The 72,089-nt window shown below is 44.8% G+C and overlaps 1 protein-coding gene and 1 long non-coding RNA gene across 2 annotated transcripts; one reads left to right on the top strand and one right to left on the bottom strand.

Annotated features, from left to right (window-relative positions):
• Positions 1 to 17,373: 17,373 nt before the first annotated feature.
• Positions 17,374 to 40,050, bottom strand: LOC146079492 (uncharacterized). Its single transcript, XR_014474564.1, has 4 exons — positions 39,987 to 40,050; positions 22,238 to 22,613; positions 21,338 to 21,723; positions 17,374 to 17,611 (listed from the first exon to the last, which is right to left on the bottom strand). It is a non-coding gene; the product is annotated as an uncharacterized LOC146079492 (long non-coding RNA).
• A 3,480-nt stretch (positions 40,051 to 43,530) lies between these two features.
• Positions 43,531 to 47,955, top strand: LOC146005711 (uncharacterized). Its single transcript, XM_083145136.1, has 3 exons — positions 43,531 to 43,639; positions 43,768 to 43,950; positions 47,753 to 47,955. Exons 1-3 carry the CDS (start codon positions 43,531 to 43,533, stop codon positions 47,953 to 47,955), a joined length of 495 nt encoding a protein of 164 aa, XP_083001262.1.
• Positions 47,956 to 72,089: the final 24,134 nt, after the last annotated feature.

The following is a 72,089-nucleotide window of genomic DNA, read 5'->3' as shown; positions in this document are numbered from 1 at the left end:
TATGAGTGCCTCTGCCTCCTACCTCCCCATTTGCCCTGATAATCTCCTTTCCCCATATGTATATCTGCCCCTTGCCTCACCAAGCATGCCCTGTGCTCAACTCCGCATGAATGCCTCTGACCCCCCTCCCCACGGTTACCCAGCCTCCTACCACTCCATGTTCACCTATCATGTTTCTTCCCATATGTACCTCTGCCTGCGGCCTCACCAAATATGTCTCTGGCTCCTACCTACCTTTGTGGACCTATCATCGCCCCTTCTTATATGTACCTCTTTCCCTCTAGCCTGCATGAATGTCCCTGACCGCTGCCTCCCCATTTGTGCCTTTGTCCCCCCTACCCATGAGTGCTTCTGCTTCATACTTCCTTATGCATGCCTATGATCCCTTCTCCCCTTATGTGCCTCTGATTTCCCCAAGCTTCACCCTCCCTATATGCTCTTCCTCCCCATGTGTTCCTCGGACCCCTCTCCATATGGTCCTCTGACCCCCTTTCCCTATCTGTAATTCTGCCTCGGCCACCATCCCTACTGTGACTTTGCCCCCTTCCCAAGGCTGGTGGCTGCTGTACAGATGTAGCATGTAGATTAATCTATGACAAAAGTAAATGTATCTGGTGTGATGTCAACATGTTTCTTTTTGCGGAGTTCTTTAATTAGAAATATAAATATTATATTATTTAACCATTATGCCGAGACAGAAAGTGAATACAGGATTTAGTATATTCAAAATTGCTCCCATGTGAAGCTGGGGCAGATTGCTAGTCTGAAATAGTAAAACTTTACCTATTGTTTTTATTTTCTGTGCTTCCATGCATATAACCCCAGGGCAGAATACATCGCTCTCTCACGAGTCACTGGAATATGTGAAATATAATTTAACGTGATTGCAATTCATTTTAGTGTTGAAAAATGTGAGAATATTTTCTCCAGCCCTTAATGATACCTGCCAGATCCCTACTCTCACCATAAGTGACTGCAGCAAGTATCATTGTTGTCTTGAAAATCAGTAAAAAAAACATTTATTGCTTAAGCATCATTAATCTCCACAGGCAGTCCAAGGTTATGAGGTTTGTTTCTGGAAGTTTTGATTCCTAACAGTCTTGTTGTGGAAAGTGTGTTCTTATTTTACATGCTGTGTGCATAAAAGGCTGCCAGAGGCGCCACAAATGGGACCAGAATGGGCCGCTTTTCCCCCTGGCAGGGCCGTGGACCGCACCGGGATCTTAGAGGTTAGCAGCCGTGATCAGCATTTTAGCCACAACAAAAATGGCCGCATGCAGCTCCTCCCGCGATGCTTTTGTGGTGTTAGTATGTATATATATATGTTTTCTGGCCTGGCACCCCTCTTATCTTGGTCAATGATCTCATCCACCCCCCACATTAGGGCTGCTTCAAGATATTTCCCGGGATGGTTTTAATTCCCAATCCACCCCTGGAGGATGCTGTTCAACTTTGAGCAAGAACGTCTCATATTTACGTGCCCTACTTTCATTCAATTCACATCTGAGTCAATTCCAAATAAAGAATCCTGAAGGGTGGGGTGTGTGGCCCCTGTGTTCACCATCATCTGGCCCAACTATCACTGTTTAAATTCACATTTCATTGCATTTTACAATGGGGGCTGGGCTACACTACATCTCACCCCATCCTCTACTGTTTAAAGCTGCTATCCGCAGCTGGGATGATCTAATTCAATGTGAAATGTGTAATTCAACCTTCTGGCTGCCCACTTCAGTTGGGAAGACTGATCAATTAATTCTGTCAGAAGGGCAGGAGAGCCTCCTAAATTCTGGAACTCTCAGGAGGGAGTTGACTAGATGTATACTTGTAGTAAGCAGAGATTTGCGTCGGACCCAGATCTCAAAAGCAGCATCTTATTGGTTATCATCTGTCACATGTTTTGGATAGCCAATAAGATAAATTTGGATAAATTTGCAATAGTTTGACAAAAAAAACCAAGAACCATACCATAAGGATGATATTAGGTCGACAGGGTCAAAAGGTAAAAGACATTTCTTAAGGTTGATGTACAAAATGATAACAACTTCAAAAGGTCAGCGTGACAATGGTTGAAGCACATATGGTCAATAAAAGTTTTTACATTTTTTGTGGTTTTTTTTTCCACTTATTTTTCAACCTTTGCTTGATTTACCATCCACATGGATGATGACTGAGAATAGTATCCTGACGGAAGTGTGGTTAGTGAAGCAAGCCTGCAAAGGCATATATTTGCACTAAGGGGCTAATTCAGCATGGATTACTGATGTGTAAATTCTCAGTGGACTGTGAGGAGAAAGCCACCACCCAGACAGAAAGAGAAGGTGCCCCTTTCTAAATTGTGGGAGATAGGTTCCTCTCACCAATGGGCCCATTTATCATGAATCGCATTTACAATGCAATCTGGGAGGAATATTACCACACTGAATCAGTCCCTAAGTGTGGTCACATATGATTAAACAAAATAAAATCACACCCAAAAAAACTTATAAACTTTGTGTCGACATGTATATGTCAACCATTTAAATGTGGACATTTGACCCTTTCAACCTTTTGCAACTGTTGACCTTTTGTGCTGTATACCTTTGCATGTCGACCAATTGACTGTCTAATTACCGTAGATTTTCTCTACCACACCCTGGAAGAGTCAAGCGGATATGCCGACGGACTTCAGGAAGTTATCACTTATTGTTTAATGACTCGGGGGGAAATTCTCTAAGGTAAAAATGCGGTAAAAACCTGTTATCTGGGTTTTTACCGCATTTCGGGGCACTCTAAGCATCCCCCGCCGGGTTACCGCGGCGGGGGGGCATCGCCAGAAAAATATGGCTATGCCCCATAGAAGCCAATGGGTTTCTAACGCAAACCCACCGCTGCCCCGCACAGACCCCCGCCACCCCGCATCGCCCCCTCCCCCCTCACCTGTGTCCGGGCAGCACAGACCTCCTCCCTGCACTGATCCTCTTCCGGGTGCAGGGAGGAGGAGAGCCCGGCGCAGCAGCAGTGCCGGGTGTGGGAGGGAGGGGGGAGCCGCCGGGACCTGCTGGGACCCGGCGACTCTCACCGCAAAGGACAGCTCTTAACGCAAGAGCTGTCCTTTGCTATATTTATCGCATATGTTAGAACATATACGATAATTATGATTGCGATGCGCGGCGAAGGGGGGGCGGAGCTGTGCAGCGGGTTTTAGAGAATCTCCCCCTCAATGAGATTGATTTTCTCAAATGACTGGCTATAATATAACTAATGCCTAATTGATGTATAACTTATGGTGCATAAATCCTGTATAGATCAAATCGCTATATTTTTATTGAAGCTGCCAAACACAATTTAAAGTTATTTATTTTATTTCCCTTTTTAAGTTGGGGAACAAATCGTTAGGACCCTGAACCAAGATCAACTGTACATGGTTTCTGTGAATGGTAGGCTCTTGCCTAAAATCACAAATATGTGCCAACAGGTCTCTAACGCCAATCTTACATTTCCCAATGTAACACGATGTTCTGTCCATGACTCTGTGTTGTCATACAACCAGACACATATTGGCTAACAACAATGCAGAATACTTGGCAGATTAAAGTAAGTGAACAGAAAATCAGCAATGCTCAAAACTCCATTTATCATCATTCTTAATGTAAACTGAACATACCAATGGACAGATATTTTAGTCTTAGTTATTATTGTTAAGTATGATGAAACGCGTTGGGTAGTGACTTGGCACAGGTTATCCCTATGGTAATGTTTCAGCATGGAGAAGGACCTGTAACTGTATACAAAGCTGTGCTTCTAAGTTATCAGGTACGTGTTTTTGTAATTTAAAGAAATGTTATAAGATAAAATCTTTTCTGCACTATGTAGCACCCTTTTATTTATTCATAGATTTTTTAACCCATGGAGAGTTGGCAGCATTAAAGTGAATCTACGTCCCTAAACTGGATGGTTTAATGAATGTTATTGGAATCCCAGTTATAATATTAAAGGGACCCTGTTCAGGAACATCACGTATAGCATTGCAGTACTACCACACTTGCTGACATTGAGGAGGCAGCCAACTTTGCATGGCGGGAGGCATTGGAAGGCATTCTAGGGATGTAGCAAATGTGGGTGATGCTGAATAGGGGCAGTGTTGGGGGCGTATCTGCAAAAGTGCATCATCGCAGACCCACCCCCACTACAAAATTCTAAAATTACAGGCAATGTGTAGCAGAGGAGATAAAAGCTAAAAAATAAAAAATTAAATAAAAATAAAAATAAAGTAAAAAGTCTGCATCAGATAATTACCGAGTCCTGATTGGATGGTGTGGATGCCAGTAATTATAATCCCAACAAGGGTCCAGAGCTGTGCAAGATGTTAGTGTCCAGAGATGTAATACTGAACAGTTTGTAATCCAAGGTAAGTAGACCACTTGCTTAGCACTCTCTGTTGGATGCCCGATATTAGTTGGTGGCGTCCGTACTGTGGAATACAGCACTATCACCCGCGGGGTCGACACGTCAGTATTGTTGGTATTCAATGCTGGGTAGTTGTCACTCCAGCAGTCCCGATACTCGTGGATGCGAATAGACTGAATCCCCTTGTGTTACCTTCTCACTGTCATGAGCTTGCGCCCAGTATGCTGTGTCAGCGTTACCGCACTGGCCTCAGTGTACGCGGCCGGCAGTAGTAGAACACGCCGCAGTGTCTGAAGGTGCCTATCTCGGGGATCAGATCCTTGCTGGTAAACGTAGCCGGGGACCGGTAGTTAGAGGTCGGTCATGTGTCGCTGCTGTATCCCTTTGGGTGTCTGGCTGCAATGTCCACAATTGACTCCTCACGAAAACTAGTTTCGCTGCGCTCAGGCAGCTTTTTCAATTCAGGAATTGAAAAAGCTGCCTGAGCGCAGCGAAACTAGTTTTCGTGAGGAGTCAATTGTGGACATTGCAGCCAGACACCCAAAGGGATACAGCAGCGACACATGACCGACCTCTAACTACCGGTCCCCGGCTACGTTTACCAGCAAGGATCTGATCCCCGAGATAGGCACCTTCAGACACTGCGGCGTGTTCTACTACTGCCGGCCGCGTACACTGAGGCCAGTGCGGTAACGCCGACACAGCATACTGGGCGCAAGCTCATGACAGTGAGAAGGTAACACAAGGGGATTCAGTCTATTCGCATCCACGAGTATCGGGACTGCTGGAGTGACAACTACCCAGCATTGAATACCAACAATACTGACGTGTCGACCCCGCGGGTGATAGTGCTGTATTCCACAGTACGGACGCCACCAACTAATATCGGGCATCCAACAGAGAGTGCTAAGCAAGTGGTCTACTTACCTTGGATTACAAACTGTTCAGTATTACATCTCTGGACACTAACATCTTGCACAGCTCTGGACCCTTGTTGGGATTATAATTACTGGCATCCACACCATCCAATCAGGACTCGGTAATTATCTGATGCAGACTTTTTACTTTATTTTTATTTTTATTTAATTTTTTATTTTTTAGCTTTTATCTCTTTTGCATGCATGCATAGGTACATGTTATGTGTTTGTGAATTGTGATACTTGTATGTTGATTGTTGATTAAAACATTTTTTAGTGTACAGAAGGCGCCTACTGGCTCTCTTTTCTTCGCTAAAGCTTTCTGTAAGGGCGGCAACCCTAAACCAGAGGGCAGCATTCTGTACATCACACAGCACACGTGCCCCTAGCGCTCAAAATCACCCCCCAGTTTTGTCTCCAATGTGTAGCAGAGGGTAGGACCGCAATGATACAATTCGCTGCAAACTGCTTCACCCCTCCTCCTTCCTGTCCACGGGAGGGATGCAGAGGGTTACGTGTGGCCAGGCGACTCTGACTTTTCGGGAGCCGCCCAGCCATTCTGCAAGAGTAGGTAAGTATGAGTACTACTTAAAATATTGTTGGTTTTTTTGGTGAAAGCCATCTACAGGGGTCAATATGGCACAATTCAATAAAGCAGACAATAAAAAGTTCAGTAAATAGATTGCATCAAGCCTATAGCTAGTTATACTGTACAAGATAAAAATGAGAAAGAATAAATAATTGCAGGAAAGTAGACCATAAGCCTCTCAATAAATATTTTCTACTTATGGTATTATTAGTGTCCAACTCACACATAACAACATCACAAAAAGCAAGTTCTACCATTTTAGCGCTTCTCTACAAAAAAAATAATGAAAGTAATTTTGCAGAATTTGTTTTGGCCTTTTTGAGAGTTAACCACAAAGTTTAGTATCCCAAGGATGTGTGTAGGTGGTTCAAAGGCAGATAACAGATTTCTGATTGCAATAGCAACCCCCTTAGGTTTCTATTGGACTGCTATAATGTGAGGGTTACTAAGTTCCAGAATGTGAATCATTGTGGAGCTTGTTTCCGGTAGCTAATATAATCCTCAGTTGAACCCAACTAACCTATAGTATACTCTTTGGGCACTATAAGCTATTGCTGCTTCCAACATCAATAGCTTATAGTGATAAAGTGGATTCTATGTGTTAACTGATTTGCAGACTTAAAACAATGTTGCTGCTGCTTAGTAAGGGGCCCATTTATCAAGGATTGCATTTACAATGTAATCATGGCGGAATATTACAGACCAGGATCGCATTGCAAAATGCGATCTCATCGGCAGGATGTATCATCCCTGACGCGCAGGGAAAGGGCACCGAAAGGAGCCCGTCCCTGCAATATGCTGAGCCAGACGCCAGGGGGTCTGCACATGCGCGGTTAGCGCTGCCCCTCCCCGACCCCACTGACCACAATGCCCCAGCGGCAGTGAGATCTGTAGCCCATAGGCTACAATAGGCTCCTGCCATCTCAGAATGGCGGTAGCCCAGGTATGTGAAGAGCTGCTGCCCGATGTTGAAACATAAGGCAGCTTTGCATCCCCCATAGAAATTTATGGGGGATGCGGCCGGTGACGATGCAGGAGGGATCGCAGCAGGGATCGGAGATTCCTGCTTCGGGACCTCCTACATACATTTGGGGGATACTTAATATTTGCGGCTAACTCACGGAAATGTGTTTTCGGGGATTTAGCCACAAATATTGAATGACAAATGGGTCCCTAAGTGAATTGCATTATAAAACCAAGACTATACTGTACAAACTAAATTTAGACAAATTAGATGTTTTGCAGAATACTTCTACATTGTTGGAACAATTTTGTTAGTTGTGATAAATTGACCAAATGGGTTGAACTTGGTGATGCACAATTAACTTAAGTACAGTCAGGGCAGCCAAGAGGAATGCCGGGCCCCGCTAAAATGTTGGGGGCATGACCTAAGTGTGGGAGGTGTGGGCACCACTGCACTTAGGCCACGCCCCCAAAATGTTTAGAGGAGGGTAAAAGAAAACTCTAAAAACTGTAATCTCAGCAACAGCACACACCTACAGCATGTGCTGTGCTGACAGCAGGCTCAGCATGACCTCTCACGCTGTCAGTAAAGCACATGCTGTAGAAGTGTGTGCTGCTGTTGCTACCCGGGAGAGACGGAGGGGGAAGGGAGGGGTTGGACCAGGGCCCCTGTGGGGCCCCTTCAGCAAGCCTGGGCCCGGGTAATTAGTACTTTCTCCCCCCCTTCTCGGCTGCCCTGAGTACAGTCCATTTATCTGGGTTTCAGATGAAAGTACGGTCTTGTGGCGCTTCAGTCTTCAGCTTATATACTTATCATGAGTGAAGCAGAGAGTCAACATGTCTCAATTCCTGAGTGATAAAATAACATTGTGCACTTTACAGTTGCGGCAGCATAATTTCATACTTGAGACCATGGGGAGAGTCAATTGGCTATGGTAATTTATAGTGGTTAATTGATCTCCCTGGGGCTATTTATTTATTTCCAACTCTGTCTCGTAAAATCCCAGATAAGTACCTTTTTTGTGTCCACAATAGCAAAAATAAATACTATTGGTGCGGGAGCTTATCCCAAATCCTATGTGTTATCAAGGGGAACTGTAATTGTTTGTACTGTAAAAATTGAGGGTTATTGAATTGCCCAAAAAAAACTTCCATTAAAAAATAAACAGTAAAGTCCAATTTTTATCACACATAAATTGAATTCTCCCCTGAATCTGTTATTACTTTGCTCTGCAAGGCATGACCCTGCATGCAGTGGTGTCATTACCTCAGGTGACAATTGGTGTGGTAGAGCCTTTTCGTCTCAAAAAGGTGCATGGCTTCAACAGTAGGGGTGGGTAAGGGGAATCCTCACATCACAAATCCCGTTTCCATCACTGAGGGAGTTCTGGACATGTGGGCTGCCCCTGGATACTAGTCAGTCTGCAGTACTTGCTCCTACACTACAACAGGAGCTGGATGCTGCATTCTGTAGTGCAGCATCCAGCTCCTGTCACTGAGGAGGAGCCACACTCTCTGCAACCTCCCTGGTGAGGCCACTGCCTGCATGTAAGCTATTAACAAGAATGCTAAAAAAGGTATTTACATGATTGTATTTAGCTTTTCATTTACAGTTATTTTCCCGCCAGGCAGCAGTAGCATGTTTGATAATTATTATTTGTTAACCTATTTATCGTCAATAGAATTGAATAGTTTTCAAAATTAAATAAAAATTTGGAACAAGTGAAATAACTTTTAGAATGTTACAGATTAGAATTGAACACTTCTCTATAGATGGCCATCACAAAAAAGTTACTAGATGCACGTCAGTATGGTGCTGTTAGCTACAAATAGCTCTCAGAGAAACATACTGAGATTGTTTCCATGTGGCAGTACTTGTCACCAGTCCCTTGTCCAGATAGTGCAGGTATTTTAGGCATTCCTGGGTCAGACTGTTACATTAAGAGAAGGTTAATGTAATGCTTATAAAGGATTCAGTGAGTCATAGAATTGCAGAGAAGAGAGGTTTGTGGTGTGACCGTAAATGCAGATGAAAGTTTCAGTGTTAGTTTATATTTTAGGAGTAAGGGGCCCATTTATCATTCAATATTTGCGGCGAAATATCCGAAAACACCAATTTTCAGGGGTTAGCAGCAAATATTAAGTATGGCCCAAATGTATGTAGGAGGGACCACAGCAGGAATCTCCGATCCCTGCTGCGATCCCTCCTGCACCACCCCCGGCCGGATCTCCCATAGTTTTCTATGGGGGATGCAAAGCTGCCCGATGTATGTATCAACATCGGGTAGCAGCGCTTCCCATCCCTGGGCTATTGGCATTATGAGATGGCGGTAGCCCATTGTAGCCTATGGGCTACATATTGCACTGCTGCCGAGGCTAACCGTGCATGTCCAGGCCCACCCAGCACGAGCAGCTCTCACCCGGCCCGGCAACAGGAGAGGTGAGCGCGACAGGAGGGTGTGGGAGGCAGCGGTTGGGAGGATGGCGCTGTATGAGCTGCTGTCAGGGGAGTAACTAAATATTCATAGGCCCCATAGCAAAAGTTTGTAAGAGCCCCCTATTTAGCAAGAGACGGTGATACATGTATTTAAAACCCATTACTTATACAGTAAAGATGGGCCCCTTTCAGCTCTGGGCCCCATAGCACCTGCACCCCTTGCACCTATGGTAGTTATGCCCTCGGCTGCTGCTGCTCTTCCGGTGCCATCCTCCCTGCCTCAATCCAACATCTTTTCATATCAGATTAAGATTGCCAGAAACGTGGCCAAAACCTGTCTGATTTGGCTGCGTTTCTATCAAAAGCAGATGGAATCAGTCCACTGGAGGCTTGTGTACCTGAAAGAGATAGAGGGCATAAATGTGAATTCAGATGACCTATTCCCAATAGCTAAAGCACAATACCTCTTGCTGGTGGTCCATAGGAGTCAGAGACGGAAATTGCCATATATAATCTATATTATGTGTAGTAATATCTTTGATTCAGGTTTCCCTGCAGACTATACTGTTTTTAGATAAGTCGTCAGATCTTTTTTTCTCATGCAATAGATTCCAGACCTTACATCAGAATCCTGTGCAATATCTCGTCCTGAGGGAGCTTTCCAGTGATTTCTCCCTCACATACAGGAAGTGTGAGAGCGGTGGCCAAACATCTGAAAGCAACATCTGAGTGAGAACGCTACTGTTCAATGCTATTACACAACATATAATGATATTCCTAAATTTCCCGATGGTCCTTTAAGTATTTTCCGACCCCATCCATAAAGAAAGTCTAGTAATCCCATTTATTTCAAAGTCTCCGTAAACAGAACAGTTTAAACTTGTATTTGCCAAGAGGAGTTCAAAGGAAACTTCAGACAAGGAATATGATGAGGTCACCCTCAAACATCCCCAAAGTCTGTGTGGGTGGAGAAAATGGGCCGGTGGACATGTGTATGATTCATATTGATAGAAATGTCCATCTATCTTCTAATACTGTCAAGGCAGCCATGACATTTTATAAATCTTTACAGCACTTTTTAAACTACCTTTATGCTAGAGCCTCTTGTCTATGGAAGGATGTTTTGAGTAGTCTCTACCAAGCAGCACTTAACTCCTTGACACAGGGTCATTCCCTACCCCCCCCCCCTCCATCATTTAAAGAAGTCCCGTGTTATCTGACACAGAGACGCTCCCTCTGACAGAGACAGTGAGATGTTTGACTTGTCTGCTGATATGTTTCACACAACTGATCCATTTCAGTAATCATCTGACTGTACCTTGGCACTGCTTTGATCAGTGCAACAAAAAGAGAAAATAAAAGCAGTTGTCTATGATCAAGATTAGGCAGCCTGGACACTAAATCACGCAGGCCAGTCAAAGGATCCACAATGAGCCACAAGAAGCCTCAAGACAGATCTACAGTAAATAATAGTGACTGGTGATTTATGCCACCTCTGCGCATCCTATTAATGTCTTCTAGTGCTTTCTGTGTTATATCTCAGAACTTTTATTATTCTCCATAAATTTAACTACGTTTACATTAGAATAAAGAAATATTGGATGAAAAATGTCATACTGTCATATAACTTAAAATAAATGCCTATATAAAAAAATAATGTTGCAAATTTAAAAACAAAACAAAAGAAGCTTCTGTAAGAATTGTCCACAAGGAGTCAGCTTTGTGTCTCAAAAGCTTGTAGTATGTTTCATTCGGGCACTAAAAAATAACATGCTATGGCCCAGTTGTATCAAGCTTCAAAAAGTGATAAAATGGAGAGTGATTACCAGCCAGCCAATCAGCTCCTGCCTGCCATGTTACAGGCTGGGTTTGAAAAATGACAGGTAGGAGCTGATTGGCTGGTTGTTTATAACTCGTCACCACTGCAGAACCCATTCTGTACATGTGCAGAAGGACCTGAGTGATTGTCTCCCTTCTGCCTCTCCTGATTGGCAGACAGAGTCATTCAGGGGGTGGTGAGGGGGCAGTGTTTCTGGAATTGAGGGGAGGGAGGTGTCATCCCGTTTTCCCGTTAGCGGTAAGGCAATTGTCGGTGTCTCACGACGCATATTTCCTGGCCTTGTGGCAAGGTGCTTACTTATCTGGCCATCTGCAGGAAACATTGCAACCATCGGTCATGATGTTGATCGCAGGCTGCGTCCTCAGTCACGGAGCTGGGATTGCAAGTGAAGCAAGTAACTGTCTGACATCTCCTTCTGCATCTGCACATTCAGTGGATGGATTTGCACAGTTGCTTGTGTGTTGTCTACTGCTGAATCGGGCCCCAAGCCCACTGGTAACTTATAGCCTACACAGGACAAGCCATCATTTTATATTTATTTTGGCAAAGCCACAGACTGAAGAGAGTCAGTTATTGGGAAACACATCTAGGAGGTCATTCTGATCTATTCTCACTGTTGCCAATTTGCAAAGGTGAGTGATGTTGATGTGCTGCGCATGCGCCTATACGCTTATGCGCATGTGCAGGCCATCTGTGTGAGCGGATGCAGGGATTTGTATAGTTGCTGGCCCGTTCGGATGGATCAGTGTGCGCTGGGGGCGTGTGGGAGTCGCACCCATGGGAACGTCCAGCGTTTCATGGGCATCCCCTTGAAAATGCTGGACGTTGCCATGGCAATTCCCCCGTGATGTGGGTGCCGGGGGTGGGCAGATGATGTCACAGGATGCCAGCTGCCTGTCCTCTTCCCATACCAAGGTGCCACATATATAAGGCACCAGAGAGTGACTTATATTTACGATGGCCTTAGAAATGATTTGATGGTCAACGACCATCAAATGATTTCATCACGTATGCAAGCTGAAAATGGGTGCAGACCGTATAGCAGGGGGGTGTTCGTGCGGGAGCATTTAGTTGACTCGAAAAGCTGCAAATTTTGCAGCTTTGTCGAGTCAATCAGAATGACCTCCATAGGGCCAAATATAATCAGGTATGAGATTCAGAAAGTGAGAGATTTTGGGAGAGTTTTCCCATTTTGGAGAGTGAGAGAGATTCAGAGTAGCCTGTAATATGTATAATGTATAACAGCAGCAAAAACAGAGGGAACATGACAGATATCAGAAACAGCTACTACAATGTATTTATTAACAGTGTCTTATATAGTGCAGCAGATTCCATTGCGCTTTACAAAGGGGACAGTGATACAACAAACAGGGTATATACAGACAGTCAAAAGGTAGGAGGGCCCTGCTCGCAAGCTTACATCTATAGACCCCTCTATAGTGCATCTGGAAACCCCATAGATAAATAAGCTCCATAGAAACATAGTGGACCTGTATGTACAGAAGATTATTAATGAAGCATCAAATACAGTAACTGTGGTGCAGAGCAGATCGTATTAGTGATGATATATCCCTCCAGTTAATCAGATGTACATCAGTTTGAAGGAGACCAGAAGCCTGCATGTGTTGATGAGGAATTAGGAGGACTGATGTGCTAAATGCTAACAGCAAGAGAGACTATTCAGGGAATGTGAAAGAGATTTTCTCAGATGTTGCAAATCTTATGTAAAATAGTAAAACTCATTACTCCAGTGCACTCCATAGTATCCAGAGTGTTGAGACTAAAAATTATTACAACATCAAAATTAACCACCAAATTGTGTGTGTGTCTATTGTCCCAATAGAAGACTCTTGTCAATGGGATGATACCTTATTTTATCTCCCAGTCTTGTTTGTACAGTAGTTTCTGCAGAGCAGGTGCTTAAATTACATTAACTCACAGGATTACTACAGTACCGACTTATTGATGGAGCTGTCACCTAGCATCCTCACATATGGAAACAGTGTACTCAGAAGCAGTGGCAGCTCCTACCTGGGTGTAAAAAGCCTGGCTGCAGCCTATAGAAGCCAGCTAGTGCTGCAAGGTAAGGCAGGAATTGGCTTCCTACAGGATGCAAGTTCTAAGCTTGTCGAAGCCCGGACTGGCAGTCCTAGGAGGTGGAAACACCTCCTAATGGGACTGCCTGTCTTGCAGGTAGGACTTCGCTATAACCATATGCAATCCATATAACAGTTACTAGCAGGCAGGGGCGGATTGGCCCAGCGGGAAACCGGGACATTTTCCTATCAGCCGGCCCATAAGTTATTAAAACCGGGCCAGCCGTGCTCCCCCCTAGGATGGCTGGGCCACGGACCGCACAACAGTGGTTAGTGGCCGCAGCACGTTGCCCAAAACCAACATGGCGCGGGAGAGCTGCTGTGCATGCGCGAAAGCGCACAGCACCTCCCGTGGGCCTTTGCGGAGCTCGTGAGTGACTGCCTAGTCCCTGCATTTTCTGGTGTGAGGGGGAGAAAAAACACCCCCTCCCCTCCCTTTAACCGGCTGTCTTGTTTAACCGGCTATATCTTCGGAACCAACTGACCCATTTACATGAGTATCATATTGAAGAACTTTTGAGTGGACTTTGAATGATTTTTGTCCTGTGAAACTGGAGTAATCTGCCCTCAAAGAACATGAACAGCCATGGCTGGAGATATCTAGAGCCGGAGTGTGGTGACATGATGTAAATCGGACCGATGCATCTCCCCAAAAAGCAGGCTCCTCTCCCCCTGGTCTGCAGCATAACTGTGGTGGGGAAATCTCATGAGGGGTGTGGAACCCTCATGAGATCCCACCCCAATTAGGGCTGCTTTGAGAAATTTCCCGGGCTGATTTAAAATCCCAATCCGCCCCTGCTAGCCAGTCAGGATATCAATTGGGCTAACCTTTTTTTTTTTTCAAGCAGCTTGTCACCCTGCTCTTGCCAAACCATATATCACAGCAGCACACAGTTCCAATGTTTCCTGTAGTCTGCTTCAGTTATGTTTCTTGCACTGTTTCAGTATAACTGTCTGTAACACACTAATAATAGAAGCAGTTCTGAAAACTAATATATAATAAAGATCCTAAAAAGAGAGATTGTTTTTAAGATAGACGACCAACTTGATCTAGGAGCTAGACATAAAGATAAACTCCCAACAGATATAAGCAATACTTTTGCAGATTATTTTTTAGAACATCCCATAATGAGTGCCTTAAGAGACAAACCCCAGGAATCCTGCTGGACTCTAGGAACACAAAAAAGAAAACAAAGTTAAAGATTTGAGGAAGAAGGGGTGAGCAAAAGGAGAGAAAAAAGTTACAAGATTTTTTTTCCCCACTTATCTTCTAAAAATTAAATACAACTCCTAAGCAAAGGTCTGAAATTCTTGTCATCCACAGCCCCCAGTATTTTGGATTTATTTGTGGAACTGAACAGATTTGTTAGGACCCTTTGTAGGAAAAAAAATATTTAGCTAAACAACATTTTTGGACAAGGAGAAGATGCTGCACCGAACCTTTTAGACTCAGATAACACTATAGCATTATGAGCCCTGGAACTATTATGGGATGAAAGTAATGAAGGTTCTACTGTGAAAACTGACAGTATACTGCTCCTGAGGAAGGTGTTAGCTAAATCCACCAAAACACAGTATAGTGCTCCTGAGGAAAGTGTTAGCTAAATCCACCAAAACGCAGTATAGTGCTCCTGAGGAAGGTGTTAGCTAAATCCACCAAAACACAGTATAGTGCTCCTGAGGAAAGTGTTAGCTAAATCCACCAAAACGCAGTATAGTGCTCCTGAGGAAAGTGTTAGCTAAATCCACCAAAACGCAGTATAGTGCTCCTGAGGAAAGTGTTAGCTAAATCCACCAAAACGCAGTATAGTGCTCCTGAGGAAGGTGTTAGCTAAATCCACCAAAATGCAGTATAGTGCTCCTGAGGAAAGTGTTAGCTAAATCCACCAAAATGCAGTACAGTGCTCCTGAGGAAGGTGTTAGCTAAATCCACCAAAACGCAGTATAGTGCTCCTGAGGAAAGTGTTAGCCAAATCCACCAAAACCCAGTATAGTGCTCCTGAGGAAAGTGTTAGCTAAATCCACCAAAACGCAGTATAGTGCTCCTGAGGAAAGTGTTAGCTAAATCCACCAAAACGCAGTATAGTGCTCCTGAGGAAAGTGTTAGCTAAATCCACCAAAACGCAGTATAGTGCTCCTGAGGAAGGTGTTAGCTAAATCCACCAAAACGCAGTATAGTGCTCCTGAGGAAAGTGTTAGCTAAATCCACCAAAATGCAGTATAGTGCTCCTGAGGAAAGTGTTAGCTAAATCCACCAAAACGCAGTATAGTGCTCCTGAGGAAAGTGTTAGCTAAATCCACCAAAACGCAGTATAGTGCTCCTGAGGAAGGTGTTAGCTAAATCCACCAAAATGCAGTATAGTGCTCCTGAGGAAAGTGTTAGCTAAATCCACCAAAATGCAGTACAGTGCTCCTGAGGAAGGTGTTAGCTAAATCCACCAAAACGCAGTATAGTGCTCCTGAGGAAAGTGTTAGCCAAATCCACCAAAACCCAGTATAGTGCTCCTGAGGAAAGTGTTAGCTAAATCCACCAAAATGCAGTATAGTGCTCCTGAGGAAAGTGTTAGCTAAATCCACCAAAACGCAGTATAGTGCTCCTGAGGAAGGTGTTAGCTAAATCCACCAAAATGCAGTATAGTGCTCCTGAGGAAAGTGTTAGCTAAATCCACCAAAATGCAGTACAGTGCTCCTGAGGAAGGTGTTAGCTAAATCCACCAAAACGCAGTATAGTGCTCCTGAGGAAAGTGTTAGCCAAATCCACCAAAACCCAGTATAGTGCTCCTGAGGAAAGTGTTAGCTAAATCCACCAAAATGCAGTATAGTGCTCCTGAGGAAAGTGTTAGCTAAATCCACCAAAACGCAGTATAGTGCTCCTGAGGAAGGTGTTAGCTAAATCCACCAAAACGCAGTATAGTGCTCCTGAGGAAAGTGTTAGCTAAATCCACCAAAACCCAGTATAGTGCTCCTGAGGAAAGTGTTAGCTAAATCCACCAAAATGCAGTATAGTGCTCTGAGGAAGGTGTTAGCCAAATACACAAAATATGTTGCGCCTACTCCACCATTGTTCCAGACCAGTTTTCTTATATTGAATCTGTTTCTGCTTTTTCTCAGGTCCAATTTTTTGCCAATTCTATTTTGAAGTTTTCTTTCTAATCTTCACTGGTCTAGCCCTTATTATAAATTATCATTAACAGCAAAATCAACCTGGTTTTGCAGTGTAAATGATTGGCGCTTTAAAAAAAAAAATCCCCGGAGAGCTCCATCCAGAAATAAAAGCAACTCATTTTGCTGACATACAAAAAGTTTATGGGGTAGATTCTCTAAGAATCTCCGCCCCCATTCGCCGCCCATCGCATTTATAATTATCGCATATGCTGTAACATATGCGATAATTATAGCAAAGGACAGCTCTTGCGTTAAGAGCTGTCCTTTGCGGTGAGAGTCGCCGGGTCCCAGCAGGTCCCGGCGGCTACCCCCTCCCTCCCACACCCGGCGCTGCTGCTGCGCCGGGCTCTCCTCCTCCCTGCACCCGGAAGAGGATCAGTGCAGGGAGGAGGTCACAGGTCCGGGCAGCACTGCGCTGTGCTGCCCGGACACAGGTGAGGGGGCGATGCGGGGTGGCGGGGGTCGTTGCGGGGCGGCGGTGGGATGCGGTAGAAGCCCATTGGCTTCTATGGGGCATTGCCAGATTTGTCTGGCGATGCCCCCCGCCGCGTCAACCCGGCGGGGGATGCTTACAGCATCCCAAAATGCGGTAAAAACCCGATAACGGGGTTTTTACCGCATTTCTTGCATAGAGAATCTCCCCCTCTATATGAACAAGAAATGAACAAAAAATCAGGATTATTACTGCATTTACAATCAGCTAATCATATGCAACTCACTACAGCTGGCAACCATCATCATCATCATCATCATCCTCATCATCATCCTCATCATCATTATGGATTAGAACATACCAATAACAAATACTAGAGCTTTTTTTTACAGTCCTGACTTCCTTAGTGTACTCGGTCTATGTTTAGGCTGATTTGTGTATGTGTGTGTGTGTGTGTGTGTGTGTGTGTGTATGTGTGTCTATAAATATTAATGTGAATATGTTATTCAGAAAAAAAACGAATGATATTGTTATGTCTCCACACATCCTGTGATCAGCACAGTTGTTTGTTTCTAGTCTGTTCAAGTGCTTACACATTTTTATTATTTGTTCGCAAGTCGTACAAAAGAAAATTATGGCCCAGTTGACAGACTCTTGGCAGTGGTGTAGAGACTCCGGTTCCAAGCATAGCGCAGCAGCTTGAGAACATTCTGTCTGGTGCGTTGTGTATTTTGAATTGCACAATTTTCAAGAAACTTTTAATTCCAGCTTCTCACCAAAATCTGCACAATGTAAATACAATGTCATTACTTTATTAGCCCCTTTTAGAACAAAACCAATAATTACTTTAATAGCCTTTCATCATAAAAATATAAATCATTTGGATATTCTTAAAGATAAGCATTATGTAAAAATCGAATTATTTCTAAATCAGTATAGCACAATACTTTATTATAGCAATTGTAAAAAAATAAACATATTTTTCATTGTCAAGCTTGTGAACTACATTTAGAACATAATAGCTTGTATTTGTGATTAATGATTTATTTCCATTTATTACTTTCCTTTGCTAGTTTCCTGGTACCCAAGGCAAAAATGACACATAGCTTGGTAAACAAGTAAATTTCTCTCAATTATGGTTTATATATTACCAATGACCGGTGCTGATCCCGATTGCTGCAGCGCACTTCTACCCAGTGAACGGGGTTCCTTATTAGTTCATCGGACTTTCCCCCCCTTGCCATATTAGCTTTCATTTTTCTTTTTATCTCATTTTTTTTTTTTTTTTGCATGGTTCCACATCCGTTTGGAATTTACCTCCTAAACCAACCACCAACCACCTCAATACTTGCTCAATGTATGGATGTGATTTGGGACATTTTTAGAAGGGGTTTGCGATGATAGCATGTGCGAGCTTAAACCAAAAGAAAAGCTATAGGAAGTGTTTATTGGTTTCTATCAAATTTCAATTAGGGTTCTATCATAAACGAGAATATCTGCCACTGTTTTAGACTGTAAAACAGCTGTTATATATGATGGACATCACCATTGGAGTACTCTTGTGGTTTTAATGTATGTGTTTAGTTCCACTTAAAAGAACAATGAATAGAATAAAGGGAAATATTTTCAGCAATATGTTGAGATTGTGATAAGTTCGTAAATGTTTTTATTTTCACGCTCGCCACGCTTCGGGCTTGGTGGCTCGCTGGCCTCCCCTCACTTTATAAAATCAACTTCACGCCGACGTGGATAGTGGGGGTATAAAAAGGTTGGAGGACACATTCCGCCACCGCTCGCCACACTTCGGGGTGGCATTGATACTGGAGGTGACGCTAAACAATGGCATAGGTGCTTTCAATTGTAAGCACCCATCACATGTCATACTAAGCACACATCACATCTCATCCCATCACATCTCATAGTAAGCACCCATCACATCTCATCGCATGGGTGCTTCGAATATGAAATATCGCATCGCATCGCACCTTGTCTATGGTGCCCTGTGATCCCATGCGATATTTCATTGTATAAGCACTCCTGTGCACTTCATATGGACATTGCATCGCATCGCACAGCACTATACACGCTTTGCGATGTGATGCAATGCAATTCCACTACGGAGAATAGCCCAGTACGCTAAATGCGTACTGGGCGCCCTGCCAGGAAACAAGTACCAAAAATATTGTTGTGAATTTTTAGAATATGGGTGACATTTAATAGGATGCGATTTTTAGTCACTTTCCAAAATCGCACTTTATCGCACTTTTTTAAATCAAATTTTTCCCCGGAATATGCATATTTAATGGGATACGAAATCCAGGCAAAAAGGTGCAATAATGTGTGATTTTTAGTCATGAAAATGTGCGATTTTAAGCCATGAAAATGTGCGAATTTGAGGAAATGTGCAATTTTGTGTCATGCCACAGCCGGGAGACATGGAGACGCATAGCTCAGCACTGATTGACTGAAAACGTCTCCATGGAGACACATCGAGCCAATCACGCTAACAGCCTCTATAGTGCTGGGACAACGCTATAGAAGCTGTTAGCAGTGCTGGAGGAAGCCGGCTCACCCCGCTGTCAGTGCGGGGTGAGCTGGCTGTGGAGGAAGGAGGGCAGCGCTGGACCCTGGTTCGGTAAGTATATTGGCGTAAAAGTGAGGTGTGTGTGTAATAAAGTTGTACTTTTCTGTGTATGTGTATAAAGCAATGTTATGTATGAATGATTTAACACTATCAGGCCGGCGTCCAATGACCAGGGACGCCGGTGACAGCCCCGGGCTTTAGCCCTGGATGGGTGAAGCCCTTTATTCGGGGGGGGGGTCCCTTGTCCCCAGGGGCGGGCTGGGTCGGGGGTCAGGGTGCCATCTGCCCCCCAGGCCGCTCTGGCTGGTGTTCTGCGGGCCGTGCCGCCGCGGCCGTGTCCGAGGCCGCCTTACCGGTTTTTTTTTTCACTGCCGGCGGCCATGTTCCTGTGGTCTTTCAAATGATGTCTCCGGCCACAGGAACATGGCCGCAGGCCTCCACGGCTACGTGGAGGAGGGCCCCGGCAGCCTGTTCCCTCTTATCCCCGGCGGCAGTGGCAGAGGCAGGCAGACGCTGGGTGGGGACGTCATGACGACCCACCCACGCGTCTGCAGAGACTGGAGGAAGGCAGGGGCCGCAGGACAAGTCGTGGGGGCCGCTTCAGGAGGCCGCAGAGAGGGGAATTGAAATTCGTGGAGCCTCAGCAGGACAGGATGCGGCAGGGGCGGATTGGGAATAAAAAGCAGCCCGGGAAATATCTTCAAGCAGCCCTAATGGGGGTGCGGCCGTGACGCGTGCCGCAGGCGCGCGCAATTTTTTTTGTTTTGGGCGTGGCCTAGCATTATGGGGGTGTGGCCTATTTCAACAAGGCCACACCCCATTGTTCGCCGCTGTAGGGGCATGGCAAGTGGCTCTCTGAGCTGCTGGCTATGTCCCCAGCCCCTCAGACGCACAGCGTCTATTCTGCAGCCTGTGGGGCTGGGGAAATAGAGACAGGGGGGTGACAGGGAGTCTCCCAACTGCCCCACCACCACCACCACGAGGGGTGAGAGTAGAGTTGTAGGGTGGAAGAGGATGCAGGGAGGGAGGGGGGAATGCAGGGTGGCATAGAATGCTTGGAGGGGAGATGCAGGGTGGCTGAGGACGAATGGAGGTAGGACGTATGCAGGATGGCACAGGACGAAGAGTGTGAGGGGGGCATGGTGGCACAGAATGCAGGGTAGGAGGGGGAATGCAGAGAGGCAGAGGATGCAGGGAGGGGAGTCGCAAAGTGGTGGAGGATGCAGGGAGGGGAGATGCAGAGTGGCGTAGGTTGCATGGTGGCAGAGGATACAGGGAGGGGGGACGCAGGGTGGCATAGCATATGGGGTGACAGAAGGGAGATGCAGAGTGGCATAGGATGTGGGGTGGTGGAAGATTCAGGTAGGGAGGGGGGAAGCAGGGTGGCGGAGGAAGCAGGGTGGGAGGGGGTATGCAGGGTGGTGTATGTGTGTATATATATATATATATATATATATATATATACACACAGTATATATATATATATATATATATATATATATATATATATACACACACACACACACACACACACAATGGTCAAAGTGGAAATTTTGAAGTGGGGGTATGGAAAAATGAAGAATGTTGTTCAGCTCCAGAAAAGGGGGCATGGCCACATAAAAAGGGGGCATGGTCACACAAAGCTAGAGGAGTAGCTTCATCACAATAGGGTGTGGCCATGAATGCCACATACCATACTGAGCCTGGCACATGCACCTCACTTACTGCTGGGGTGGTGCTGGCCTCTATTTGGGGAATGGAGGTGGGTCAGGTGTAGATGGGGTTCTGAAGGCACTCTCTGCAGGCTTGGCTGGGATGTCAGAGGGTCAGTGGGGTATGATGCGGCATCCCTATACTGTAGGACAATGGGAGTGCGCTATGCTGGGGCGACAGGGGTGCAGGGCAGTCGGGGAACACGTTGTACCTGATGGTCAGCTGCCGTTGCCAGCTCCTGCCGGTCACGATGCTGGGCGCTGGCTCCGGCTTGTAGTAGCTCCCCCCCTCTGTTGGCAGCGGCCGTCTCTGGGGCTGCTGACCGGCTTCTCAGGCGGGCCTCCGTCAGTTTGGCTGGTGCCTTCTTCCTGGGCGCCGTCACTAGGCGCACCCGACCCCTCTCCTCTGCTGGGGACGGCGGCTGTCCGTCACCGCCATGTACCGCTGCAGCTTGTTGCGCGGCTTCCTCTCTGCTGGTCACTGCCCGGCAAGCTCCCTCTTGCTCCCCGCACGTCTCCTCTTCTTCCCACGCTGGTCTTTCTTTTTACTTGCTACTTCTCCGCTCTCCTCCATCAATCAGGCTCCTTGATCCGCCCCCTTGTTGAAGAAATGTCCATCAAAGTGATGAGGGGAGAAAAAAAAGTTCAGTGCTCGAAGTGCCGGTATGTCATACTGTGTATACTGTATACCGGCCCACTTTGAGTATGTAATATATATATATATATATATATATATACACACACACACACACACACATATACACATACAAATACATATACACATACAAACACACATACACATTAATTCTGTGGGACAGGCGATTTATCTGAGCCCAGGACAGGCGATTTATCTGAGCCCAGGACACCCCTCCCTCCCCCCTTCCCCAACAAAAAAACCGCGGCACCCTTCCCCCCACCCGTTAAATTCGCGGCACCCCCCCCCACCCGCGAAATTCGCGGCACCCCTCCCCCCACCCGCGAAATTCGCGGCACCCCTCCCCCCCACCTGTGACATTTGTGGGCACCATCCCCCCACCTGTGACATTTGCGGGCACTATGCATGCCACTTTCAGCAGGGGCTGGCTGCTGTAGCTGAGTACAGAAGTACTCACGGTTGATGTCTTTGCAGGAAGCCACTGGAGGAGGAAGGTGCTGCTGAAGGGGATCTGGACACTACCGTACTTGGCAGGAGGAGACAGATGAGCCACTGCAGGGCTCCCGACTGCCGATGCATGTTCTCCTGTCTGCGGAGCTTTCACCCTGTCAGCCGCTGCCAAAGGCCTGCTACTGGGTCACGGCACGTCCCGGTGTTCTTCAGTCAGTGTGCTCTCTGGTGGAGGGGGCGTGGCCACTGCTCTTTATTAGTGAGGATGGTCGGTCGGCCGGCCGGAAAACATGGAGAACGGCCCGACAGAAGAGAGTTTGGACCGGCCCACCGGGAAATGTCCCGGGGTCCCGGTGGGCCAATCCGCCCCTGGGATGCGGTGCCTGAGGGATAAAACAGTAAGTTAACATTAAACACCTAAAACGGCATATCTGCTGTTTCATGTATATTAATAATAATGCAATGACACCACAGGCTGCTCCCCCTGTATAATAATTTGTGTCATGGCATTACTATTAATAATAGTAATGCCATGACACAAATTATTATACAGGGGGAGCAGCCTGTGGTGTCATGGCATTACTTTTATATTATACAGGGGGAGCAGCATGTGGTGTCATTATTATTGTACAGGGGGAGTAGCCTGTGGTGTCATGGCATTATGCCATGACACCACAGGCTGCTCCCTCTGTATAATAATAATGCCATGACACCACAGGCTGCTCCCTCTGTATAATAATAATGCCATGACACCACAGGCTGCTCCCTCTGTATAATAATAATGCAATGACGCCACATGCTGCTCCCCCTGTATAATAATTTGTGTCATGGCATTACAATTGTTATATTATACAGCGGGAGCAGCCTGTGGTGTCTTTGCATTATTATTATACAGCGGGAGCAGCCTGTGGTGTCATTGCATTATTATTATACAGAGGGAGCAGCCAGTGGTGTCATGGCATTACTTTTATATTATACAGGGGGAGCAACCTGTGGTGTCATAATTATTATTGTACAGGGGGAGCAGCCTGTGGTGTCATGGCATTATGCCATGACACCACAGGCTGCTCCCTCTGTATAATAATAATGGCATGACACCACAGGCTGCTCCCCCTGTATAATATAAATGTAATGCCATGGCACCACAGGCTGCTCCCTCTGTATAATAATAATGCAATGACACCACAGGCTGCTCCCCCTGTATAATAACTTGTGTCATGGTATTACTATTATTATATTATACAGCGGGAGCAGCCTGTGGTGTCATTGCATTATTATTATACAGCGGGAGCAGCATGTGGTGTCATTGCATTATTATTATACAGAGAGAGCAGCCAGTGGTGTCATGGTATTACTTTTATATTATACAGTGGGAGGAACCTGTGGTGTCATAATTATTATTGTATAGGGGGAGCAGCCTGTGGTGTCATGGCATTATGCCATGACACCACAGGCTGCTCCCTCTGTCTAATAATAAAGGCATGACACCACAGGCTGCTCCCCCTGTATAATAATAATAATGCCATGACAATAATGCCTGCCTGTGGCAGGGGCGAAGTGGGATGGTGGGAAGCCAGGCAAATTTTCAGTGTGCCATGTCCCGCACCCCTCTCAGTGGCCATTCTCCTACAAAGCCGGGCTGATACATACAAAACCTCGTCTGCCACAATCGGAGCTTCTGCACTTGCGCAAAATCTCAGTTAACCTGGAGCCACATGACAATAATGTGCTAGGCCAGGGGGTAGTGTCACTAGTCCCCCTGCATCATATATTAGGCTTTTAAAAATTTTAATTAAAAACCTGCATTTAACAATGCGCTACTTATGGGCCACTTATGCGCTACTTATGGGCCAGTGCTCTAGACTTGCCCCCAAGGCTAAAAGTTGCCAGCCAGCCCCTGCTTGTCCCCCAGGTACCCCTTCCAAGGCTGACCAGCCACAGTGCTAATGGTACGGCCGGGGAACTTATGTAAAAAGTGCCTCCCGGCTGTGGCATGACACAGCGGGCTGTTGGAGCCCAGTGCTGGTTTCAAAATACAGGGGACACCCAGATTTTTTGTCCCCCTTATTTTTGGAACCAGGACCAGTTCAAGAGTCCGTGGCTGGTTTCAGAAATACGGGAGACCCCTACGCTTTTTGTCCCATGTATTTTTGGAACTAGGCCTGGCTCAATGAGCCCGGGGCTGGTTATGCTCAGGAGGGGGGACCTCACGCCATTTTTTTAATTTTTTTTTTACTTTTACACATTTTTTAAGACAGGACCATGCACAGATCTCAATGATCTGTGGTTCTGGCAAATTCGTCTGTCAGAACCTGGGCCCTTATTTTGATCGGCACGGTACGGCCCGCGTGCGGCCGTACCGCCGATGTTTTTTGTCTGCACATGCGCAGAGGTCATTCTGCGCATGTGCAGCCCCCTTCGCCGCAGACGGATTTCGTCCGCCGCAAAGGGGGCGTATAGGGGCGTGAGGGGCTTCAGCCCCTCATTTCCCTATGTGTACGCCCCGCGTTTCATGGGCGTTCCCATGAAAACGCGGGGCGTATGCATGGTAATGAGGGCATGACGCCCTCATTACCATGACATGGGGGCGGAAAGCTGACGTCGCCGGATGTCAGCTTTCAGCCCCCTTACAAGCTCCCACACGGACGATTGTCCGTGTGGTCTGAGCTTGCGGTAGCTGCCGCGGCGTGCGGGCCTGCCTTCGATGGTCGTCGACCATCGAAGGCAGGGGGCAGCTCCCACCATGGTGGAGGCGTAGCCTCCACCATTTTTGTGCGGATCGCCAGCCGTCCGTGTATGGACGGCCGTGGCGATCCGTCCGGTGGGCGGCCCTTGGTTTGTGCGGTCGGAGCCCCGTGTGCGGCTCTGACCGCACCAACCAGAATAAGGGCCTTGGTCTGCATGTGTGGGATTTTTTTGTAACATTTTCCCGTTTTTGCATCACATTAAATATGCGATTTGTATACTTTATAATGGGAAAACATCTGGATGCGAGTTCCAGAGTTACTAAAAAAATCACACCTTCAGAATGTGCGAATTCACAGCAAAATGTACGTTTTTGCTGCTTTCTGCATCTCATTAAATATGCGATTTTAGAAAAACGTGCGATTTCGGCCGTTTTTGCCAAAAAATTTGCAAAAGAACAGTTTTCGCATCTCATTAAATGTCACCCCAAGTATCTGTTTATCAATTAAATCTATAAATCTAATTAAATACTGGACGAAATCCAATATAAGAAACTGTTACTGCCACTTGTTGGTGCTCATACTGGCCAGTTTTCAATGCTCCCAATTCACCGGGGTTTTTTCGGCAAATCGGGCTGTTTTCACTCCTTTGTTTGTCCTTGTTTTCACGCCAATTCTATGTTTCATCCTGCTGTAATTCGCTGGTGTATTTCAATGGGGTTTTCACTGGGAATCGCCGAGAGTGTATTCAATGCTAGGATGAAGAACTGCTTTCAGCATGATTTTCGCCATGATTCACCATTTTGCATTCAACTTCTTTTTAAGGTGAACTTGAAAGTGATCTTTTAAAATAAAGGGGTTTTTTTGTGTGTCAAATAATCAGTAATTTTATTCTGTGAAGGGGCATGCTATTTTTATTCATGCAGCAATCAATATTTAATAAAAAAATTTTTTACACATTCGCCAGCAGGGGCGGGGAGCCGCTCATTAAATATTCACTGCACACTGGTCCTGCTCATTACATATGCACGATTGGGACCAGTGCAGCGGCTCCCTCCACAGTGCCTTCTGCCAGCTCTCCTGGGGGGGAAGCTTGTGCTGCCTGTGTCCCTGGGAGCCCTCCTCCCCCCCCCCACACACATTCCGGCACAAGCAGGGAGGCTTCCATCTCCCTGTCTGCCGCCTTCCCCGACTCCCTGCGGGTTAAAAATTGCCTTCAGCGGCAGCGAGTCCCTGCGGCGTTCAATAGGGTGACAAGGAATGCTCCAGCCCTCCGGAAGAAGATTCGCTGCACATGCCGAAAAAAAGGCATTGAATACTGCCCATAGAATTAAAGCTCCAAGTTTTGTGTAAATATGCATTTCTGTACTGTGTATGTGTATCCAAATGTATAAGTAGTACTACTTTTATATGTATATGGGTTTCTACATAATGCTAAAGCAGCAAAGCATAAATGAGTACTTTTCATGTAACAACAGAACAAATAGATACAGACTCATAAGCAAATATACTTTTTAGGAGGTGTATCTTTAGCAGGTGCTGTAAAACTGAGATATTCTATGTAAAAATGAGCAGTATTATCTCACATATCTGCCAGGACTGCATTAACCATCTGGGGGGTTATTCTGTTTGATTTGCAATACTGCGAATTCATAGCCCTGTGAGTCCACCAAACCCCACCTTGCGAATGGTTGGCTGCCGCCACCCATTCGCAAGCGCAATTCGCACGAATGGATGTTACACAGTAACATCCATTTGCAGGTCAGGGGGATCCACTCACATCTTTCGATGGTCGCCGACCATTGAAAGATCTGTAAGGTGCACGCATATGTAAGGTTGCTCTGAGCTACCTTACATATGCATGCATGCTTGGAAGGAAATGGGCGGGCAGCTGAGATGCGGTGATGTCAGCTACCTGCCACCTGCATCATGGCCTCATTAGCATGAGAACGCCCAGAGTTCTCATGGGAATGCCCATGAAATGCTGGGTGTTCTGATATGCTAATGGGACGCCCGCCACCCCTCTCCGCGCCCCGCTTGCTGTTCTGGGTGCGTGCACCCGGCAGACAGTCTGTTTGACGTGGGAATGTGCATTCACAGTTAAACAACATCGGTCCCCGCACGAACGCAGCCCTGAATAAGGCATCTGTTACTTTGGAAAATGCCACGATGGATCAGTCCAGCACCCAGTGAGACAGGGGCTGTCCGAACAGCTCATGCCACAAGGCCAGGCAGCCTTTGCTCATGGTTCATCGCCTTGAGATGTGGCCATACCTCCCTTCTGATGAATGCACACAGGATGGTGCCAGAGCTGTCTTACAGTCCCTGTCAGTCCCTTTACTTCGCTATGGCAATTTCACTCCCCCCATACAGTATGTTACAAGTCCTTAAAACACTAAAATTGTATCTATATTATACCAGGCATCTGCTTTACTTCATTGACATTTTCAATTTGGGCGACCATAATATATATATATATATATATATATATATATATATATATATATATATATATATATATATATATATATTTATACTGTCCATACAGTTATTTTGTAGAATGCATATTAAATATGTATGAATATTTTCCCCTCATTTCCCTCATGGTCCAGATGTATCAAGCTTCAAAAAGCTATAAAGTGGAGAGTTATAAACAACCAGCCAATCAGCTACTACCTGCCATTTTTTTAAACCCAGCCTGTAACATAACAGTTAGGAGCTGATTGGATGTCTGTTTATCACTCCCCATTTTATCACTTTTGGAAGTTCGATGCATCTGGCCTTTAGCATGTCTGCAATACCACCATTGGGGAATTAAATCAAAATTGAATCAAGCACAACATACTCTGTTCCTTTCTTATTGAAGTAACCTGGGCAGAAATCATTAAATTATTTAAAATATGTAATTTGGCATAAGATATTGCAACTGAATAATAATAAGAATGAAGTTTGAGAGCAGAGCATTGCGTACCTGACTGAATAGTTCACGTTAGGTACAGGCTATGTATACATGAACATTTATCATGTGGTTTGAAGGAGCCTGACAATCGTATGCCCTCAAGACAATTCCAAAAACATGAGAAAAAACAAGGGGAATTGTATATAGACAGGATTTCTACTATTGACATGAATGTTTACTACTCCAAAAAAGTGCTATTATTTTGCTATATCATCTATCTTTAATGCATATTGTGATGCAACTACATTAAGAATATCTTTGCATATATGAACTCCAAGATAATATACAACTTGAAATTGTTGAATTGCATTTTGATAAATTAGAATGATCCGTCAAGGAGGGATTTGTGTTCATGGAACACTGGGCGGACTTAACGGTCATGCGCCATCTTTTTTGCCGTGATGGATTGCACCTGAACGAGGAGGGGCTGCAGTGCTGGGGGGAAGGATGGTTAGAGGGTTGGAGGAGATTTTAAAGTAGGTGATGGGGGTTGGGGGTAGCTAGATACTATGGGACCCGTAGTGAGAATAGTAGGATTGGGGTCAAGAATCAATATGGAGGAGGAGGAGGGGGGGAGGACATAGTTACAGGCAATGTCTGGGGTACTAATAAGGGCAATATCGTGGGTAATTCCCAGGGTGCTCCAGGAATATTATGTAATAACAGTAATCTTACCTCATTACAGCTCTTAGGTACAGATGACCTTAGGGTATGGGAAGGAGTAAACTACATAGGAAGAAGTTTCAAAACTGTAAATAGGTCGGGCAGTGGGCATGGTGGGGAGGGCTGTAGAGAGTCTACTGAGGGGGAGGTGGGTACGAGGAACTTAGTAAGGAATACAAATAAGTCCAGAGGAGAAATTAAACACAATGTTAGGGACGCAAATAAAAATAAACATAAATTAAAATGCCTACTGGCTAATGCAAGAAGCTTAGCAGGTAAAATCGGGGAACTAGAAAATGGAGTCACTAGGGACAATTATGACATTATTGGTATTACAGAAACATGGTGTAACGAGTCGCACAACTGGGCATTAAGCATGGAGGGATATACACTCTACAAAAAAGATAGGGAAAATAGAAAGGGCGGGGGTGTGTGCCTACATGTAAAAAAATTTGACATCGTGTGAGAAAGAAATGAGCACAGGTACAGAGGAAGATTACACGGAGGCCATGTGGGCAGGGATAACCGACAATAACAAAAAACCTAATAATAAAATCTTAATAGGGGTATGCTATAGACCGCCGAACATAAACGAAAGCGACGAGTATCTTCTTTTAAACCAAATCAAACAATCATCAGATTATGGTCAGGTATTAATTATGGGGGATTTTATTTGACCTGATATTGATTGGAAAAACGAAACATGTAAAACAGCAAGAAGCAGTGGGTTCCTAAGCTTACTTAAAGACCAGTTTATCACACAAACGGTAGAAGTTCTAACTCATAATAAGGCATTATTGGATATGGTAATAACAAATAACATAGATCAAAAGTAATTGAACATCGGGGGTACAGTGACCACAATATGGTTTCACTGGAAATCAACTTCAGTAAATTACTTCATAAAGGATTGGCAAAAATACTAAACTTCAGAAAAACTAACTTCGAATTATTCAGAGAAGGCCTAAAAAGAATTGTGTGGGAAACGGTTTTTGAGGGGAAAAATGCTGAGGAAATGTGGGATACTCTAAAAAATTTACTTGAATCATTAACTATTAAATAAATAAGGGTAAATTCAATAAAAAGAAGCCACCATGGTTGGACAAAAAAGTTAGGTCAGCAATCAACAATAAAACAAGAGCATTTAAATTATATAAAAATAACAATGGTACTAATGGAATTAAGGGAGGAATTAGCTTCCCCTCTACATTATATCTTTGATAATTCACTATCATCAGGAAAGGTACCAAAAGACTGGAGAATAGCAGAGGTAGTGCCATTATTCAAAAAAGGAAAAAGTAGGAACTGTCAAACATCCTTTTTTCTGCTAGACAGGAATCTAGGACGCGAGGGCACGAGTTTAGATTAGAAGAAAAAAGATTTTGTTCACCTAGAAGAAAAAATTGCTTTACTGACTGTAACAGTCAAACTTTGGAACTCTCTTCCTGGAGAAGTGGTGTCAGCAGACACTATAAATACGTTTAAAAATAAGGTTGGATAAACATTTATCGGTTAAAAACATCCACGGGTATGAATAAGTAACATAATCTGTCTTTAAAATATCAGAACATACTATACAACAAGGGATAAACTATTATAAACATAGGTAAGGAAATAGGTTGGTGCTAGCGCTCTGGGGTTGCCGTAGGGGGTGGGTAATGTTTAAGAGTCACTGATGGTGTACTCTTGGCAGGTAGGCAAAAACTGTAGGCTGGGTGTTGGGAGAAGGTAGTAGAGGGCCGGTGTGGTCTGTAGACCTTAAGTAACCTGTCCCTCGAAGAGTGTTCTTTATATCAGGGGGACTTGAGGCTGGGAGTTCTGAGTATGAGTTGCTTGCTTCTGGGCTGTGGTGTTGGTACCTCAGATGCAAGGAGGATGTGTCAGATTAAATCAGATAACAGAATGGTTGCTGCTGTAGCAACTTACCCTTAGGTCTTGTTGAATCAGCATGCACTCCTGTCCTGGATGTTTCCTGGTGAGGCGATCGGACGGCAGGAGGAAATGAATCAATGATGAAGCTAGTGCTTAAAGTATAGCACAATTTATTGTAAAAGCAAAAAGCAATATACAATTGAAAAAAGCTGGTGTACCAAACGCGTTTCATCCCATAAAGGGACTTTTTCAATGGTGGGGAGTGTGGTGTCGCTGGCCCGGTATTTATACTAGTGAGACTGGCGTTGATTACAGCGTTTGTGATGCGGCCGTCACTGCGCATGTGCAGGTGTCCGGCGATAGAGCCCGAAGTGTAATCCTTGTAAGGACGGGGACGGCGCCTGTGCCGTAATCTGTTTGTGAAAGGGTTGGCAGGGGGGTGATGCCGGCTGGGGATACGTAATGGTTGGCGGAAGTGCGTCGGGGTGTGACGCCGGATGATCCGACGTGCTGATTGGTGGGGTTGCGTATGGTCTCTATGTGTGTAGTCTGTTAATAGGCTAATCCCGCTATGCTGTGATTGGAGGGGTGAAGGGGGCTCGCTTCCACTCAATCATGATGTGATTGAAGTGGTAGTGTGGGCTAGTGTTGTAAGGATGAGCTCGTTGCCGGCATAGGTGACAGCGGAGTTGAAGCTGTAACCTATGAGCACGAGAGGGGAGATAAATGGAGCGGTAACAAGTAGAGATAATCTAATAGGTATAGAGATGGGATGGGAGAATAAGGTATGAAAAATAGGGGTTATTATTAGTTATATTAGAGATGGACATTGTAATGGTCCTGTATAGACGAGGAGTGGGTAAATCTCGAACATGAAATGGATTTAAATGGTTGCACGGGAATAAGTGGATATTTAAATAAATCAGATTTAATGGATGGATTTTAATGTATAAAGTAGAAACTTTAAAAATTATATACCGAATGTGTGGATATGGGAAAGGAGGTACAGGGCAGGCTGGGACTGGGGGGGGGGGGGGGGGGGGGAGGAAGGAGACTAAAAATGGGTGGGGAGGAAAGGAAATAAAGGAAAAAAAAAAAAACATGGGGGGGGAGGGGGGAGGGGTGGAGAGCGGCCTTACGGGGGGGGATGTTGATGGTAGGTGTGGATGGATGGTATAGATTCCATAAGATGCTGTGGGCTTGGTGGGAATAGGGTAATTAGTGGACTGAGGAACTGTACTTGAAAGGTTGAGGGGAGCATCAGAAAGGATATAGCAGAGGATTGCCAGTGGTGCAAGCCATAATGGATCAATGACATGGCGGAAAGAAAGGGGGGGGGGTTTATGCCATATGAGTGGTGTCTAGACCGGTTTTCAACAGTTTAGGTAAAATCTCTAAAGGATTCTAAAGAAGTCTGAACCTGGTGATTGTTGATTGGTGGTTATGGCCACCAATTGTTGGTGAGAGATAATGTCTTAAAGTTTCTGGTTAATTGTTTGTAACCTTATGGGTCTATATTAAGACCTGATGGGTGGAGGGTTTGTAGGTCAAAAATCCATTTGCTCTCGACGCGGTTTATCCTCTTGATGTGGTCTCCCCCACGCCAAAAGGGTACAGTTTGGTCGATAGCCATGAATTTAAGTCCTTGTGGGTTGCAGTTGTGTTTTACTCGAAAGTGTTCGGAAACACTGTGCTTCTGTAGTCCTTTCCTAATGTTGCGAATGTGTTCGCTAATCCTGACATGTAGTTTGCGTATTGTACGGCCTACATATTGTTGCTTGCATGGGCATTCGAGTAAATAAATGGTGTTCTTAGTGTCACACATCAGTGTTTTTTTGACGGTGAATTCTTCTTGTGTTTGATTGGATTGGAAGGTCTTGGTTGGTTTTGTTTGTTTATACTGTAAGGTGTTACATCCCTGACATTTGCCACAATAGAAAAAACCCTGGCTAATCCCTTGTCCCTCCAGAGTGGTTTGTGTTGAGGTGTTGGTGCTGTCAAGGTGATTTTTTACTAATTTTTGTCTTACATCTTTGCTTTCCTAAAAACAATGTCTGGCTTGGGTGGCAGAATGGTTTTTAATTTTTCATCCAAGTGTAGTAAGTGCCAGTGTTTGTGCATGATGGATTTGATTTTAGGAGCTAGGTCTGAATACCCAGTGATGAATAAGACTTTGTCATTTGTGGTCTCTGGTGGTTTAGTTTTGTATTTAAGCAATTCGTGTCTGGGTTTTTGTTTCAGTTCCTGAAATGCTTTGTCAACCTGTGTTTTGTTGTAGCGTTTTTCGAGAAATTGTTTTTGGAGGTCTTGTCCCTGTTCTACATAGTCTGATAGGTTAGAACAATTTCGTCTAATGCGGGTAAACTGACTATGTGGGATGCTAGAGATCCAGCTGGGGTGATGGTTACTGTCTGCCCTGATGTAACTATTAACGTCTACTTGTTTTTGAAATGTTTTAGTCTGTAGTTGGTTGTTTCTGATGCTGATGTCTAAATCAAGGAATTCTACACGGGTGCGGCTGTAGTTGGTGGTGAACCGGAGATTTTTGGAGTTATTGTTGATGTGTGCAAGAAATGTGTTGAGGGATGATTCGTCACCGCTCCAAATGAAGAGCACATCATCTATGTAACGTACCCAGAGGACCAAGTTTGCCTCCAGCCGTGCCCAGATGTTCAAATCTTCCCAATGGCTCATGAAAAGATTAGCATAGCTGGGGGCAAACTTGGTCCCCATAGCTGTTCCATGTTTCTGCAGGTAAAAATCCCCCTCGAACCACATGTAATTGTGTCCGAGGATGAAATTGATCCCTTGTATTATGAAGGACGCCTGTGTTTTGTGTAGTGTGGAGTCTTGTTCTAGAAAGTATTGTATGCTCTCTAAACCTTGTTGGTGATCTATGGAGGTATAAAGTGAGGTGACGTCACTGGTTGCTAGGAAATAGTGTTCCTGCCAGTCTATTGTGTTTAGGATGTTGAGTACCTGTGTGGTGTCTCTGAGGAAAGCTTTCTGTTTGGTCACATGCTGCTGTAAGAATCGATCAATGTATTCTGATAGGGGTGCTGTGAGACAGTCGATGCCTGACACGATGGGCCTGCCTGGGGGTCTGGTGGGGTTCTTGTGGACCTTAGGAAGGTAATAAAAGACTGGTGTCACTGGGTTGGGTGTGTTAAGGAAATTGTATTCTGTTTTGGTTAAAATGCCTGATGTCTTGCCCTGATTGAGTAATTCTGTGAGTTCTTTCTTGAATTGTGGTAATGGGTCATGTTTTAATTTTGTGTATGTATTGGTGTCTCCCAGAATGTTTGTAGCTTCAATGATGTAGTCCTGTTTGTCCAATATGACAATCCCTCCCCCCTTATCAGCTGGTTTGATGACTATTGTGGGGTTAGTGCTTAGATTGTTCATGGCTCTGGTTTCGGCTTTTGTCATGTTTTGTTTGTTGCGTGGCGGTGGATTAAGTGTCTTTATATCCCTGATAACCGCTTCCTCAAATGTTTGAACATGGTTGCCTTTTAGGTAACTTGGGTTAAATGTGGAAGGCGGTTTTAATGTGGTGTGTTGAAAACCATTGGGGGGGGTCTGGGGGTTAAGGTTATGGTTTTTACCCATGAAATATTTTTTAAGTGCCAGTTTTCTGGTAAAGTTTTTGATGTCCAAGTAAGTGTCGAATTTGCTTAGTTTATTGTTGGGGGCGAATTTTAATCCTTTGTTGAGTACGTTTATTTCTGGTGTGGTGAGTTGATGACTGCTTAAGTTGAAGATCCCTGTAGGTTTGTTTGTGTCTATTTTGTTGGTGTCATGTGTTTTTTGTGTTCCTGAGTGTTTGTTGTGTCCTCCTCTGCATCCTCTCCTCTGTCGCTGTGTTTTCTTTTGTTTGTTCTTATGATTTGAGGGGGTGCATATTTGCCTAGCTCTAAAAAATGATCTCCCCATGCTGGTGATTTTGTGTCAATGGGGGGATTCTGAACAGTGGGGGCTGTTTCCTGTACAAGGGGTGATGTTTCTTTTGTGGTGGATCGTAAGGTGACTTTTGTAAAGTCGATCCACCCTTGCTCAAATGATTGTCTTGCTATATCTGTGTATGTGTTGGGTAGGTCGTCTTGATCATCTATTGTGTAGATGGAAAAACTGTCAGTGTCTGCCTCGCTGTGAATGGACAGTTCTAACAGTTCTGGTGTAGTAGGTACCGTGGCACGTCGGATCAGCACGTCGGATCATCCGGCGTCACACCCCGACGCACTTCCGCCAACCATTACGTATCCCCAGCCGGCATCACCCCCCTGCCAACCCTTTCACAAACAGATTACGGCACAGGCGCCGTCCCCGTCCTTACAAGGATTACACTTCGGGCTCTATCGCCGGACACCTGCACATGCGCAGTGACGGCCGCATCACAAACGCTGTAATCAACGCCAGTCTCACTAGTATAAATACCGGGCCAGCGACACCACACTCCCCACCATTGAAAAAGTCCCTTTATGGGATGAAACGCGTTTGGTACACCAGCTTTTTTCAATTATATATTGCTTTTTGCTTTTACAATAAATTGTGCTATACTTTAAGCACTAGCTTCATCATTGATTCATTTCCTCCTGCCGTCCGATCGCCTCACCAGGAAACATCCAGGACAGGAGTGCATGCTGATTCAACAAGACCTAAGGGTAAGTTGCTACAGCAGCAACCATTCTGTTATCTGATTTAATCTGACACATCCTCCTTGCATCTGAGGTACCAACACCACAGCCCAGAAGCAAGCAACTCATACTCAGAACTCCCAGCCTCAAGTCCCCCTGATATAAAGAACACTCTTCGAGGGACAGGTTACTTAAGGTCTACAGACCACACCGGCCCTCTACTACCTTCTCCCAACACCCAGCCTACAGTTTTTGCCTACCTGCCAAGAGTACACCATCAGTGACTCTTAAACATTACCCACCCCCTACGGCAACCCCAGAGCGCTAGCACCAACCTATTTCCTTACCTATTCTCATTTAGGGGGTAACAGGACTCCCCCCTACAGGTGCGAGCTGCTAAGGGTTAGCCTCTCCCTTATTCTGAGCGCTGTACAAACAATATCTACTAACTATTATAAACATAGGTTGAACTAGATGGACGCAAGTCTTTATTCAGCCTCACCTACTATGTAACTATGTCAATGATCCGTCACGGATCCCTCCCAGCATGCCCCGGATCCCTCCCAGCATGCGCAGATGGATTCCCGGGTCTCAAACCCGGAAGTCCAGCACCGTGGCCGCATCGCAAGGGACAGCTCTTATCGCAAGGTTATATACATTGTACTTGTCCTATATTGTCACTGTGTTCTTGTTTTGCATATTTGTTTATGTACTCTACAATTGGATGCTGCAGAATCGTTGTGGGGCCATATAAATGAAGAATAATAATTATAATATGCACTTATGGCTGTGGCCAAACAGTTAACCCAGATCCACCTGTAAGAAGTACATGTTGTTTATACAGACATACCACGCTGATGGAGGAGACCGGCATTCCCTGGAGAGTCCAGGAATAAATGAGCCAGTTTTCCCTGCCTTTCTCATCTCTGTCTATTACTCTTCCCTGTGACCTGCACTTGACCTATTAGAGATTTACTCTGTAGAGACTTCGGTCCACCCAGCCACAGCCAAGACCACTCATTCTGTGCTGAGATTCAAACACTTTTCAGACTAGTACACAGTGCAACAGTGCCGATGAGTGATGACAAAACATAAAACTAATTATTTGTACTACGCATCTGCATATGATGTATTTGAGGTGCATACAAGACCCTACACCAACCACTAGGATATGCCTTTGTACATGAGCATATTATAACTTTTCTGTTCTATATATAATCTTTGATGACTATTAGCAGATTTTACCTAGACAATAAAAGTGGTTTTGTGCAGATGTTTATAAGGGATATGGTTATCATCTTGGGGGTCACAATTCCAGCACTCATTATACTGGCACCAGCATCCAAACTGTCCTCACAGGACCGGAGCCGGAACTCTGAAGACATCAGGATCTCGACAATGGAATACCGACAGTAGGGGGGCTCGGGGAAGCGGGGTTTTGGTGTAAGCACTAGTGGAGGACATAGGGTTAGGCTGCAGGGAGGGGAAGGTTAGGGATAGGCTGCGGGACAGATGTGTTAGGTTTACGCACCTACAGGGTTGGGGGTATGGTTAGGCTTTTAGATCAGGGGGGTTAGATTTAGACGGCAGGGTGTGGGGTTAAGATTAGGCACTAGAAAGGAGGGTTAGGTTCAGTCTGTGAAGGAGGGAGGGTTAGGCTGCTGGAAGGGAGGGTTAGAGGGGTAGGGATGAGGATTAGAGTGCCTTTTGAGCCCCTGATGGCATTTTCAACATCGTTATGCCGGGGTTAGCATTATGACCTCCATGTATGTACTGTATACTTCAGTTTGTAATTGAACAGTATAAAACCATTATTCCTGTACAAACACCATTAGGCCCGCTGCTTCTGCACTAAACAACTGTAGATTTGCTTTCCAAATGTGTTTTTCGGAAGCAGCCCACATGCAGAGGGGTGTAGTATGATGAGATATTGTCGACATTTTTTACTATGCTTGCATGAGAATATCAGCATGATCATAATGCAGACGCTGACCATGTAAACATTAATGAAATGTCTACATACTGTCCTTGGCGGCCCAGCGAAGACTTATCTGCTCCATGTAACAAATCCAGCTGCTCTTTCAGGTCCCAGCGGTCATGTGACCTTCACTAATGGGTCAGATCTGTAAGTATTTGTGCCCTATCCTTAACCCTACCCCAGTTATAATGTTTAGATTGTTAACGTGCTGACAGGCAATGTGTCGGCATGTGAAAATGTTAACAGGAGAAATTTCAACAATGTCGACATTAGTTATAGGCTGTGGGCAGAAGGGTTAGGCTTCAAGGGTATTTTAGTATTCCTGGTAGGTATTAGGATTAGGGAAAGATGATAAATATTTACCTGAAAACCAGAGGATCAGAGGTCTGACCCAGAAGTGACAGTCCGTACAGGCGTTCCCATGAAAATGCTGGGCGTTCCCATGGTAATAAGGTCCAATATTTCAGAATAAGGTCAAATATGTCAACACTCCATCCTCCTACATATTCTCAACATGTCAAACCACACCCTAGTTCTGTATATTGCTCATTGTTTGGGTAAATTTTTGAACAGTAATTGAACTTAAATTTAAATTAAATTTACGATATTGTACGGTAAATTCACTACCATACAACCCTATGGAAAAATCGCATCCGATGTTTCGCATGCAAAACATCGGATGCAAAACATTGGATGTGATGCAATTATCAGATGCCATGGAACCCGATATTGTATAGTAAAATCAGTTCCATACAACCGTATGGAAAAATCGCATCACATCCGATGTTTCACATGCAAAACATCGGATGTAAAACATCGGATGTGATTATCGGATGCCATGGCACCCGATATTGTATAGTAAAGTCACTAATATAGAACCCTATGGAAAAATTGCATCGCATCCGAAACATCGGATGCAATGCGATTATCGGATGCCATGGCACCCAATATTGTATAGCAAATTCACTAACATAGAGCCCTATGGAAAAAATCGCATCGCATCGCATGCAAAACATCGGATGCGATGAGATTTGCCTACGCAGAATAGCCCACTAAGCTATTTGCTAACATTTAAGTACCGAGAATAATATTATTTATTAAATACTGATTAAGGGACAATGTTATCTTTTTTACTAATGGGACAATAAAAGTCTTTATGATAACAATTAGTATTTTATTATGTGACTGCCATTTATATATTGGTAATATAATAATGATTGCCCACATTAGTAATCAATAAAAAGTGCCCCAATAATCTAGTAAAGTATTGCTACCTTTTATTACATATTTATTTTTCCTCCAGACAATATATTTATTAAGTAATATTGCCCCCATGGTATAAATAATAATGTTTGTTGTTTCATTAGCAGCATATAAATGCGTACAAAAAGGGGGTGGGGTCACAGCTCATAGGGGCGGGTTCACGGCTCATGGGGTAGTCATGGGTCTACGCCCTCATAGTAAATGTATCTATTTTTGTGCTGCTTTTGCCAATTGAAAAACTGCTACACATATCCCAATGTTTTATTAGTATAAAGAGGCAACTGGATGACGGTGTTAAGTTATAGTTACAAAGGCAAAAATAGAAGGGTGGAGTGCTGGCGCTCAGGGGTTTTTTGTGGTTGGTTCGGTATATTGTCAAATACTGGGAGCTAAAACTGTGGGCTGGGTGTTCTGCTGGTGGAAACAGGGGGCAATAACTGTGGGCTGGGTGTTGGTGTTGAAACTGGGAGCAATAACTGTTGGCTGGGTGTTGAAGATGACAGTGACGGGAAGGCGATCTTTGACTAGATGATTGCAAAAGTTATAGTTAGAAGTCACTGAGATACAGTATATACAGTAATACCCACTAACACTAACTGACTAACTGCATAGCAGCCATCTTGTCCCATGACATCATTATGACATCACAAATGCTCTGACAGAGGACATTCTAACGGCATCAGGAGAGGAAGCTGATTTTATCTCTTGCACTTCAACTCTAACATTTTGGACGTTACCTATTAATATAACTGATATTATGGGCTGCATGTGCAGTAAACTGTGCATCCCTGCACCCAGCAGGAAGGTAAGTGCGCCGTTATATTTATGGATTGTACTTTGTAGATACAGAGAATTATCATAGGCCGCCATTGGGGGAGCTCAGCCGATATTGGGAGTTTCTGGGCATATATGGTGGTGATTTGTGCAGTTCTGTAGCCTAAATACTAGGGGGATAGGTATATTGTATTGTTATTCTCTATGTGCACACATTTCCACTCTAACTTAAGTTGTTTTTTTCATGTATTGAACATCCATGTAACAAAAAGGGTAATGCTGCTCTTCAACTCTATGGGGGGAATTCAAGTGTTTTTAATGCCGGTGACCACTTTATGGTTCATTATTGTTATGTAGTATTAGTGGCACATGGGTAGGTGATGCTCCTGTATGTAGTATTAGGGGTACATGGGTAGGTGGTGCTCCCTGTATGTAGCATTAGGGGTACATGGTAGGGGGATGCACCTTCTCCTTTGCACTGTATAGGTGACCCAGGGTCCTGCTCATGAGGACCTTCTAGTAACAATCATATAGGGACACATAGTGGTATGGGGGTACAGTGCATACGGGTGTCTCAGTAACATGGGCACAGCGCAGTAACATGGGCACAGACTCATTTACCAGAACAATGGGGATTTATTACGCTCCCCCAGGTCCTCCCCAGCACGGGGCCAGAGATGTAATACTTACACCATTACGTACATCTCCTATACCCTCCCCTGCACAATTCCCAGGCAGCAGTGTCTTATAATGTGGGCATGTTGTGTAGTAACACTCGCATTTCACCATTAGCCTTACAGGCTCTCACATTATCAGTACTGAAGTGTCCATCTCCCCCCCCCCCCCCCCCCCCCTTGCTGGACTTTGTGGTTCTGCAGGACTTCTACTGCTGTCGTACATCTAGGTTCCCCCTGGAGACCCCCTCTCACCTTTTTTTGGCTCCCTGCAGTGTGCGCTTTTCTCCTGCCAGTAGCTACCTCCTGCCTGACTAACTGCCACTAACGGCGCATGCCACTTGGTGACCAGTGTTGCCAGATCATCATTTTAATGAGAGTATATATTAATTACACAGGTCCCAGGTGTCAGAGATCATGCCAACTGTCATTATGTCCGATGAGTAGTCAAGTTTAGCCCCAGAACCTGTGTTAAAAATATCTTGATTGCTCATTGGATGTAATGACAGTTGGGACTTGAGTAATTCATATGTGCGCTTATTAAAGGGATGATCTGGCACCCCTGCTGGTGACCCTCATACCAGGGGAAACGCAGGATGTAAGATGGGGGTTTCTACCAACATGACCCATTCCAGGAGGGACACAATGCTCTGCTCCTGCGCTTCCCTCTGATATTATAATTGCTGCCACCTGTGTTGAACTAGTTACTTGTTAAGGTGATAGCAATCCTAAAATAAGTAGGCATGGCCAACAACCATCGATGATTCATAGTCATTTCTGGCTGATGTTGAATAAAACATTTTTGCCATCAATAAGGGAGGCTCAGATGTCTGCCTTCATCGATGGTGCAACATAACACCTGTGATGCCCTGCCCCTGGAACTGATTGGCCCATGAGCCAGTCTGTCACATAAAAGGGATGACCATCAATTGGCGAAGCCACAATTTCACTCTGTAGATGGCTACCATCGATGACTACATGCAATATCACCATCGATGGCAACCACACCGATGGTCATCCCTAATTAGGAAAAAAGTCCTAGAAAACTAGAAAAGAGCATTTTGTCCATTCTGGAGTAAGTCAAGTTGGAAGGTAAGTAATATTTTATATATCACAGAAAGGATAATTGGTAATGGTCTGCGCTCACACGGACCAGCTGCTAGAGATCACACAAAGAAGGGCTACCAAACCCAAAAACACACATAGTATACAACAAGGAAAGTGGATCCCTTCAGCGCTGTTCACAGGATTTTTCTCAAGAATAATTTTCAATAGGCCATTCACATCCAGGATATTGAGGCCACCAGGAAAAGAAAGAGAAATCTCTTGGTTATCACCAGTATATAGTATATTCTAATCAGATGGTCAACCACCAAACGACACTCACCCAGACAAGCTAGGAGAGGTTCACATCAGGGTTTCTTTTTTAACGATCATCAAATACGGTACTTATGAAACAGGACTCACCTAGGGTAAATGCCCTATATGCATCCAAAGGTATCTTTCGTTCAGATGAAGTAGACTCTGGGACACTCGCAAATTTTTCAAAGTAAAAAGTTCATACTTTAATGGTAAAACTGGACACTCCACATCTCCAAATACAGCCACGTCTTAAAACCCTCACCCGGAATGGGGGCTAATCGGGGGCAGCAGGTCCACAGATGTTACAAGGACTGAAGATTGGGGTCCAGAATAAAATCCTTTTCACACACCAACGCGTTTCAAACACAGTTTGTTCTTCCTCAGGATGTGAATGGCCTATTGAAAATTATTCTTGAGAAAAATCCTGTGAACAGCGCTGAAGGGATCCACTTTCCTTGTTGTATAATATTTTATATATATATATATATATATATATATATACACACTTTGTAGTATGACCCGGCACTGTGAAGAAATCGATAACTTGGTCCGGTGCCCCACATCCAATATCCAATGTAAAGGAGGGTACTTGTGTATTACCACGGCGCCCACGAAATCGGCCGAAAATCGGCCGAAAATCGGGCGCAAATCGCATGCAAAAATCTGATGCGATTTTGCGGCCGATTTGCATGCTGTTCCATCATTGCACACAACACCACCCCCACTATCAACGCCAACCCGAAGCATGGCGAGTGGCAGCTGTACACATCCTTTCGACCTTTTCATACCCCCACTATCCACGTCGGCGTGGAGTTGACTTTAGATAGTGTGGCGAGCACAGCGAGCCACCGAGCCCGAAGCGTGGCGAGCGGACACGGAATCCTTACCCCTAAGGAAATCTTTTGAACCATCAATAAAGGCAAACATCTGATTCTCCCCCATTGATGGCAATATATATATATATATATATATATATATATATATATATATATATATAAAGTCACTAACACACTCACTGTTACTGTAGATCAGGTGAGGATGAGGTCAGGCCCAGACAGTTTGCATTATTAAGCTCCACCCATTAATAGCATAATGACACAATTCCCAGGTCTGTGTAAAGGGGTGGGGAAAAATGTATGCGATTCTTTTGAATTATGTCACATTGGCCCTTATTCTGATCGGTGCGGTAATATCCGCGTGCGTTCGCCCCGCCGATGTTTTGTGTCTGCGCATGTGCAGAGGCGTCTCTGCGCATGTGCGAGCGGGGCGTACGGCCAAATCCCGCATAATATGTGAACACTCCGAACAGGGGGTGGAGAGGGGCGTGAAGGGCTATTTGGGCTCATTACCATATGCATACGCCCCGCGTTTCATGGGAGTTCCCATGAAAACGCTGGGCGTACGTATGGTAATGCGGCCGTGACGCACGTGTAGAGGGCGGACATATGACATCGCCGGATGTCAGCTGCCCGCCCAGATCCCTGCTTTTGCACGGAAAAATGTCCGTGTGGTCTGAGGTTGCGGGTGCTGGTGGAGCACTCGGTCCTGCATTCGATGGTCTGCGACCATCGAATGATGTGGGAGGTTCCCTTAGATGGAGGAGGCGTATTCCGTGAAAAATACACGTGCGGTCCGTTCGGCCAGCTTCTTACCGCATACGGACGGAGTTGGCGATCCGTATGGAAGGCGGGGTTTCGCACGCACGGTCCTGGCCGCATAATCGGCTCTGGCCGCACCGATCAGAATAAGGGCCATTATACTCTCCCCTCACCATAGCCCCGCTACTCATGAAATTATGCTGTGAGGGGCAGGGTTTTGCTTGTCTGAGTGCAGATGTTTAAAAGAAAAACCGGGGGGGGGGGGGGGGGGGAGGGGGTTTGAAGTTACTGGGTACCCGCCTTTGTGCTATAGTGCATACCCCCTGGTGCCCAGGGACATGGTCACTTTGAACTATCCAGTGAGTGTAAAGGAGCCCATAGACGCTCCGTTTTTGCCGGCTCCATTTGGACTATGCGATGGATATACTATGCACAAGGCATGCGATCCGATACGATGTGTACTTTAAAAGTACAGAACAGACCGCAAAAATGGACCGTGTATGGGGGGCATTACACTAACAGTGGTTATATGTTAGTAACAGTATAAGAAATGTTGTGAAAATACAGTAAACAAAAAAAAAAAAGAAAAGCTATGCGGATCTAATCTCCATCATTACCCATTGCTATAATCTTATTATAACTGCTGACATTGGTACTAATAGTTATAGCAATAATTTATAAGCCACAATGGTGACTTTCCAGCTGATTCCATTGCCCTGATCTGTTGCTTCTATGGTAAAAAGTGACTGCACTGTTATGTAGAGTTATGTAGTCACAGCTCATCGTGTCTCTTCCTCTGCTCCTTATAGCCAGGCAAGTCCACCAAAGTGAGGAGGATCATGGTCCAGCCCATTAGTGCTGTGAAGCCCCCCACCAGCTGCGCCACCGCTCCTCTACATGTGATGAGCAAACCTCTGGCTCAGGAGGACTTCTTCCTGCCCAGTGAGGGTAAGCTTCCTCAGGTGTTATGTATGGGCTGGATGTAAGCTTCCCCATGTGTTATGTACAGGCTGGATGTGAGATTCCCCAGGATGTTGCCCATAACAACCAATCGGATTCTGTTTATCACTTTCTAGCAATGTGTACCGATTCCCCAGACACCGGCAGCTGTTCTTCTGACACCAGCTGCAGTGACTATAACACCAGCGGCAGCATAGGACACTTCCCAGCAGCAGTGTCTCCACCACCAGATGACAAAATAGTATCAGCGGTGAATGCAGCCGTATCAGAGACAGTCGCCTTTTACCTGTCCGGTGCAGGTAAGCTTCCCCAGGTGTTATGTATGGGCTGGGTGTAAGCTTCCCCAGGTGTTATGTATGGCCGGATGTAAGCTTCCCCAGGTGTTATGTACGGGCTGGATGTAAGCTTCCCCAGGTGTTATGTACGGGCTGGATGTAAGCTTCCCCAGGTGTTATGTACGGGCCGGGTGTAAGCTTCCTCAGGTGTTATGTATGGGCCAGTGGAAGCTTCCCCAGGTGTTATGTACGGGCCGGATGTAAGTTTCCCCAGGTGTTATGTACGGGCCGGATGTAAGTTTCCCCAGGTGTTATATACTGGCTGGATGTAAGCTTCCCCAGGTGTTATGTATGGGCTAGATGTAAGCTTCCCCAGTTGTTATGTTTGGGCTGGATGTAAGCTTCCCCAGGTGTTATGTACGGGCTGGATGTAAGCTTCCCCAGGTGTTATGTACGGTCTGGATGTAAACTTCCCCAGGTGTTATGTACGGGCTGGATGTAAGCTTCCCCAGGTGTAATGTACGGGCTGGATGTAAGTTTCCCCAGGTGTTATGTACGGGCTGGATGTAAGCTTCCCCAGGTGCTATGTATGGGCTGGATGTAAGCTTCCCCAGGTGTTATGTATGGGCTGGATGTAAGCTTCCCCAGGTGTTATATACGGGCTGGGTGTAAGCTTCCCCAGGTGTTATGTACGGTCTGGATGTAAACTTCCCCAGGTGTTATGTACGGGCTGGATGTAAGCTTTCCCAGGTGTTATGTACGGGCTGGATGTAAGCTTCCCCAGGTGTTATGTACGGGCTGGATGTAAGCTTCCCCAGGTGTAATGTATGGGCTGGATGTAAGCTTCCCCAGGTGTTATGTACGGGCTGGATGTAAGCTTCCCCGGGTGTTATGTATGGGCTGGATGTAAGCTTCCCCAGGTGTTATATACGGGTTGGATGTAAGCTTTCCCAGGTTTTATGTGCGGGCTGGATGTAAGTTTCCCCAGGTGTTATGTATGGGCTGGATGTAAGCTTCCCCAGGTGTTATATACGGGCTGGGTGTAAGCTTCCCCAGGTGATATATACGGGCTGGATGGAAGCTTCCCCAGGTGTTATGTACGGGCTGGATGTAAGCTTCCCCAGGTGTTATGTATGGGCTGTGTGTAAGCTTCCCCAGGTGTTATATACGGGCTGGATGTAAGCTTCCCCAGGTGTTATGTACGGGCTGGATGTAAGTTTCCCCAGGTGTTATGTACGGGCTGGATGTAAGCTTCCCCAGGTGCTATGTATGGGCTGGATGTAAGCTTCCCCAGGTGTTATGTACAGGCTGGATGTAAGCTTCCCCAGGTGTTATGTACAGGCTGGATGTAAGCTTCCCCAGGTGCTATGTATGGGCTGGATGTAAGCTTCCCCAGGTGTTATGTACGGGCTGGATGTAAGCTTCCCCAGGTGTTATGTACGGGCTGGATGTAAGCTTCCCCAGGTGTAATGTATGGGCTGGATGTAAGCTTCCCCAGGTGTAATGTATGGGCTGGATGTAAGCTTCCCCAGGTGTTATGTACGGGCTGGATGTGAGCTTCCCCAGGTGTTATGTACGGGCTGGATGTAAGCTTCCTCAGGTGTTATGTATGGGCTGGATGTAAGCTTCCCCAGGTGTTATGTACGGGCTCGATGTAAGCTTCCCCAGTTGTTATATACAGGCTGGATGTAAGTTCCCCAGGTGTTATGTACGGGCTCGATGTAAGCTTCCCCAGGTGTTATATACGGGCTGGATGTACTGTAAGCTTCCCCAGGTGTTATATACGGGCTGGATTTAAGCTTCCCCAGGTGTTATGTATGGGCTGGATGTAAGCTTCCCCAGGTGTTATATACGGGCTGGATGTAAGCTTCCCTAGGTGTTATGTACGGGCTGGATGTAACCTTCCCTAGGTGTTATGTACGGGCTGGATGTAAGCTTCCCCAGGTGTTATGTACGGGCTGGATGTAAGCTTCCCCAGGTGTTATATACGGGCTGGATGTAAGCTTCCCCAGGTGTTATATACGGGCTGGATGTACTGTAAGCTTCCCCAGGTGTTATGTACGGGCTGGATGTAAGCTTCCCCAGGTGTTATATACGGGCTGGATGTACTGTAAGTTTCCCCAGGTGTTATATACGGGCTGGATTTAAGCTTCCCCAGGTGTTATGTATGGGCTGGATGTAAGCTTCCCCAGGTGTTATATACGGGCTGGATGTAAGCTTCCCTAAGTGTTATGTACGGGCTGGATGTAACCTTCCCTAGGTGTTATGTACGGGCTGGATGTAAGCTTCCCCAGGTGTTATGTACGGGCTGGATGTAAGCTTCCCCAGGTGTTATATACGGGCTGGATGTAAGCTTCCCCAGGTGTTATATACGGGCTGGATGTACTGTAAGCTTCCCCAGGTGTTTTGTACGGGCTGGATGTAAGCTTCCCTAGGTGTTATGTACGGGCTGGATGTAAGCTTCCCTAGGTGTTATGTACGGGCTGGATGTAAGCTTTCCCAGGTATTATATACAGCTGGATGTAAGCTTCCCCAGGTGTTATATACAGCTGGATGTAAGCTTCCCCAGGTGTAATGTATGGGCTGGATGTAAGCTTCCCCAGGTGTTATATACGGGCTGGATGTACTGTAAGCTTCCCCAGGTGTTATGTACGGGCTGGATGTACTGTAAGCTTCCCCAGGTGTTATGTACGGGCTGGATGTAAGCTTCCCCAGGTGTTATATATGGGCTGGATGTACTGTAAGCTTCCCCAGGTGTTATGTACGGGCTGGATGTACTGTAAGCTTCCCCAGGTGTTATGTACGGGCTGGATGTAAGCTTCCCCAGGTGTTATATATGGGCTGGATGTACTGTAAGCTTCCCCAGATGTTAATTTCATCAGGGATTTTTGTGTTAGTCCTAGTCACTTTCCTAAAATTTGACACAAATTAAAAGTCACATTTTAGTAAAAAATTGTAATTATGCCTAAGTCAAGTTTTTAGTCAGTGGAACTTGGTGAACATTTGCGCTTAATTTTAGTCATTGATGTAGTTATGGCTTTGCAGGTTATTGATAGTGTAATGGAGTTTGATGAAGATCACGTCTCTATCCTTCCCTAGAATATTTGGTATATGGTCGTTAGGTCGACAGTCATAAGGTCAACATGCATTGAGGGTCAACTTGGGCTTAGGTCGACAGATCCCAAGGTCGACAGGGGGTTATGTCAACAGGGTCACTAGATCAACACAAGCATTAGGACAACATGGGGAAGGTTGACAGTCAAAGAATCGACATGGGCTTATACTGTTTTTTTTAGCTGACATGTCCAAAGGCAGTATTTCTTTTTTCTTATTTTCTGTAAATATCAATTCAAGAATATAATTTTTTTATGAAAAATGTTAATTTAAATAATTAAACAATACAATTACTAGAAAAATACAACGTGCCTGATACAAGTAGTTGTATAGTACTAGTCTACTGCAAAATAAAATACATTTTTAATCAACAATTTTGGGTACTTATGTAATATCTGGGCTCCCGTTTTTCTTATGAGACCGGGTCCCCTCGCGGGGCTCACTGCGCTCGCCACGCTTCGGACACGGTGGCTCGCTGCGCTCGCCACACTATATAAAATCAACTCCATGCGTATTTGGATAGTAGGGGTATGAAAAAATGGGGTGCATTTAACATGGGAGCCCAGATAATACATAAGTACCCAATTTTGTATTAAAGAATTCATATTTTCATTATTGTGGAGCCCATAGACAGTACAGGGTACATTTACTACTATGAAAAGAGGGTGATGTTGCCCATAGCAACCCATTGGATTCTGTCCCTCTTTTTCAGATGATACATCTGTTGAGACCACTGATACCGGCAGCAGTGACCGTCATGAGCATAATGCCCAGGTGGAAACACCCAGAACTTGCAGCAGCGACTTGGTGGATGACGTGGTGGAAACACCCGGATCTTGCAGCAGCAGCAGCAGCAGCAGTGACTCTTCTGGGATGTTCTGGGAAGTGAGCAGCAGACACGTCTCCCCCGTGTAAGTTTCTGGCAGAATATCCATGTCCTTCCTGCTCTGGTCGCTGGGGTAGATGTCAGGTCTCTTGTCTTACAAACATGCTGTGATGTAGAAACGGTATCTCCATGGGTGGGATGTAGTAACCTAAAAATGCGATAAAACCCCCATTTTCTGGGGTTTTACAGCATATGTACTAATACCCGGCGGCCACGTCATTGCAGGGCAGGGTAGGGTATTGCCATCTTTTGGTGGTGATACCCTATAGAAGCCTATGGGCTTCTATCACTGCCTGCCACAAACCTGCCGTCTCCACCGGCCCCTCCCCCTGGCTTGGGGGCATGGCCTAATTTGGGGGCGTGGCCTATACTCGCGGCTCTTCCGCGAGGCCACGCCCCCATTTTGCCGCTATGGGGGCATGACCCAGAGGCTCTGTGAGCCTCTAGCCATGCCCCCAGTCCCCTGGCTGCGGGAATAGACGCTGTGCGCATGCGCACAGCGTTTATTCCCCGCTGCTTAGCAGCTGACAGGGGGGACTCCCAACAGCCCCCCCCACACCGCGGGACACTGCCGCCCGCGGGTGGGACTTTGGGACAGGTCCTGACAATCGGGACTGTCCCGATAAAATCGGGACTGTTGGGAGGTATGCTATGGGCCCTACACACACACAGTGAGCGATGTTTGCTTCATTTCTAACTGATATGGTCAGATCGCATAGAAAATAGGCCAAAATCGCTCAGTGTGTATCCCCATTAGAGGGATCTCACATCACTGTACGCTGGGCTTCCTGTATGGGGCCGTCCTTGTTATGTCACACCCACAGCATCAGTGCTGTGATTGGTTCAAAGAGGCTTCACAAATATAAATGTAGTCAGTAAGGGCCAGTAACATGGTGCACACGCTATATAGCTGCAGACCAGGGAATAATGAGAGGACTTGTTCACGGCAAATGTTTGTGTTGTTAGAGTCACAGTCACTGATCAAAACATTTATTTTATAGGAGGATCTACAGGAATCTTATCTCTGTCGGCCTAATCTGCCAGGAGGATAATGGGATGCCCAGAGTTGATACTTAGATGGAAACCTGGACCTCAGACTCGCTGAGTCACCGAGTCACATAACATCTCATCATATCCCGTAACTCGGGAATCAAAAAGTTGTATTGTTTAGATGCATCAAACATGGATGCCTAATGATTTTCAAATGATTTTCCTACAGTATTAATCGTTAAACTGTATCTTTAATATGTTTTTGTGAAACTGTTATGTTTACCAGTTATAAGCCTGTCCTGTTGACAGCTGTTGACCAAAGCCTGTCCTGTTGACGGCTAATCCCCCTACCCATGCCTGTCCCGTTGACGGGTAACCCCCTACCCCCAATCTCTGTCTTCACAACTCCCTCTCTCCATATCCAGCAAGTTTGAAATATATCATTTTGCTTTCACTTACTGAGGAGTTCATTTGGTCCATTGAGTGGCCTCTAGTGGTCACAAGCGGTACTTCACCATAGAGGTGAGGAGTATTCCGCCTTTTATATCTATACACATGTTTTTCACATGTGTTATAATAATAAATATACACGCACAGAAATTAATATACATATGTATTTATATATGTATCTGTTATTTCAACAATAAAAAGTCAACTTTTGAACAATACAATGTATGACGTATTTTTCCTGTGTCGCATATATATTTTTTGACATTCGTTTGATAGAACAAGAAAATTGGTACTGGTGTATATTATTCATTTCTTTTTTAAACTAATATTACACAATACAGACAAGATATTTGTGAAATATTTGGCTTACATCCATTAATGCAATGTCAGACGTTTGAACAAACAATGAAGGACCGTCATAGGAAATATATAAATTTGTTAGTTGTTCCATTTTATACAACAGGAAAAAAACTCATATACGGAAAGGAACAAGAGCACAAATGTGTTTTCACAGCAATAATGATTGGATAATATATTGACAATTGCAGAACTCATGCATCCTATGCACTGAAAATTCTACATGGGTCAAAATTTACCCGAAACGACTTATGTGTTACAATTTTTACATGTTCAAAAACTACCATTTGAAATAAAAAGTTACACATAACTGAATATTTACTATAGAAACAAAGTCACAAAATGTTTCTGAACAATAAATAGATCTAAAGGCCCATACACACTTGACGATTTTCAGGTAAAAATCGCCTAGTGTGTATGGCCCAGCGCTTCCCGACTAGCGATGATGCGCGCTCCCGCATCATCGCTAGTAAAGTCCACCGTCGGCTGGTTTTACCAGCATGCCAGAGATGATGGATGGTTTTTTATCCATCATCTCTGTGTGTGGATGCAGCGGGCTGAAAGTGGTTATCCACTTTCAGCCCTCGTACCGCCCCGCCACCTCCCCAGCTCCATATCAACAGCAGGGAGAAGACGCATACAGTTTGGCCACCCGTCCGCCCGCCTGCAAGTCCAGTCTGCCCGCTGCACCTGTCACAGTCAGTCCACCCCGTCCGACTCTGCAAGTCCTTCGAGCTGCCCGCTCCCAGGTCCGTCTGTGTCCGTCCCCCCTCCCCACGCAGTTGCTCCAGGTCCTTCAGCCGCCGCAGCAGCAGCTCCACTGCTGCTAAAAAAATAGTAATGTAAGGGCTGACCAAATAATATATATGTGTATATGTGTATATATATTTATATGTATATATGTATATATATATATATATATATATATATGTATATATATATATATATATATGTATATTAGTATATATGTATATATGTATATATATATATATATGTATGTATATGTATATATATAGCGTGGGAATGAGGGCGGCACTCGTCAGTCTCGTTTTGATGCAAATAAAAAGCCTTTATTATCCGACGGCGTTTCGGGCTATCACCCGTTATCAAGGATATTCGTATATCCTTGATAACGGGTGATAACCCGAAACGCCGTCGGATAATAAAGGCTTTTTATTTGCATCAAAACGAGACTGACGAGTGCCGCCCTCATTCTCACGCTACATATTTGGATCACCAATCCTGGGGAAGGCAACGCAGCACAACTCTACACTGACAGCGAGTGCCGGACCACACATCTTGCATATATGTATATATATATATATATCTCTTATATATTTAGCTAATCTGTCACTCAAAGTGTGTCTGACCCTCTAACGCTGGGTGGAGCCTCTGACTCACATGACAGAGAACCAGCCCAGTGAGCCCACAGTCATAGGAGGGACACATTGCTCTGCTCCTGCACTTTCCTTTTAATGTATGATTGCCATCACCTGTGTTGAAGCACCTTTCCTATCAATTAACCTGTTCAACACAGATGGAGGTAATCATACATTAGGAAGAAAGTCCAGCGTGCAGAGCATTGTGTCCCTCCTGGCATGGGTCATGTTGGGAGGTATGCACAGTAGGAAAAAAAACATTTTGTATCCCAATTGCACACTGAATGAGAAAATAACTACATATTAATCAGATAATACAGAGATCTTGGTTGCATATATCTGCAGATATAGGGCTAAGCCCCAGGCCGTACGTCAAGGCCTCTCTGTCACTGGGGGTCCCTAATACTGGGTATGGGTCTGGGGTGTGGGCCCCCAACATGCCGACACAGGCTGAGTACTCCAGGGCAGCACACAAATGAAAATTAGTAAGGGTTAATAAGAAGCACATAAGTGCTATGTAGGGAAGTGAAGGTGGGATTAAAATACAAAATATATACAATGTGATAGGAAAAATAAGAGTTAATAAAGTGTTAGGGTGTGCTAACCTGGAGCAGAACCAGCCCTACCAACACAGGGGGAACCACATTCCCAAACCCATCCCATAAGCAATAACATATATGTCTGGGCTTAATAGCCCAGTGTAAGGCCACTAGATAATGGCTTATAACGTCTGAGAGCCAGCTTACCTGGAGATACCCCTGGCTTCTCCAATGGCACTCTGGAGTCAGCAATCCCTCCTAATGCTGACCCATCTATGCCGCTCAACTGCACAACACTTTTGTTGGTAAGCTGCTCAATCAGAGGTGTGTCATTCAGGTGCCAAAAGGGAGGGGTAATTCTGTCTAGGAAAAAAAACATTTTGTATCCCAATTGCACACTGAATGAGAAAATAACTACATATTAATCAGATAATACAGAGATCTTGGTTGCATATATCTGCAGATATAGGGCTAAGCCCCCAGGACGTACGTCAAGGCCTCTCTGTCACTGGGGGTCCCTAATACTGGGTATGGGTCTGGGGTGTGGGCCCCCAACATGCCGACACAGGCTGAGTACTCCAGGACAGCACACAAATGAAAATTAGTAAGGGTTAATAAGAAGCACATAAGTGCTATGTAGGGAAGTGAAGGTGGGATTAAAATACAAAATATATACAATGTGATAGGAAAAATAAGAGTTAATAAAGTGTTAGGGTGTGCTAACCTGGAGCAGAACCAGCCCTACCAACACAGGGGGAACCACATTCCCAAACCCATCCCATAAGCAATAACATATATGTCTGGGCTTAATAGCCCAGTGTAAGGCCACATGATAATGGCTTATAACGTCTGAGAGCCAGCTTACCTGGAGATACCCCTGGCTTCTCCAATGGCACTCTGGAGTCAGCAATCCCTCCTAATGCTGACCCATCTATGCCGCTCAACTGCACAACACTTTTGTTGGTAAGCTGCTCAATCAGAGGTGTGTCATTCAGGTGCCAAAAGGGAGGGGTAATTCTGTCTAGGAAAAAATACATTTTGTATCCCAATTGCACACTGAATGAGAAAATAACTACATATTAATCAGATAATACAGAGATCTTGGTTGCATATATCTGCAGATATAGGGCTAAGCCCCCAGGCCGTACGTCAAGCCCGGACCTGGAGCCTGGGGCTGGTTGTTAAAAATCGGGGAACCCCTATTTGTCGGGTTCCCTGATTTTTAATAACCGGCCCTGGCTCTTTCAGCCTGGTGCTGGTTACATCTGTGGGGGGAACCCCACGCTGTTTTTTTTTAAAAATTATTTAATTTTCTATTTTTTTTCCACTAAAGCCTGCACGGATCTGACTGATCCGTGCAGGCTAAAGCCAAATACGACAGGAACATCAGGGTGTATTTTCCTGTCGTATTTGCGTGCCTGTTTTACACCAATTAGCAGCCGTATTATCAATACGGCTGCTTAGTACATCAGGAACCACCATTCTTTTGAATGGTGATTCCTGTCGTATCCTATCGATGGTGTAGACATTCGTATTTGTAAATACATATACGAATGTCCCATCATTAGGAATACGAATTGTTGTATTTTCGGGATTGTAAATCCCGTAAATACAAATGTGTAAAAAATAGGTGTATTTCTGCCTACGAATACACCTATTTTTTACGAATCCATTTTGGTAAATTTCCCCCTAAATGCCCTATTTGAGCTCTGATATGACCAAATTACAGACTGTTTTCAGACCAGTGAATATTGGGTAATGTTGGTTGATGATCAAATGAGACATTGATACACTGAATTTTAGAAGTGTCCATTGTCACCAATTAATCCTTTGATTACTGAGTTTCAGAAATAGTTAAAAGGTTGTTACTTTTAAAACGGCCAAACTAAATTGTGTGTTTAAAATTGTGTGTTTACAACTGTTCCGATAAACCGAACTCGGCAATATTCGCTATATCTATATACATATACCCTGTGTGTATATATATATATATATATATATATATATATATTTTGCTTTGCTGAGACATCCACAATCTAGTGATTATTTTCAGGGGTGTGGTTTAGTACCCCCGCTCCTCAGGCGGGGGATTTTTGCCTTTTAAATCTGTGTTTGTATATGTTATGTGTGTTTCAATGTATCTCATGTTTTGAGATTACTCTATCTTATAAATTTGATACTATTAAAAGCTAAGTTTTAAATCACCAATTACCCATTGATTCTATAGTATACCTTTGATAGATATATCTTTTGTTTCAAGTGTGCCCCCAAAAAGAGTCTTCTTTCTCTACATGTTTAATATATGTTATTTTCTGACTATGGGGAGCACCTCCATCCCGACTACAACACAACACTGACTAACTACTCAGGTTATTTAATTGGGATTTAGATATAACTAAAATTATAATTGCTATCTATCTCGGCTTTAATTACTTTTGAAGCCAAGGCGGAAACTCCAGTGCGGGAACCACCCCAAAAAACTGTTTCCTCATATATACCTAGCCTTCTTGGGGAGAGATCCCCGCAGGAGGTAAGTATCTTGTCACAGACATGGTGCCTCATTTGGATGTGCCAGCAGACTTGGAGCTTGACTACCCTTAAAAAATTGACCTTGGACTTGTTTACTACCATTGGAGGTTCTAGAAGAAAATCACAGCTATGGCGACTTAGGGAAATATTCGGTGCTTCTCAAAAGGGATGGGTATCCTCATACAACAATTGCGCAGCTTTGTGAGGAATGTGAATTGGGTAATAGCAGGAGACGTGGACAGGAGCGATATTAATGGCATCAGCCAATGTTAGCTATTAGGCTATAATGTATATTTCAATCTGCAATGTTCATATAGTATTTCATTAAGTTAATTAATGTAACTCTGCAAAGCCTCCTAATGCCCAGAGGGATGGGTAGTCCTTCAGCCACGGGTCCCCAGAGGTTTCCCCCACAGGGGTTTTTTCCTCTCCTGAGTGCTGAAGGATGACTCTTTGTGAGTCAGGAGGCTACCACCAGCCTGATCCTTCTATAGGACAAGCTTGAAAAAGCCGCTGGCCAGTCTTGGCCAATCATTTTCCAATTTATAATGCAGAGTAAAAAAGTTTAATTATACTTTGAAACTTCTAATATTTAAGAAATTTATTTTAAAATGGATTTTTCTTGATTGTGTCTGTTATATAAATGTATACTCGCAGAAGGTGCAGAGGCTGGCACGTCTAGCTTGGGCAATGAGACCAGAATGGATTATGGGAAATAATACAGTAGCTGGGGAGCTGAGGAAGCTATGCTATATACACTATAGAGCACAGGGAAAGGTGTGCAGTTTGAGGGTAATAGAGTATGTTAAAGGAAAACTGATGACAATGGATGGAGGCTGCTGATAGGTGGTCAAGAATTAAGTCGAGAAACATTTTATTTGTATGTAAGTAAGAGATACATGAAAGATAATAATAATTACCTTATAACTGGGTGATAAACGCTTAAGTACATCTGCTGCAACATCATCAAGAAGAGGATCCAGGGTACTTGTGGAGTATCACGGCTCCCATCGCCATATGTAGTGGCATGAGATGGCATGCGATGAGATGAATAGTTTTATAGCTATTTTTAGCAAAAATCGCATCGCATCGCATGCAATCAATCAAATCGCAAGCGATGCGATGCGATCGCATGCGTTTTTTGCACTGAAATGCATCCAAATGCATTGAAATGTGTAGCAAACATGTTAAATGCCCCCAAATGTCATTTTTCAGAGTGTACCACCCCCACTATCAACGCGAACCCGAAGCGTGGCGAGCGGGGCGAGCCTGCGAGGGGCGGCGGTACGCGTCCTACGACCTTTTCATACCCCCACTATCCCGAAGCGTGGCGAGCGCAGCGAGCCCCGCGGGGGGACGTGGACACCTGTGAAGCCCACGCGGGGCTCGCTGCGCTCGCCACGCTTTGGGCTTGGTGGCTCGCTGCGCTCGCCACACTTTCTATTCTCAACTCCACGCCGACGTGGATAGTGGGGGTATGAAAAGGTCGTAGGACGCGTACCGCCCCCCCTCGCGGGCTCGCTGCGCTTGCCACGCTTCGGGTTCGCGTTGATAGTGGGGGTGGTACACTCTGAAAAATGACATTTGGGGGCATTTAACATGTTTGCTACACATTTCAATGCATTTGGATGCATTTCAGTGCAAAATCGCATGCGATCGCATCGCATGCGATTTGATCGCATGCAATGCGATTTTTTAGCATGCGATGGACATCGTGGGAGCCGTGATACTCCACTAGTACCGGATCCAGTGACATTTTGAACATGAAGAAAGACAAAGAAGAGAGAAAAAAACTAAAAAAGACAAAGAAGAAAGAAACCAAATCTGACCAAAAAAATGACAAAATAAAATAATGTAAAACCAAAAATATATTACTTCCTTAATACTGATTTCAATTGTTAATCTTGGTTGCATAGTGGGAAATTTACTAAGATGAGAGTTCTATTTCACATGGGATGTTGCTTTGGGCAACCAATCAGATACTATCTATTATTTTTTAGAAGGGGCTAAATAAATAAGCAGTAGATTCTGATTGGTTGCCCATAGCAACATGCCATGTGAAATAGAATAGTATGATGGAAGATGAGAACCACTTGGCCTTAGAACCCCATGTACACGCAAACACTTACACACTAGGGTTCATTTGTGATGGGAGACAATTAACTTACCAGTATATTTATGGATTGCGAGAGAAAATCTGAGTACCCAGGGGAAACCAACACTAGCACTCCACACAGGGACAAACTCCACACAGGGCCATAGCGGTAATTGGACTCATGGGGTGAAATGTAATAGGATGAGAGAATCAGAAAGTGAGAGATTTGGTAAGAAATCTCCAGTTTTTATAAAGTGGCAATCATTTACACTGCAAAATCACACTGGTTTGTAATAAACTGCCAGGCAGTATTTAAGGACATCTCACCAAGGCTTGGTGTTGGTGGCCTAGTCGTGGTCACAAAAGAACAATGTTTCCGTGGTTCCTCATGGAGCAAAGGGGAGTTTTGGTTTGCATATACACTGTCTGCTTCCTATTATATTATTTTTGAATGCCCAAAATTTAGAAATACCATATAACTGAGGTATAGCCTATAATCGCACACAGGGCCCTATTCAGTCCTGATCATTATAAGTTCGGTGGTTTCCCAATTATCAGGAAACTGCACATGCGCATGTCCCGTTTTGCACATGTGCAAAATAGGTCCTGTGATTTCCCCTTTTTCGGGTAGTAGTGAGGACAAGGATCGCAAGATACAGTTTCCTTGGCCTCGCATTCCACTCTGTGACCTGGCTTGACCAGATGATTTTATTCATAAGGTGCCATAAATTTTTTGCAGCGCCGTACAATGAACGTACAATAAAACAGTACAGGGAGACAAACCTAGCATTACAGTATCATCCTATCATTTAGTGCTCTGCTTAGGGTATGCTAATAAACATTACAGATTGTAGGTCTGCATAGTGTTCCATACACTTCTCACTGACGTTAAGGCACTCCTTGCACAACCCCTTTACCCAGACAGCCTGTGCGACCAGTGTGTCTGTGCGTGTTGTATCTAGTACCTAGTGTCTTGTATCTAGTACACTACTGATTCCGCATGGGGTGCCTGTCACAGCAGTCAGTGATAGGTAGCCATAGGCAAAAATAGATTATTATCCCAATCACCCCCCCCCCAAAAAAAAAAAAAAAACTACTGTATTTTACCTGCTTTCTTCACTCCATACTCTTATCTATAGGTTAGTGACTTTTTGCTATTGCTTATTGCAAATAAAAGCTTTTCCCCTGGTGAGCATGCATTTGAATGTGCAAGAACTCGGGCACCTACAGAAATTTCATTTAAAAAAATTGATACAGTTTAGATGAGTAATTTTTGTGAGCGCTGGGCTCCCCTAGCCCTGCAGCCTCACTTCCCGAGGTGCAGTGTTGGGCACACCCACACAACACCCCTGAAGGTTATGCAGTTGACCTCCGGTTGTCCGGGACTGCGGCGCATAACTCAGGCTGGCACTGCCGCCCGGTAGCTGGCTTCCCCAGGCCACTTGCATTGGTGGCTCTTAGCACACCACTCGCCACAGCCTCCAGTCCAAAGTCCGCAGCAACAGCAGCTACATTTTCCCCTCAGCGCACCCAGCGCTTATCACATTTTGAATTTGGCAACCATTGTCTCTTAAAAATTGCACTCCAGCACAGGGGTTGACCCCTTCAGTGCCACGGTGGCCATTTTGACCACCTGGGACAGGATCTCCATCCATATAGTATATTTTAGTGTCAGCAGTGATGGCACATTGAGCTGCCGGCTCCTGATGACGACATCACTCTCACTTGATGCCACAAAGCAGCAGATTTTGGGAGCCGACGGCCAGAAGCACAGAAGCACCATCACTGCTGCTGCTTAGAAGATCCTGCACCTCAAAGAGAGTAAGGACAATTAGACAGGTCACCACACATCTGCGGCTCCATCACTCCAGATTCACCAGCTTTTAAAACTTGCCATCGCAGATGACCAATGCTGCGATCTCAAATTCAGTAAGTAGGCGTGTATACACCTAGTGCATTTGAATTACTCAGGATTGCATTTGTAAAGCCACCTGCGAACCATAGTGAATAAGGGTCAGAACCTTCACAAGAGAATTACAAATGTATTGCATTTCTTACTATCTGTATCATAAGTATTAATCTGTTGGATTTTAATCTTCACTGCAATATGTGGCCATTTACAGGGGAACAGACTGACCCAAACTTACATTCGGTTCCAGAACCAAGAGCTTGTACTTACATTCCTGTCTGATTTGCAGTTGCAAAGGGAGTTTAATAATCTGTGAACTTTTGCATTACAATTTATAGTCTTTAAAAAAAAATACTGTAAGACAGGGTTTTTGTTTGCTATAAATATTGCAAAATATAGTTAGTAGTTACTTGTATTGCGCATAAAATGTATGACATTTCCAAGAATCTGTTATTTCTCAGATTGTTTATATATTCCACTTCCACTGGGGAATGCAGCCGGGAAATTCCTGCGCATTTCATGTAACAGTCATAATATTTTACTTGAAGGCCTACCATTCCCAAACTTTAGGTTACTTTTGAAAATTGTTTTGGATAGTCTTTTATTAAGCTGTAATGCATCAGATTACTCCTGTGTCGTAGCAAAAAAACCCCAAACCTATACTATTTCTAAACTATGATGACCCGGGTACTAGCTGCATGAAATTGGTAGGTACTTGTTTCCTAGCAGGGCGCCCAGTACGCATTTAGTGTACTGAGCTATTCTCCGTAGTGAAATCGCATTGAGTAGCATGTATAGTGCTGTCCGATGCGATGTCCATATTAAGAAGCATAGGAGTGCTTATACAATGAAATATCGCATAGGATCGCATGGCACCAAATGCGATGCGATAAGATGCGATATTTCATTGTGATGGGTGCTTAATATGAGATGTGATGCAATGAGATGTGATTTGTGCATAGTATTACATGTGATGGGTGCTTACAATTGTAAGCACATATGGCATTGTTTTGCGTCACCCCCAGTATCAACGCCACCCCGAAGTGTGGCAAGCACAGCAGAACGCATCCTCTGACCTTTTCATACCCCCACTATCCACGTTGGTGTGGAGTTGATTTTATATAGTGTGGCGAGCGCAGTGAGCCCCGCGAGGGGATGCGGAATACATGTAAAGTAATCCGCGTCCCCTTGTGGGGCTCGCTGCCCTCGCCACGCTTCGGGCTCGGTGGCTCGCTGCGATCGCCACACATTGTAAAGTCAACTCCACGCCGACGTGGATAGTAGGGGTATGAAAAGGTCTGAGGACATGTTCTGCCGCCCCTCGCAGGGCACGCTGCGCTCCCCACGCTCCCCACATCTTTAAAAAAAAGTCACTGGCTGACTGGCGGCCTCACGGGTGCCCCGACCTACCAAGAATCTTCCCTGTGAGGCCTATGGCCAATTCATCCCCAGCACAAGTTATCAAACTGGCACAGGTTATTGGATTGGCACAGGTTATCGGATTAGACCCAATTGTACAGGTTACCTGACTGGAACCAATGGCACAAGTAACCAAACTGCAACTAATGGCACAGATTACTGGACTGTAACTGATTGTATTACAAACTCCAGGACTTCAGAGTCTTAAGCCCAGAGACATAGCTCTGAGAAGTGACATTGTTCAAGGCACCTACTGCTTGTCTGTGCAACCCTAATTCTCCACTGGAGATCAACATTTATTGGATCTGGTCAGATGACCATGCAAACCTTGTGGTTGGGTAATTTGTGATCAGCTGATCGCAAGTGTCATGGCAGCACCCATGATAGAATTTGGAGGTAACTCTGGCATGGAGGAAGTAGGCCTGAATACTAGGAAGCAGAGCGTGAGCATGTGGAGAGCTGGAACTAGAATTAGCATGCCATGCTGGAATCTACAGACCTCTGCACATAATGGACTCAGCAAAGCAGGACATACTACTATTGAATGTCTACTAGGATGATGAATAACCCAGTGTGACTTTATGTTAATAAAAGCTCTGCCCCTGGTGTATAAGCAGGCTTCTGAATGTGCAAGGACTGGGAAACCCACATCAATTTCATTTAAAAAATGTGTACAGTTTAGATGATGCATTTTTGTGAGCGCTGTGCTCCCCTAGCCCTCCAGCCTGACTACAAAGGCTCTTCCCCTGGTGCAGTGTTGGGCACACCCACACAACACACCTGAAGGTTATGCAGAATGGCAGCTGCCCTCTACCTCCAATACTCTGTTGGTTGACCTACTGCCCGCTGCAGCTTCCGGTTGTCCGGGGCTGTGGCGCATAACTCCGTCGGGACCTAGCTTCCCCAGGTCACCTGCATTGGTGGCTCTTGGCACACCACTCACCACAGCCTCCGGCCCAGGGTTTGCAGCAACAGTTAACCCCTTGAGAGCCGCAGTGGTCATTTTGACAGCAGTGATGGTACATAGGGCTGTCGGCTCCTGATGACGACATTACTCTCAGTGCCACTAAGCAGTAGATTTTGGGAGCTGACGGCCAGAAGACAGAAACACTATCACTGCTGCTGCTTAGAAGATCCTGCACCAAGAACAATTAGATAGGTCACCACACATCTGCCGATCCCTTACTCCTAATCCAACAGCATTTAAAACATACGGTGCGGTGAGACAGTACATATGGGGCCAGATGTATCAAGCATCAAAAAATTATAAAGTGGAGAGTGATAAACAGCCAGCCAATCACCTCCTACCTGTTATTTTTCAAACCCAGCCTGTGACATGGCAGGTAGGAGCTGATTGGCTGGTTGTTTATCAATCCCTATTTTATCACTTTTGAAGCTTGATACATCTGGCCCAAGTACACTAAATTTGATGGCTCCCAACAACAAATCTATTATAAGAGCTATAAGCAGTGCAGCTACAAACATTTACCTGTAGTTCACTATCATGTTTACTTTATTGTAATACACATGTGTATAACAAGCACTACTGTATGCCATTATGTGTATGCATGGCTTTACTACTGTGGGCATTATATGTAAGGGAATTATTACTGTGGGAATTTGATTTATAATGGGTGTTGCTGTGTGGGGTAACGGGTATAAGGGGTACTACTGTATGTGATTAAGTTAATAAAGGGCACTACTATGTGGTGTATATATATAAATACAGGGGAATTCTCAGCAATGTTTGCTAAATCAGGGGCATTATGTGTGGTGTAATTTTGAAAAAGATCATGCTACTGTGAATCAAAATTTGAGTTGGGAGTACTATTGTGTTGTTCTTTGTGAGACCACACCATTTTGGGTGCCAGATGACAGACAGACAGTCATTACACCGATGTCGGAATCACGACTGTTAAAACCCAGACATTCGGATCCTGACGGCCACCGGCTATTTTCCCTCATGGTTGTCCACGACCCCCATAGAGGGAGTATAGAATAAGTGGCGAGCGCAGTGAGCCGCTGTGCCCACAAGGGGCTTTGTTGCACTCCCCGGCTGTCTGAGTCTAGGCAGTCGGGATTCCGATGTCGGGCTAATGACCGTCGGAATCCCAACTGTTGGTGTGCTATACCAAACCCACCATTTCGGCTTGCACTGTCCCTTTATAAAGTATAGGAGGCAGGGCACAAATTTATGGTATGCTGGGGGCGATTAAAAGAGCACTGGTTCTGCCGGTACTTCTGTAGTTTCACGGTGCCAGCATGGCGCCGTGCTACTTCCGGGTTCTACGCTCGCCACGAAATATGTAAAAAAAAGTAACTTAACTCCATGCCAACATGGATAGTTCATACACCCACTATCCATGTTGGCATGGAGTTGATTTTAAATAGTGTGGCGAGCGTAGCGAGCCACCGATCCCGCAGCGTGGGCGAGCGAAGCGAGCCCCGCAAGGGGACTCAGACACACGGCGCCGTGAAACTACAGAAGTACCGTTCTGCCTAATGGAGGGGGTGGTAAATGGGGTAGGAGGTGGGGGAAATGAGTTCCACCACTTCTCCAGGACCATTTATATTAAGAAGAATGGCTCTTAGTATGATTTCAAATGAACCTAAAGCTGATTTTACCAGATGATGATTCTGGTAACACTGCTAAATTTATAGTTAAGCTCTAAGGCTATATAAATTATAACACAATAACAATGGGTATGAGGCAGGAGCCAGAAAACCCATTTATCAAGATGTCCTTAAACAAGATAACACTGGATATGTTTTTACTTCTACCCAACAATGTCATCAATTTTAATGAAATTTCTTTGCTAGTTCTGCCAAAAATGATCCAAGCAGCTACTCCTCCACAAACGTACACAGAAGCCGCTTTTTTTTGTTCCACCGATACAACCAGTGCTACAAATATGATGCAGTCAAGCAGTATAAACTTAATTAAAAAGAGACATGAATATCAATATAATATTCAAGATTGCAGTAGTTGACAACTTCAGGTTTCTCTTGAATTGTTCTTTCTATAAATCCTGTGCCGTGATCATGTGATGCCAACTTTCCCGGTGTAAACATTTTCTATCAAAGCATACAATCAATGTTTGCAAATGGTAACAGGGAACTTATATTAAAGAAAAAACATGGTACTTGTTTAGTTTCATGGCGGCAGTTACGTAGTGCTGTGTTGAGAATACCAATACAGCACTATGCTGCCTAGGTAAACTACGTAACTGTTTCTGTAGCCCTGAAACTAAACAATGGTTAATATCCCCACGCTTCGGGCTCGGTTGCTCGCTACGCTCACCACACTTTATAAAATCAACTCCACGCCGACGTTGATAGTGGCGGTGTGATGTGGATAGTGGGGGAAATGTATGTGTGTGTGTGGTGTGCGTTATACTTACCCTCCTCCGGCCCGGCCACCGCGTCCACTGGGTCCCCGCGATCCACCGATGGGTCCCCCTCCTCCTGTAGTCACTTCCCGGCGCCATCGTTCAGTCCCCCTCCTCCTGCACTGCTAGCGTACAATTAGCGTAGTGACGCTGGGGGAGCAGGGAAACCATGTGATGCCCCCCCCCCCAGCGGCAATGCGCTGAATTACGTACATTGCTGGTGCCGGGGAGTGACTGCCGGAGGAGGGGGACTGAAAGCTGCCGCCCGTGACCGTCACCCGCAGGGATCGGTAAGTATACAACGAAGCACCCACCCTGCTCCCTCTGCCACCCACCACCCTGCTCCCAGTGTAGTTTCAATTTTTTTGGGGGGGGGTTTTAATCCATATTACTGGGGGTTGCCAAACTCGGTCTTCATGGACCCTTAACACTTCATGTCTTCAAGGCCAGCTGTATAACATCTAGAAGATCTGGAAATCATGAACTGCTGGTTGAGAAAACAGTAAATGGGGAATATGCAGAAGAGAGAGGAAGAGCTAGGCGAGCAGTTCAGATTCTTATTGGCTAAAGAGGGACCAATAAATAATGTACAACATGAACAGGAGATAGGTATTTTTGTAGCTTTGATGAAGATGTAAGTACTTTGGTTACAATTAAAGCTCCTTTAATATATATTAAAAGCTGTTTCATGATTGGAGACACATGCCACACTAAACACAAAAAACTCAGAAAAGTAGAGACTTATTACCATAGTATAAATGACAAATAAATCTGAAAACATTATTTGATATTTTCTATTCTTATCTGGTATTGTTATTTTGAGCCAAATGTAAGAAGCTGGCGTGCACCAGGCTTAGAGACAACAGTACTTGATAAATCATATTCTGATCATATAGAATTAGTCTAACAGTTAATTTTGAATTTTTGTTTTTAGCTGGCAGAGGAAGTGTTAAAAAGTCTGGAACATGTGATGGTGAAATTTGGTTTCTTAATAATCTATTAATCAAAAACCACTCAAACAGGATTAGAGTTTAAAAGTTTACTTGATTATCAAGTATAAATGTTTACAACCATCGAAGACCTCAGTGTGGAATAACTGAGATATTAAAATTGTAGATTATAGTATGTATAGTGCTTTTCTTTCAGACAATCTTTAATGGTGTTTGTTACATATACAGTACATAAATCCCATCTTCAATAGATCTAGGCCAGTTCTTTTTTTCCCCCCACTAGAAATCATTCATCTTAATTCTTCCAAGTCTGATCAAGCATTAGAGATATTAGGGACAGAGGCAGAACTCTGGGAGGCAATGGAGTCATATGCCGCCGGGCTCCTTCTCCCAAGGGGGCACCTCTCCTCCCCTGCAAGTTTAAATCAGTTTTTTAAAAAACCAACAATATTTATTCTGTGGCTGAGTTCTGAAATATATATGTGTTCTCTATCTGAACAGAAATATATATTTTATATAAGGTTATATAGGGTTGTATGTGTGTGTGGGGGGGGGGGGGGGCACCGATATATATCTTGCCTCCGGGCAACTGGAACGAACTTACGCCACTGATTAGGGACATTTACAAAGCTGCACAAATATTCATTGTGATGTTTTGCTGTTATTTGTATATAAATATGACTATTATGCAGTCAAGATGGCAATGACTGTCCAAAAAATGTGGTCAATGATTTATTAATTAACAGTTTCTTATAGAGCGCACACATAGGGGATTATTCTTGTCCGTTCGCACCGCCAAACTCACCCTCCTCCACCCGCTGACTTGGTTGCGTGCACCTGGCAAACAGTCTGTATGCCATGGATAGTCGCGCCCATGGGAAGGTCCAGCATTTCATGGGCGTCCCATGGAAATCAGCCGGTGACGTGGGTGCTGGGGGCAGGCAGCTGACATCATTGATTGCTCATTTCCTTTCGAGTGTACAGGCATATGTAACCCTGAGAGTCACTTTAGATATGCGTCGACCATCGAATGATGTGGGTGTTTCCTTCTGACCTGTGAATGAATGTTTATGTTAAACATCTATTCGCAGCCAGTGCATACGAACGCGGCGTGTGAGGGGGGGGCAGACCAGCATTTGCAGGGCGGCATCTGGTGGACTCGCAAGGCTGCGAATTCCCTGCAGGAATAATCTGTGCGATGCATCAATTATCGCATTGCAAATCTGGAAAATGTTATCATATCCACATCTGAGGATCCGGATTCATTGATTATAGCCGTGTACACATCAGACTCCTGGAGTCCTGCCAATTTTGGCTGAGCCCAATGTGTATGAAGATGTAGTTAAGCCATCAGAGAGCAGGCTATTTAGATAGATAGATAGATAGATAGATAGATAGATAGATAGATAGATAGATAGATAGATAGATAGATAGATAGATAGATAGATAGATAGATACTGCAGATAGATAGATAGATTTACAAAATGTAACACCACAACATAGGTCATCACTACAATACAAATGACTGGTAGGTGGATTAAACTGAACATGGATACATCATACAGTATCTGGTTATTTGAATTGTGACTGATTATCTTATACACCATACACACTGGGCGATCACGGCCACCAAAATGGGGATTAAATGGAAGAAGTTTACGCAAAACTAGTGAAACCTCCCATTGACAAAAGTACAGAAATGGCCTAAGCCATGTCACCAGCTATCCAGGGGGAGGTAGAGGAGATGCAAGACTTTCCATTTGGTTGGTTTGATCTACGCAAGTATTGGGACTCGCCCTGACATCACACATGCAGTGAGCTGGGACAGCCAGTTCAAGATAGATCCTGTGAGACAATAGTGGATCGCAAGTAAAGAGAACTTTGCCAACATATTGACAAAAGGACTGTCAACATACTTGCAAATTATGCCCTCTTCTTAAAGACTGTGGACTTGAATATGTTTAATGTTGATTTGTTTTCAATGTTTGCTTATCTCAACCCATGATTTTCAGTTACAGGTATGACCAGGGCAGCCGAGAGGGGGGGGGGGGGGGGCGGGTACTAATTACCCGGGCCCAGGCTTGCTGGAGGGGCCCTGCAGGAGCCCTGGTCCGACCCCTCCCTTCTCCCTCCGTCCCTCCCAGGTAGCAACAGCAGCACACACTTCTACAGCATGTGCTGTGCTGATAGCAGGCTCAGATGAGTGTCTCACTGACAGCGTGAGAGGTCATGCTGAGCCTACTGTCAGCACGGCACATGCTGTAGGTGTGTGCTGCTGCTGAGTTTAGAGTTTTTAGAGTTTTCTTTCACCCTCCTCTAAACATTTTGGGGCGTGGCCTAAGTGTGGGAGGTGGCCACACCTCCCACACTTAGGTCATGCCCCCAAAATTTTACCGGGGCCCGGCATTTCTCTCAGCTGCCCTGGGTATGACTACAATGAAATGTCATGTTCTTTTATATGTAACCGAGACAGCCTTGAGCGAGGGGGAGTGTTAGTAAATTGCGCTCTGCACCTGTCTCATCGGCAGCAGCAGCCTCAGCCAGCAGTGTCCCTCTGTGCCCTCCGTCCCTGTAGTAGGCAGTCCCAGCCCCACTCGCTGTGTCTGCTATAGACAGCGCGCCTTCAGTGTCCCTGACAGGAGTCCCGCCCTGTGTGTCAGTGAAAGTGACAGCGCACCCAGTGAGTGTGTCCCGCGCTGTGGAGGAAAGCTGTCAGCGCACCTTGTAGTGAGAGGGAGCCCCTGCAGTGTAGAGACAGGACAGCACTATTACAGTCAGCGCGTCCTGAGCTACCTGGCAAGGGAGCTGTCAATCACCACCTCAGAGCATTCCCTGCACATAGCGCCTCATTACTAGCCCCAGTTCCCCTCAAAGACTTCCAGCTACAAGTCAGCCTGCTGTGCGGACTTCATCAAGCCTGCTGCATATAGACCTCCATTCATACCGTCATCATAAGCTACAGGATACAATAAGTTCCTGCACCATACACCTGTCGTGCACCTGCCTGTGATATTACATGCTATATACTGAATACCGAAAGCTAACCCTTTGATGCCTGTTAACACTGTGCTCATTACTACAATAAACCACATTCCCGGATAAGCTTCCAAAAACGTGTGTCATCTAACAACACCACAAGCACCGCTATACACTCTGTCAACAGTGTCCCCTTTCCCCATTGCATACTGCCACACAACCAACATTGACCACGCCCCCCCCCCCCCCCCAACACCAGGACTGGCATAGTTAGCGGCACCCTTGAGCACAGCAGTGGTGAGTACCAGAGCGTAATTCTTCTTAAAATTTAAAATGTAAAGTACCCAAAGCTTTTTGTTATCCTTCCCTCAAATGTTGAAAATTCCAATTCTCACAGCCTCAGGCATCCACTATGGAATGGCTTACACCAGCAATTAATCTTCTTCCATCATTATGACAGCAATTAATCTCATTAGCTCATATTGTCAGGCTCTGTAAAGCACTTTGAGTCACATGGGAGAAAACAATACATAAATGTTGTTTCAATAACTAGTATTCTCAGTAATAAATACACCTAAACGTACACCAAAAAGCACTTATTAGATTAGGCACCTGTTTGTCTTCCCACTATCTGTGTTTCTTCAAGAGACAGATATATATCAGTTACATTATCGGCAGCATTGGTCCTGATTAATGACCTGCCGTTGGTGCCTTTCCTCTTTCTCTGAATTTAGTTCCCATCCAAATAAATGATTGAAAGATTTGTTATATATTTACAACCACATGCCTCACAATACCAGGTAGGTTACATAGTAAATAGTTAGCCAATTAGTATGGTAATAATTATAATCATCATCATTATTTATTTTATAAGGTGCCATATTATTAGTCAGAGCTAGTAAGCATACTGTACAACTAAACAAGAACATAAAAAGAGAACAAGTATAGATGAGGTCTAGGGAGAGGTCAGTGTCAGACATTTGGAGCTACTGTGACATGGAGTATATATCTATCCCTGTATACATAAAAATACATACGCACCCATTTTATGTAAAGAACAGCATTGAGGAGACTATGGCGGATGCAGATAATAATGTATTAGATTAAAAATACCACATTAAGGGTCCCATTATACATCTGAGGTTTACACTCAAATTGAATTTATTATTGCCGCTATTCAGGCAATTCATTTTTGCCCAGATGTATTAACAATCGAGGGAGAGGTGTTCCGATAGCAATGTGTAAACTACAGTGATTACATCAGCGCTTGCATTGCCATTAGACAGAGCATGCACCATTGGCTGTAACAAGGGAGGTATCTGCACAGTCCCTCACCTATAACCTTGTGCGATATGTCACCCATAGACTACAATGGCCATCACTATTGCAAAGGTAAATGGAGAAAATGCAGCAATTATCTTTGTTAGCTCAGCCTGACGTCTTTCTCTGGGGTATACACTTCAGGGATGTGCGGTGAGGTAAATGGCGGAGGAATCCCTGGCAAGTACCAGAGCCAGATTTGCACACAATATATGAGCCCTGGGGTACATGCTGGCATTATACACATGTGCAGTAGCATACTCTGATGGAGATTCGCTGAGTTTTGATAAGAGGTGTGCAGAAAAGGTAGCCAGGTGAGGCACTGCCTCACCTGCCATAGACTTTTTTTTCCAGAGTTTTGACTATAAAAATGATTAGAATAATAAAAATAAGATTTTTTTTAAATATATTGTTTGTATTTTTGACAAACTTTATAAATTCAAAACTCCGGCATATACGTTAGTATGACAGGAAAGGCTGTGCCTCACCTGCCTCACTTCACCGCACGCCAGTGATATACTTCCCAGTTTCATCAGGAGCAGAATGGAAACCCTCTCCAGCAAACACCTCAGAGTCCTGTCCAGTTAAAGTCTAAGTTATTCCTCATATACAGGAGTTATTTTCAATACATAATAAAATGCATACCTTAAATTATTTTATATATGTTGTTTTATTTTTAATGTGTTACTGGATATCCATATGAATTTTTTATTGTACTGCTAATTATGTATAAAATTGTTAAAATTGGAAGAAACCATTATCTCCTTTTAATAAATCATTCTAATTGACCTCATCACAGCCAGCACTGGTACATCTACTATTTTATTTCGATATTATAGTGAGAACTGACAACCCTTGTACCAGTTGCATTTAGCAGCGCACTTTAACCACACACCGTTGTTTTCTCTAGTCAGATCATGTCAAGAAACGCAGCACTGGCATGCACATCTCACCCATACGCTGGTCTGCACTTTGTCGCAGGTCTTCGGCTGGTGCCATCTGGCAGGATGCCCCACTGTCTCTCCATCATTGTGGTCCACTGTGCGTCACAGCGTCCCACGCCGGCATTAGGCTGCATGGGCACTGCCATGACACCCAGAGTCAGCTGACCCATGTTCTCCAATGCCCGGGGTCTGTCATGTGACTAAGACACAATGTACTACTGTAATCCTTGCGCTCCAATCAGGGACCAAACCACAGTCACATGACAGCCCAAACCACAGTCACATGACAGGTTACCTGGAGCCTGATATCTGGGCTCCAGGTAACCTGGAGCCTAGATATCAGCATCTGCGATCTCTCTCAGGAGATAGACAATTGTTCAAGGCCCAGAGCTGTTCTAAAGTGTCTCCTTGTTTCCCCCTCAGTTGCCACTGAGGGGGAAACAAGGAGACACTTTAGAACAGCTCTGGGCCTTGAACAATTGTCTATCTCCTGAAAGAGATTGCAGATGCTGATATCTAGGCTCCAGGTTATCTGTCTCCAGAGTTACCTATATCCCGCTGCTACTTATCCCTGGATTCCACCATCTACCTGTTATTCTGCAACTACCACCTTCCGCTACCAGAGTTACCATCAGTTACCAGAGAGCAGCACAGGATTCCTGACCATCGGTTCTCAGACTGATCCTGACCATCGACTCCTAGGCTGATCCTGACCATCAGTTCCCAGACGACCCTGACTATCGACTCCTAGGCTGATCCTGACCATCAGTTCCCAGACGACCCTGACCATCGGCTCCCAGGCTGATCCTGACCATCAGTTCCCAGACGACCCTAACCATCGGCTCCCAGGCTGATCCTGACCATCAGTTCCCAGACCGACCCTGACCATTGGTTACCAGGATGATTCTGACCATCGGTTCCCAGGCAGATCCTGACCATCTATTTCCAAGCTGATCCTGACTGATCCTGAGCCGATCGGTTTCCAGACCAACCCTGACCATCGCTTCCCAAGCCCATTCTGACCATCGGTTCCCAGGCCGATATTGACCATCGGTTTCCAGACCGACCCAGAACATTGGTTCCCAAGCCAATCCTGACCATTGATTCCAGACCAACCCTGATCCATCTGTATAACTTCTACAGTTAAGCACAGCTAAGAGCGAGAGCTCTGACAGAGGGCCACAACCTGTCCACATATCCCCTTGTAGGGGTCACTGGTGAAAACCATTGTTAGTGTTAGACCCTGCGCCTCTGATCAGAGTCTCACCAAATCTCCCCCTGGCTATGTTTACAGTTCATATGCACCGTGATTACCATATGACCCCCCCTGTTTCAAATACCCAGAAGCCACCACTGGCTTACTGCTGCCACAGCCGAGTACACCTGATCCCCGAGCCCTGACAGATCACTTCTAGTTGCTGCTATTTGATACTATATAAATGTGAGCTGACTGCAATGGTCGTCAATAATCATCTTCATATTAACATTTACAACATGAACAATGATTATCCAATTAATCTTGCTTGTTACCCGTCAGCAAATTTATTTGGGAGCAAACTGCCCAATAGCACCAGCAATGTCTCATTGAGGTCTACAATAAAGAAAAGAAAATGTTCAGCGGGACAAGGACTTACAGGCCTGAATAAAGGTTCTGTGATTGTATAGCCCAGCTAAATGTAATTTTCTACACAAATGAAGAATAATAACAATACGCTAATTGCTGATATGAAGCATAAGAAAGCAGGGTAACTACACACTGATATTATATAGTCCCTCAGCCAAGTGTTCTTCATATGTGGCTAGGAGTGGGAAAATGCAATAAAAAAGACAAATTATGTTTGTCATATGGTATTTTTACAAATTGTTATTTTTGTTTGAGCTTGATTGTCTCAATTGGCCCTGTCACAGGAGAACACTTCATCAGGAACGAGAGCAGATAGCGTGAGCCAAGCCATGTCCTGGAACTTGACATGCAGTTCATGACAGCAGGCTCCGCTGCCTGTATTATTAGCCCATGTTACTTACACGTCTCTGTGCCCCCTGGCATCCCAGGAGAAACAGTCACTTGCTGGTTCGCCACACTGGAGACTGTTCCGACATTTTGCAGATAAGAAAGACTTTGATAGACTGAAGAGTTATTCTGGCTGCCAAATAAAAAGCAACTCGTAATGCCAGTGTGACTTCTGCCAGCCATTTATTTTAAGCTCCATTACTGGTGTTAGCACAAGTGCAGACATTCTTCAATCTAAAATCTGACTTCCTAAAAAAGTCAGTTTCTTTTCCTTGTAAAGTACAAATATCGACGAAGACAATATATCAGATTTAAGGCTCAAGTTGATTACAGCAACATGGGAGACTCCCGCATCATCGTTGGCTGCTGCCATCCGTTGCCCCGCATTATACAACTAGTGAACTACTTTCCATAGTGTCACGCTTGGAAAGTTTGACAATCGCTGGGCCTGGTGAAAATCGCTCAGTGATTGATCGATCAGCGATTTTCATAACATTGCTCATAGGCAAAATCCCAGTGTGTATGCACCTTAAGACTTTGCTTATCATTGGAGATACAAAGATTGGGAAGTGGCGAACAAGATCAAGTATCAATCAGGGATCGAAGAATTGGGGGAATCACCTAATTAATGAATAAGCCCCTTAAGCCTCAGGTACTGTAGTTTAAATTCAGCTAGGTAGGGGAGCCCTGGTGGATGATCTCCGGGGTGGGGAGCTGTGACTGGCTGAGGGGAAGCAACAGGGGAGAGGGTTGCCCCTAGAGGTGGTGCGCCAGTGGTGCACAGCTGGAGGCACAACTGATGCAAACCTCCTTATCAATGATATGCCTGGACATTTTCCAGCTCTGGGCCCTGTAACAGCCATTGAGTAAGTCCTGGGCTACGCACAGACTGCACACAATGGAAGA

The sequence above is a fragment of the Crinia signifera genome, chromosome 5 (genome assembly GCF_055691185.1).
Source record: "Crinia signifera chromosome 5, ASM5569118v1, whole genome shotgun sequence".
Taxonomy (NCBI): Eukaryota; Metazoa; Chordata; class Amphibia; order Anura; family Myobatrachidae; genus Crinia; species Crinia signifera.
Note: the sequence above shows the minus strand (reverse complement) of the source record. Positions and strands in the feature narration are given on the sequence as shown.

What these genes read in the sequence shown, in the direction of transcription:
- LOC146005711 (XM_083145136.1), top strand. Translation starts at nt 43,531, where the DNA reads ATGGTCCAGCCCATTAGTGCTGTGAAGCCCCCCACCAGCTGCGCCACC. An exon ending in CTTCTTCCTGCCCAGTGAGG is followed by an intron (nt 43,640 to 43,767) that starts GTAAGCTTCCTC and finishes ATCACTTTCTAG; the next exon opens with CAATGTGTACCGATTCCCCA. An exon ending in CTTTTACCTGTCCGGTGCAG is followed by an intron (nt 43,951 to 47,752) that starts GTAAGCTTCCCC and finishes CCTCTTTTTCAG; the next exon opens with ATGATACATCTGTTGAGACC.